We start from the raw sequence: 72,089 nt of genomic DNA, 5'->3' as shown, positions 1-72,089 counted from the left end.
CTCATCATTCAATCCTTCCAGAAACTTCTCCTGCTTAGCTGCATCTGTAGCAACGTCATCTGGGGCATAACGTGCTAACTTACTGAAATCCTCCACGTATTGGCCAACGGTACGTCCTCCTTGGCGTAAGTTGCGAAACTCACGCTTCTTCATGGCCATAGCTCGTGCTGAAACATGGGCAGTACGGAAAGCTTGCTGAAACTGGTCCCATGTGACAGTGTCAATGGGGTGAGTGGCTGTGTAATTCTCCCACCATGATGTTGCGGGTCCATCAAGCTGATGTGCGGCAAAACGCACTCTCTCCGCATCTGTGCATCCCGCAGTGGTCAATTTCCTTCCAATCTTGCGGAGCCAATCATCTGCAACAATCGGCTCGGTGCTGCTGGAAAACACCGGCAGATTCAGCCTCAAGAAACGGGCTAAGTGATCAACAGGTGGTGGTGGTGGTGGGTTGTTGTTGTTGTTGTTGTTGCCTTGGTTCTGAACTAGCACTTGCATCAGGGCATTCTGCTGCTGAATCAACTGAGTGATCTCCGGTGGGAAAACAAATCCGGTGTCGCGTCTCGGAGGCATCTGATGGGTTTAGAAAAGATGAGAAAATAGGATAGAATGAGATCTAGAGGGAAAACACTACCCATATGCACATGAGACAAACACAATCATATCACTCCAATCAATTCAAACAAGCCATACAATCGATCTAACTATCATTACAAAGTGCTTGGACTATACTATATACATGGGGAAAATACTACTACTAATTTGGCGGTCTACTAGAAATTTTGATCGGTCGAAGACTCCATGATATCTGCTCCGGCTTCATCCTCCAAATCATCATCACTGGGGTCCGAGTTGGTGTCGTCGATGATGATGTAGTTCTCCGGGCAAGTAGAATCGTCATCTTCTCCTCCTGGTGCTGGGTCTCCCATGAAAACTCCTAGCTTCTTTGTCAGGTCGCCATTCTTCTCCACTAGTGCAACGATTTCCTCCATATAATCCTCGCGTGTAGCCTTGAGTTCTTCGTCCATTTCCATGATTCTTGTCATTGCTTTCTTCAGATCTATCATGCCTGCGCACATCTGGTTCTCCTGGCGACGAATGTGCTGGTTTAACTCCTGAATGAAAGCTGCAATAGATCTATCCGTCCTGGTGCTCATCATCTCCCATTGCTCGTCTCGGCACCCACAAATCTGATAGATAGTATCCTTGAGATCATTGTGGTACACTTCTCCAATGCATCCCATGGTTATGTGGGCTGCCATGCTCTTTCCTAGACTCCAGGTTGGTGCATCAAAGGAAAACTGTATGGGCTCAGTGACTGGCATGAACGTCCTTCCTGGAACTTGAACTTGAATCATCCAACGCTCCTCTTCTGGTAGTGTGGCGTTGTAGGTCCCGGTGAAGCTTGGTATTCCGATGTTCAGGTACCAAGTAACTTCCTTCAAGTGTCGTCCAAAAGGTGTATCCTCATCCAGTTGCGCGAACTTGTTCCTTGCATCCGCCATCCTAAAAGAGTGGAAGAAAGGAGAGGAGTCAGAAATGAGAAGAGAGTAGTGATCCAGGGCTTTAGCTTAGTGGTCGTGTCCTACAGTCAGCGTGTGCTCTGATACCATCTTGTAGCGAACAGACCTCAAACAGTCTAGTCTCTGCGCATCAGTGTCATCCCTGGATCGGTAATGCTGACACGCACAGTACTTGAAGGATTTATAACAGAGTAGCAATCACACACTTATTACATCGAATAGTCTCTAGAGAGAACTTATTACAATAAATATGGCTTAAGGCCATCTAAATACGATAACAGCGGAAGGCTTGGAAGATAAAGTGAGTCCATCAACTCCAACGGCATCACTGAGTATAAGACCACGATCTATGGCACCTTACTCGTCGTCTGAAAAGTCTGCAACATGAACGTTGCAGCCCGAAAACGGGTGAGCACATGGAATATGCTGGCAAAGTAACACATAGAGAGTAACGAACAGAATAATGCTATCTCTACATGCATATATGGCTGGTGGAAAGCTCTATGGTTATAGTTTTGCAAAAAGCCAATTTTCCCTACAGCAAAGAAATGAATTTTATTTAACTATCATGGTGATTGTTGAACATTGAGAAGGTACCTCCAACTCAATCCCAATTAAGAACGTGATTAACACAATCAAATTAAATTAAGTAACATGATGATGAGATTCACATGATAATCCAAGAACTAGATACTCAAAATGTCCATAACCGGGGACACGGCTAACCATGATTAGTTTGTACACTCTGCAGAGGTTTGCGCACTTTTCCCCACAAGACTTGATCTCCTCCGTTTGATTTCTCGCACTACATGGTGTTTGAGAAACGGATGACCGAGACACAGTCTTTCAGAAACACTACTCTTTACTCCGGGTGGACAGTTACACCTACTTTCCCCTACATCTGCTAGCCCACCACTGAAAGAGGTCATGCAACATACTCAACTATGCTAGAGCCCATAATAGCTTGTGGCTACACACGGAAGTATCTAGCATGAATAATCTCATGATCCCTTTGAGCCTGGGTGGCGGTCCATAGGATAATCTCACGGGTACTCCGGGATATCCAAAAATACAGGCAACACTGGGTTCCCCAGGTGCCTCAATCCACCCAGATGTGATTTAAAGTAACCACCTTAAGTTGAACCACTAATTAACATCCTCACATCTGTCATGGAAATTCACTCAAACCCAATCCACGTCTATGAGCATAGCATAGCAATATAAGCAAACGTACAAGTAACTCCCAACGGTTTGATAATAAACAGGGCAATAGGTACTACCTCATCTACTTCCTAAAACCCACATATTAAACAGTTCCCAACCATGCAATAGTTTGAGGGTTGATCTAATGCAATAAAACTGGGTGGTAAAGAGGTATGATCAAAGTGTTACTTGCCTTGCTGATGATCCGTGAAACCTAGAGACTCGTAGTAGCACGCTTCGCACTCCGGGTACTCTATCGCAAACAAACAATACATACATAAGCAATCACGCAAGGGTGCATGGGTAAAACTCAAAATAAGAGATCTAACCAGAAAGTTCAACTTAAGAACTCCGGTTTGCAAAAAGAATCAAATCGAACGAAGCAACGAAACTCAAACGGCAAAAGAAACAATCTTCGTTTACTAATCTGGACCTAAGTCATCTTTTACAGTAGCAAAAACTTCGTTAGGTTGATTAAACGGAAAGAGGGTTTCGAGATTAAACTCTAGGCGCTTGAATCGCCTGATTCCGATAAACGAGCGAAAAGTTATACTAAAACCAAAAACAGATCGGAAATCATGATCGAAAATAATCGCGAAAAATACGAGAAAAAGAAAAAACTGACGAACAGGCTAACGAACGAACGTTCGCTGTCTGCGGTTAAATGACGAAAACCGTTCGCTAAAACGAACGTACGGACGAACGTCCGCAAAATAAATAAACCGAAAAAAACCGAACCGGGAAAAAAACGGATCTAGGGTATCGCGAAAAAAACCCGATCAGTTTTCACAGAAAACCGGCAGTCGGGCGGGGCGGCGGCGGCTACCTCCGGCGGGCGGGATGGCAGTGGCGGGCGGCGGCTCCGGCGGGGTCGGCGGGGCGGCGGCGGGACGGCGGGGCGGCGGTGTCGGGCAGCGGCTCCGGCGTCGGCAGCGGCGGCGGCGGCGGGGCGCGGTTAGGGTTAGGGTTTGTGGGGGTGGCGACTTGGGCTGGCGGCGGGGTCGGGCCGCGCCCTTTTAAAGGGGCCAGCCGGACTAGTCCGGGTCGGGTACGGCCCGGCTAAGGCGATGGACTCTTTTTTTTGAAATATATTCCACGCAGAAAAACAAATAAAAGAAATACTAAACGGACTCCAAAAATCCCGAAATAAATTTTTCCCGTCCTCTAAAAACAAGCCGGACAAGAGGAACATTTATTTGGGCCTAAAATGAAATTTTGAAAAACGCATATTTTTCCTAGACAAATAAAATAGCGATAAAATCCGAAATAAAATCTTATTTGATTTTATTATTAAATCCTCAATATTTCTTTATTTTGGGAAAGTCATTTTATTCCCCTCTCTCTTATTTTTATTATTGAAATAATTGAAGATAAAATAAATAAAATCAAATGATCCTATTTTCAAAATTTGAGAAAACCCAAATATGAAAATACAGAAATCCCCAACTCTCTCCGTGGGTCCTTGAGTTGCGTAGAATTTCTAGGATCCAGCCAAGAGGCAAAAAAATATGATATGCAATGATGATCTATTGTATAACATTCCAAATTGAAAATTTGGGATGTTACATTGGAATATTTGACGATTTATAGGGCAAAGAGGGCGTGCGGGAGGCCACCGAGGTGGGCACAACCCACCTGGGCGCGCCTGGGCCCCCAGACGCGCCCTGGTGGGTTTCCCCCCCTCGGGGCACCCCGAGGTGCTGCTCTGGCCCATTAGATGTCTTTTGGTCCATAAAAAATTCACAAAAAGTTTCGCAGTGTTTGTACTCTGTTTGATATTGATTTCCTGCAATGTAAAAAAGAAGCAAAAAACAGCAACTGGCACTGGGTCAATTGGTTAGTCCCAAAAAATGATATAAAGTTGCTAGAAAATGATTGTAAAACATCCAAGAATGATAATTTAATAGCATGAATACTTCATAAATTATAGATACGTTGGAGACGTATCAGCATCCCCAAGCTTAATTCCTACTCTTCCTCAAGTAGGTAAATGATAAAAGAAATAATTTATGAAGTGTGAATGCTAGCAAAGTGCACACGTTTGATAAATGAAAATTTCAATCACTTTTCCTAGCATCGTAACCACAATTTTTTCTTATAAAACTTCTCATGTTAAAGTAGCAACCAATTCACATGTTAAGGTTCAAACAACGAATTCTCTTGAAACTCAACAACCTATGTTCTCAGTCACCAAGAAATTGCAATTCAACTTATTCAACAGAGTCTAAGTAAGAGCTCCACATACTCAACCATCATATAGTCTTCTATGATTGCTAACACTCACCGCATACACATGAGGAAAACATTTCAACCGGACACATAGAAAGATAGGGGCTTATAATTTCGCCTCCCAACGTATTGACCTCAAGAGTGATGTCAACAATAATAACTCATGCTACCCATCTCCAACGGGATATATATGCCTAGATCTTTCCTCATCACATGATGCTTGCATAAAGAGAAAAAATAAAAAGGAATAGAGAGAAAAACTTTGACTCTTTCATGAAAGTAAATACATAAAAGTAAAAGGTAGGCCCTTCGAGAGGGAAGCAGAGGTTGCCATGTGCTTTTTGCTTGTATGCTCAAGCCTTTAGTGCAAAAGAATGTCATGCTATATTGCCCCTTATGATAGCAACCTTTATTATGCAGTATGTCGCTTTTATTCTTTGCTATCACAAGTTCGTACAACGCTCAATTTTCTCATACACTAAATGATCTAACACTTTTTAGAAGTAATTTTTATTGCCTTAGTGCACCGATGACAACTTACGTGAAGGATCTTACTCAATCCTTAGGTAGGTATGGTGGACTCCTGAAAATAAGATTTGGGTTTAAGGGGTTTTTGATGCGCAAGTAGTATCTCTACTTGGTGCGGAATTTTTGGCTAGCAAAGATGGGGGGCAAGCACCACATGTTGAAGGATCTTTGACAATATAACTTCTACGTGAATATGAACAAACATCAATCATTACGTTGTCTACCTTGTCCAATGTCAACAATTTTTGGCATATAATATTTTGATGGGGGCTCACAATCACAAAAGATTTCCAGGATAGTGTATTTGCATGTGAAAGTTCTCTTCCTTATAGTAATCATTCAGTAATTGCTTGTATGACCAATATTGTGATTGTCAAGCTTCAAAAGATTTCGCTTTCTAAACCCAATGTGAAGCTACCACTAGGCATGATACGAACATATAATTTCAACTTCATGATATTCAATTCATTCAACAGTTTACTCATAGGATATAAGTGAAGCACAAGAGTAAATGACAAACTACTCCAAAAAAGATATGAGTGAAGATCAAGCGAGTAGTTATGTAAATGAGTAGCTATTTGAGAACTCTATTTTATTGAAAAACTTTCAGATCTAAGTGTTTTATGAAAACAACAAAAAAATTAAAACAAAATAAAATGACAATCCAAGAATAGCACACATTATGTGAAGAAGCAAAAACTTAGGCTCAATTGATACTAACCGATAATTGTTAAAAAAGAAAGACGGGATGCCTACCGGGGCATCCCCAAGCTTAGATGCTTGAAACTTCTTGGAATATTAACTTGGGATGCCTTGTGCATCCCCAAGCTTGAGCTTTTATGTCTCCTTAATTCCTCTCATATCACAGTTTACCTAATACTAACTTCATCCACACAAAACTCAACAAGAACTCGTGAGATAAGTTAGTACAAATCAATGCAAAACCTTATCATTCTCTACTGTAGCAAATCACTAAAATTATTATTTAACATTGCATACTAAATGCCTCTGCATATTTAATAGTCCTATGCTCAAATAGAATCATCAAACAAGCAAACATATGCAAACAATGCAAACATAACAACAATCTGTCAAAACAGTACAGTCTGTAAAGAATTCAAGAGTATTCATACTTTTGTAACTCCAAAAATTCTAAATATTTACACCATTGTAGAAAATTTATCATATCTTATTGTGCAAAAAATTTCAACATTTTATCGCATTCTGACTTTTCTCGGGAATTTTTGCAACAGCGACAAACTTTCTGTTTTCAGACAGCAACATGTAGGCTTGCAAAATAAGCATGGTAAAGGTTATCCTTGACATTTTTATTGAAATAAAAGATGCAAGACATTATTCTAAATAACAGCAAGAAAATCCTAGCAAAATAAAATCACGCTCCAAGAAAAACACAAATCATGTGACAAATGGAAACATAACTCCAAGTAAGGTTACCGATAATGTTGGAGACGAAAGAGGTGATGCCTTCCGGGGCATCCCCAAGCTTAGTTGCTTGGATCTTTCTTGAATATTAACCTTGGGTTTCTTTGGGCATCCCCAAGCTTAGGGTCTTGTTACTCCTTATTCTCCTTATATCGACATCTCATCTAAAACATGAAAACTTCAATCACACAAAACTTAACAGAACTTCGTGAGATAGGTTAGTATGATAAAGAGCAAACCATTTCACTTTGGTACTGTCAAAGACAAGATTCATAATTGTTTCCACACAATGCCTACTGTAGCATATCATTTCCACAATTTATATTGAGCAATATAAGCCATAGAAACTAGGAAACAAGCAAACTATGCATTGAAAACAGAATTTGTCAAAAACAGAATAGTCTGTAATGATCTGGACAACTACCATACTTCTACTACTCCAAAAATTATGAAAACTTAGGACAACTTAGAAAATTTGTATATCAATCATCTGAAAAAATATTTATAATTTTATCAAGTTCCAGTGAATTTAAACAATTCTGTTTCTGGAAGCAAAAGTTTCTGTTTTTGCACAATTCAAGTCAACTATCATCCACACTATCCCAAAGGCTTTACTTGGCACTTTATTGAAACAAAAGCAATAAAACGTGATTACTATATTAGCACACAAGAATAGTAGGTAAAAGTGTTGGGTTGTCTCCCAACAAGTGCTTTTCTTTAATGCCTTTTAGCTAGGCATGATGAGTTCAATGATGCTCGCATAAAAGATAAAGATTGAAACATAAAGAGAGCATCATGAATCATAAGTTCCTCTCTCATAATAATTTTCAGTAGCATCATGAATAGATTCATCAATATAACCATCACATAAAGCATTCTTTTCATTATCCACAAGCATAGAAATTTTATTACTCTCCACATGAGAAATTTTCTTCTCATTCACAATGGTGGGAGTATCATATGAAACTCGAATACTATCTATTGTTTCCACATTAAAAGAGTAATGTTCAGTAAAAGGATATTCAAAATTATGACAATAATTATCACTACTTTTTATAACATAAGTATCATCACAATAATCATCATAAGTAGCAACTTTGCTCTCATCATAGATAGGAGATATGCGATCATCATAGCAAATTTGATCATTCAATGTAGGGGACTAAAAAGATCATCTTCATTAAGCATGTCATCCCCAAGCTTGGGACAAACATTAATTGCAGCAAATAAATTCTCAAACATGTCATTCTCATCAAACATAGCATCCCCAAGCTTGTGACTTGGCATATCATAAGCATAACCACTCTCATCATTAATAGTATGAATAGAACCAACGGCATAACAATTGCTATCATCATAATTTCCCAAGTTGGTGCCAAAAAGATTTCCAAGATTATAAGAAGTATCATTATCTTCCCAATCATAATCATCACAACAAGCAATAGGCATAACAAAATCATCATCAATAGTGCTCTCGGACATTGTGCCATAAGACATAGAAGCAATATCATCATCAAGTGCATCATCTTCCACAATTATTTTTGATTCATTTTCATGAGACACAACAATAATAGGAGCAACATTATTTGGGAGAGATACCTTTTACCTATATTCTTTCATCTTTTCTTCTTCGTCACCACATCATGTGTGGGTTTAATTAATTTTTGAAGCTTCTTATTGATGAGATTGGTTGAATAGGGAGCTCCTCCTCATCACCTATTTCATCATGAGAGACAATACGAGGGAAAGTGGAAATCTTTACCCTTTCCTTATTATTCCTTTTATATTCTATTGGTTTTCCTATCTTTCTATAATTGGCAATATAAGCATTCTCATTGCAATTTACCATGCAAAACATATAGATATTATTTAGATTAGTTTCAATGTCGTCCGTGAGAATGAATATTTCAAACCAACAATTTTTATGTGTCAATTCTTCACTCCCCAAAAATAGACAAAGCTCATTATAAAGTTCAAGGGTGATCAAGTTATTGCAATATTTGTCATGACTTGTGCAATCATCATTAGCATTTTGGATATTCAAAGAATTCATACTAACAACATTGCAATCAGGCTGATCATTCAAATATTTTGTGCCAAACATTTTATTGACGTCTTCTTCTAACAATTGAGCACAATTTTCCGATCCATCATTTTCAAGAAAGATATTATAAAGATGATCAATAATATGATGCAACCACAATTCCATTTTATGTAGTTTTCTTTTATAAACCAAACTAGTGATAAAACAAGAAACTAAAAGATTCAATTGCAAGATTTAAATAAATACCATCATGCACTCACTTCCCAGGTAACGGCGCCAGAAAATAGCTTGATGTCTACTACACAACTTTATTCTTGTAGACATGTGTTGGGCCTCCAAGCGCAGAGTTTTGTAGGACAGTAGCTATTTTCCCTCAAGTGGATGACCTAAGGTTTATCAATCCGTGGGAGGCGTTAGATGAAGATGGTCTCTCTCAAACAACTCTGCAACCAAATAATAAAAAGTCTCTTGTGTCCCCAACACACCAAATACAACGGTAATTTGTATAGGTGCACTAGTTCGGCGAACAAATGGTGATACAAGTGTAATATGGATAGTAGATATTGAGTTTTGTAATAAGAACAAAAAAAATAGCAAGGTAGCAATTGATGAAACGGAGCACAAACAATATTGCAATGCTTGAAAATGAAGCCTAGGGTCCGTGCTTTCGCTAGTGCAATCTCTGAACAATGCTAATATAATTGGATCATATAACCATCCCTCAAAGTGTGATGAAGAATCACTCCAAAGTTCTTATCTAGCAGAGAACATAAGAAGAAATTGTTTCTCGGGTACGAAACCACCTCGAAGCTATTATTTCCAATCAATCTATCCAAGAGTTCGTACTAAAATAACACCAAATAATTTCAGATTCATAATAGTCAATCCAACACAAAGAACCTCATAGAGTACCCCAAGATTTCTACCGGAGAAACAAATACAAGAATGTGCATCAACCCCTATGCATAGATTACCCCAATGTCACCTCGGGAATCCGCGAGTTGAGTGCCAAAACATATATCAAGTGAACCAATATAATACCCCATTATCACCACGGGTATCCATATGCAAGACATATATCAAGTGCTCTCAAATACATAAAAGTATTCAATCTAATAAAATGAAGTCTCAAAGGGAAAACTCAATTCATCACAACAAGATAGAGAGGGGAAAACACCATATGATCCGACTATATTAACAAAGCCCGCGATACATCAAGATCGTGACATCTCAAGAACACGAGAGAGAGAGAGAGAGATTAAACACATAGCTACTGGTACAAACCCTCAGCCCCGAGGGTGGACTACTCCCTCCTCATCATGGTGGCCACCGGTGATGATTCCCCCTCCGGGAGGGTGCCTGAACGGGGTCTAGATTGGTTTCTCGTGGCTACAGAGGCTTGCGGCGGCAGAACATATGATCTAGGGTCTCCCCGGGGGTTATTGTAATATATGACGATTTATAGGGCAAAGAGGGGGTGCGGGAGGCCACCATGGTGGGGACAACCCACCTGGGCGCGCCTGGGCCCCCAGGCGTGCCCTGGTGGGTTGTGCCCCCCTCGGGGCACCCCTAGGTGCTGATCTGGCCCATTGCATGTCTTCTGGTCCATAAAAAATCCACAAAAAATTTCGCGGTGTTTGGACTCCGTTTGATATTGATTTCCTGCAATGTAAAAAACAAGCAAAAAACAACAACTGGCACTAGGCACTGTGTCAATAGGTTAGTCCCAAAAAATGATATAAATGATTGTAAAACATCAAAAAATGATAATATAACTGCATGAATACTTCATAAATTATAGATACACTAGTCGTCAACCCGTGCACCTGCACGGGCTAGTTTTAACAATGCATTAGTTAAACCCTTGGAAAAAATGTATAATGAATATAGCCTTGGAGTTAAGCTGTTGAAAGTTTATTTTGTTCACACTACAATTTGTTTTGGAACACATGCATCACAGGATGCTTATATTCATTCTACAACTCTATAACAGATTCGATAAACAATCTGTTTTTGCTTAGGCGTCGCCAAGAAGAATCAATATTTATACAACTAATATAGCCCGAAAGATAAATATTAGAAAATGCTAATTTCATTCACTTAATGTTTCTCATATTGTTTATTTGAGGGCGTTCTAATTAAGTATTTTTCATAAAGCATAGACTAATTTTATAACATAGTCATATCCAAACATGTATGAACTTTAATTTTTTAGTAGCAACCTGTCACAACGAAGCGCGTGGGAAAACCAAAAGGTTAGAATAGGACAAACTTACACTTTGGTTCACATCGTACAAACAGGAAATGTTTTACATGTAATAGTAGTATTCTCTTTTCTTTTGTCCACTAAGGCACCATCTAACATTAGCCAGTGTCTATGCTATGGAGTTCTGGACCGTTTGACCCAGCAGCAATTCGTTTTATAATTGAAAGAGCATGCCCAACTGAGCTACCAAATTACTCTTTCTCTCACAAAATAGAAGCTACCAATTCATCTGTTCCGTATTCCTCAAACCGAAGATGTATCTGGAAGGTGATCCAAGTTGGTAACTGAAAAGTGCATGCGGTGATTATAATATATACATAGACAATCTAAGATGAAATTGACAACCGTTAGGACTGATTTTATTAAATTGTTAATTAGAGAAATGCTTATTATTCTACCACATAAAAGGATAATAATCTACTTTAAAAGTGCGATGTCATTTTCATATGGAAGGATGGCTCACATTTGTTCACTTCCCAATAAGTGAAAGTTCTGCATAAAATATAAAGCACATTGATTAATAATGTATTTGAAAATATAACTATAACTATGCGGTAAAATAGTATTGTATGCTAAATGACAATGTTAACCAAAATAACATGGTAATTTCTTAAATATAGTATTATCAATGAACAAAAAATAAAGTAGCTAGCAATATGTATATGAACCATGTCACACATACAACCAAACAACTTAACAAACATGAGCTCTACATCCAAGTTTGTGTCTTCACTAACACATGGTTTATTAATACATAGTCATTCTAGGTTTCCCAGTGCAACTGATGGAATGTATAGTATATGTTACACAGCGTACGATACGATCCGTTTGCTATTTATTATTGGATCCTCTGGCATGCCCAAACCTACACAGAAAAATAAGGGCAACATACATCACTTTTCTTTTAGAAATGGAAAGGCCTAATGACTGAATATATGCAAGTAAAATACCATTTCAAATGTTTTTTCTATCCTACTCATATCAGGTATATTCCTAGTGTACATTAAAACTTGATTATATCGCTATGTCACCATGAGCTTCATAGTATTTCAACCTCATTAGATCAAAGTAACACATGGGGTGCCCTATACAAAAAACTTATAGATCTGATAGGAGTAGGTGAGTGATTACCTTATCTGATCTCGGAGCGACTCGTATCAGATCCCATAAGAGCACTCCACCAAATTTGATGTCGGCGGCTGCATGAAATTGACGTCCGCTGCTACATAAGTTTATAACAAGCACACCATGGAGAGACGACGGAGAGGAAGAGACAACTGGTCAACCTTCAACATTCCTAATATCAATCGGATGTGGGGCCTGCCTGAAGGTTCATCATTGTTATATCTGACGATAAAAATATGGAACCCAGCCTCTGCCCTCTTAGGATTGACATGGAGGCACGAAACATATATACAACATTATTGTGATTTTTATAAAAAATTACCTACTCATAAGAAATGGTGCATTTAGGAGTTCATTAAATAAAAAATTACAACTAAACCACAAAGGACTTAAAGGCGAAGTAGCTAATTCAACTCTTACAATTGACTTGGCCCATTCCAAATGCATTGGAATTGAATATTATGATATGGAAGTCTTTTAAATAAAATTGCATCTGAATCTCAAAATCATATTATGAACATGAAACATACTCCCTCCGTTCCAAAATAGATGAATCAATAAAGTCAGTACAAAGTTGAGTAATCTATTTTGTAATGGAGGGAGTACCTTGGATATTTCTTTTCCCGTGCTTTGTCACATGACCTTGAAGTATTTAATAGCGCCATCCAATGTAGCGAACATTGAACTGGACTGTGAAAAGTAAAGAAATGCTCGATGATGCCACTGTACATAGCAGATATTGTGAAATAATAGTGAATATGGACATATTTATCAAGAAGCAAGAGCACATCATGCAATAAGTAAGAATATATAGTATAGGGATTTGGGAGTTTAGTTAATATGCTAGTTTGATAAAGTAGATACACATTTATAGGCTCTTGTCCCCGCGTTAGTGTGAAATATTGAGACATCATCTTTTGACTGTTGCGGCATGCCTCATTCATATAAACACATCTCTTCTTTATATTCTTACTTAAAGAAAATACTAGCGATAAGATGTAAGCGATAATTCTGTTTACGTCTCTTGAGTGGGAAATTTTCCAACGGAAGACATAATGCTACATTTTTGTTACCTAAACAATATTGCATATATTTTCTGATACTATTCTAAAACTTATAAGCCATGGTGTCGTGGAATTATCACGGCAGATGTCCTCGTGCAAGGACTTAGTCGTGGAGCCATCGCAGCTAGGAAGCTTAAAGGGGTTAAACGGGACAAGGAACACGAGGGTTATACTGGTTCAGCCCCTTACGGTGAAGGTAAAAGCCTACGTCCAGTTGAGATGATATTACTTAGGGTTTCGATGACCAGCGAGCTAAATCGCTATGCCTGGCTCTCGATCTGCTGTCCCCCCTGAACCGCCGCCGGGTCGTCCCTTTATATAGAGAGGTTGACACCCCGCGGCTCTCAGAGTCCCGTCCGGCTTATAACAGTGTCCGGCTCGGACTCTTAACTACTCTTGCCTTACATTACAAGTCTTGCCATGACGACGGTTTATAACTACGGGCCTTAAGCCGCCTCCGGGTCTTAAGCCCACTATTGATCCGCCATCCTCTAGCCTGGTACTGGGCTTCACGTGATGACCATTATAATGTAACCCGGCCCCTCCTAGGCGGGTGACTCTAATGGTTATATCCTCAACATTAGGCCCCAGATTGATTTGAACCGGTTCATGTGAATCTTCAATCCCTTTGAAAGAAAATCTTCCGGCTTCTGCTTGTGCGAAAGTTATAACCCGCCGTGACGTCATCTTCTGGATTCTTGGTAACCCGCCGTGACATCATCTTCCATTAAATTCATTTCTTATTCTGTCATATCCCAACGGATCTTATCTTTAATGACCGTCCCGAAAATCGAGGCGTTTCTGTGGCGAGATAATCGCGTCTTGGCCTCCTCGTTTCTCGCGCCCATTTATCAGCCACCCTTATAAATAGGCCCGGCCCATAAGCCTTCATTCACTCTTCTCCTCCATCGTCTTCCTCCTCTGATGCCCGAGAGCTCGAGCTCCGGCGGTAAGCTACTGATCTGAGCACTTTATTTTCCGTTTTAACAATTTTCGTTTTAACTTCAAGGAAACCTTTGTTGCATTTTTCAGGCTAATGACAAGTTCTGGAAGGTCAGGTATGACCATGAGGCTGCTAAAAAGCCAGGAAGGCTAAAAAAGCCGCCAGGAGAGCCGCTCCCCGCAAGAAGGGGAGTAAGCCTAGCGCCTCAGAGCTGCTTCAGTTGGATGATAGCTCCGAGTCAGAGGTAGCCCTTGATTCTTTAGGCTCTTCTTTTGTTTTTCGTCTGTTTTTAACCACCTTATTGACACTGATTATCAGCAGGATGATACCGGAGCGAGTAACCCGGTGATTGAAGAGGTAACTATACTTTCCTCCGACCCGGAGCCCTTGCCAAGGCTGAAAGTCCGAAGAGTAACCCGGAAAGTAAGATTTTCACATCCTTTAGCTTATCAAGATCCTCAATTTCTTTTGAAGCGACAGATTCATGAGAGTCAGAGACACAACCGGACCAACAAGGATGCAGACCTCTCCTCCGGCTTACCTGAAGCATCAAGGAAGCGCCGGACTGAGGTTATCTCCAACTTATATCCTTTTCATCCTTTAGCGGGTGTCACTCATCAACCACTCAACTCGTCTGATTCAAACTATCAGGAAACTTCACCTTCCTCTGGTGACTCCATGCAATCTAACTTGCCGGCTTTCAAGACCGCACCCGGGTAATGATAATCAGCTTATTTTGTGCTTTATCCTACTCATGTTTTTGCACTAACCTTTTGACTTTCAGCGCACAAGCAAAACTCAGCAAGAGGGCAAAGAAAAGTCACCCGGTCGAAGACCTGGTCTTGACTGAACCCAACGCCTCTACTTCTGAGCCGCCATCTGCATCAGCTCCAGAAACCACCGCTCCAACTGAACAACAAGCCATGGAGAGTTTTGACAACCCGGAGAACCCCAGCTCAGCTCAACCGGCCGATGACCCGAATGTGGTAATTACCCGGACCGAATATGTTGAGCCGGGAAGACCCACTGTGCTGGCCAGATGCTCTGCTAAAGAAGAACTGCTGGAGCACCGCAGGGCCAGACTGGATATCACTGACTATGCCAACTTGAGCATTGGAGACATTGTTTCTGGTTATATTGGTCAAGTGCACAACAGCCGGGACTTGGAGATTGACATGGTGAAGCAGATACAGCAAAAATCTGAGGTACAACTCTCTTGCTTGCCCCATAGTCATCCTTACCATGCTAGCCCCCAAGTCTATTACTTATGATAGAATATGTTGTAGACTTAACTTTCGGCTTATCTTCATGAACCGGCACTTATAAATAGAATCTTTCAGCATACATTAGCCCCCAAGTGCCAAGTGTCTTTGCTTGCAAAGTGCTTGGGACTTTAATGTTGCATGATAGCCACTCAAACTGTAACCCGGAATTTGTACAGGCTGCCTGCAAGAAATTTGAATCGGAAATCTCTGAGCTGAAGAACCGCCTGAAGACTCAGGAAACTGAGACCCGGAAGGCCAATGCCAAGTTTGAGTTCAGTGTTGCTGCACAAGAAAAATTGAAGAAAAAATTTGAAACAGAAAGAAAAACTTGGGCCGACGAGAAGACTGCCTTGCTCAGCTGGGCCGAACAAGCAGAGGCTGCCCTTACTGAAAGAACCGCCGAACTCTCCAGCTTAAAACACCATGTGTCACAGATGGTCTCCGCAATCTTCGGTAAATTATTCTGTAAGCTTTTAACAAGTTTACATTCTTCATGTCTCATGAGTCCCAACATTGCCATCAGCTCACCTGACATTATTATGCAGGTCCCAGAAGCTCCAATCTTAACCAGAACGTGCTGACCAAGCTGAAGGCTGTTTACACCTTGGTGGAGCAACTCTACACCGGGTCACAACGTGCTTTAGCCGTTGTGGCTCTGTCCAATGAGGTTCCCACTCACCTGGCAGACGTACTCAGGCGGCTTGCCGTTCTTCCTCAGCGCTTCCAAGAGCTGAGACGGGCTTCTGCAAGAGCCGGAGCTATAGCTGCTCTGAGCCGGGCCAAGGCGTTTCTCCCGGAGCTAGACCCGGCCGACATCGCTCTTGGATACCCCAGCCTGAAGGAAGATGGTACCCCCTTTGACCAAAAAGACTTCGCCGCCTGTGTGAAGAGCGTGCGCCCGGTGGCTACCTTGATCGGGAATGACACAGACCTTACCAAGTATCAGCCGGGCTATGACACGGAAAATCAGAGGATGCCAACTCCACGCTATGAAGCAATCAGCCTGATCCCTCCGACTCGTAAGCATACCTTCGCCCCAGAAGTTGACCCGGCCGGGTTAATTGATGATGAGGCTCAATTTGAAGCTTTGAGCGGCATTGACTGGAAATCATCAACCTTCCAGGTCATGGAATCAGCCGGAGGAGCGGAGAGGGATGAGTCGGGAGCTTCAACCCAACAAGCACCTTGATTTCTTAGGCGACTCATGGTTACGCTTTAAAAACAATGCCTCACCTTTTGGACTCGGGGAGTCTTGTAATAGTGTAGGACAAACACTTAATTTTGTCGGGCCATCGTGCACGTGTGGAGTACTTAACTCCGTTGAAGCTGCTCTTTATATTCCTCCGAGCTATATTTGATCATTTACTTTCCTTAAGCTTGAAGAACTGTCTTTAATTGTTCTGCAAACAAATCACAAGTCTCTAGGCGGCTTACCACATGGAGAGTCACGTATCTTATATATAACCCAGAATATAAATCAAGGTCATAAAAGACCGGCTCTCAATCATATCTTCGGGATAACCACAATAGCTTACCTGCACCTTGCAAGTACACCTCCGGCTTATGTAACCCAAATAATGAGGTTGAGAACGCAACTCCGGTTCACCAGCACCTGTAATGCCTATTGTGTGCTATCAATCATTATTAATCAAAGTTAAGCCGGCGGAGTGTGAACCGCCCGTGCACACCTTTGATTTGATCCAAAGAACTTATTGCAAACCAAAAGATCAAAAACTGAGGGGCTTCTGATTCGAATACGACCAGAGAACCGTCCCAAAGGGGTTAAGCTAAGATTCGAATGCGATCATATAGCCCCCAGTGGCTTTGGCGTTGCCGATCAAGAGGGTACCGACAGCTATGTTCTCTTTGGTTCGAATACGACCTATGTTTGAACAGGAAGCCCCCAAATGACCTTGAGAGTTGTTTAACGACGCTGATTCGAATACGATCCATGTCGGTTCCCAAAGGGGGTTGAGCTATGATTCAAATATGATCAAGAAAAACTCCCCAATGAGCTCGGCAATTTGCCAATCAAGTGGGTATCGACAGCTATGTTCTCTTTGGTTCGAATACGACCTATGTTTGAACACGAAGCCCCCAGGTGATCGTATTGTTAACGGCTAGATTCGAATACGATCGTAAGCCGGATCCACCTCCAAGTGACCATGTAATGTCGTAATAGAAATAACACATTTACCTTTGGAGGAGAAAAGGACAGAGGTCCTGCTTTATTATTTATCATAATATATACATGGCTATAGAAATATGTACATTATGAGAGCCGGCGGCTCAAGTGTAATAAGGCCGAAGCTGAGCTATGTTCCACGGCCGACGGGTCTCTTCCTCCGACTTACGTGAATCTTTGTGCTCCTGGACATCGATAAGGTAGTATGACCCGTTGTGCAAGTTCTTGCTGACCACAAAGGGCCCTTCCCAAGGCGGGGATAACTTGTGTGCATCTGTTTGATCTTGGATGAGCCGGAGCACCAGATCACCTTCCTGGAAGACCCTGGACTTAACCCGGCGGCTGTGATAGCGGCGCAGGTCTTGTTGGTAAATCGCAGAACGAGCTGCTGCCACATCACGATGTTCGTCCAACAAGTCAAGAGCATCCTGGCGCGCCCGCTCATTATCCGCCTCAACATAAGCCGCCACTCGAGGCGAGTCATGACGGATGTCGCTAGGGAGGACTGCTTCCGCTCCATAAACCATGAAGAAAGGCGTGTAACCCGTAGACCTGTTAGGGGTAGTATTGATGCTCCATAACACGGAGGGTAACTCCTCCACCCAACAACCCGGCGTCCGTTGCAAAGGGACCAAAAGCCGGGGCTTGATGCCCTTCAAAATCTCCTGATTAGCTCTCCCAGCTTGACCATTGGATTGAGGGTGAGCCACTGATGAAACATCAAGTCGAATATGCTCTCGTTGACAAAACTCCTCCATGGCGCCTTTAGACAGATTGGTACCGTTGTCAGTTATAATGCTGTGCGGAAAACCAAAGCGAAATATCACCCTTTTCATGAACTGAACCGCTGTGGCTGCATCACACTTGCTAACTGGCTCTGCTTCGACCCACTTTGTGAACTTGTCGACTGCCACCAAGAGGTGGGTCTTCTTATCCTTGGATCTTTTAAAAGGCCCAACCATATCAAGCCCCCAGACCGCAAACGGCCAAGTGATTGGAATCATCCTCAATTCCTGAGCCGGCACATGAGCCCGTCGCGAGAACCTCTGGCAACCGTCACATTTACTGACCAAATCCTCTGCATCAGCATGAGCCGTCAGCCAATAAAAACCATGACGAAAAGCCTTGGCCACAAGGGACTTCGAGCCGGCATGATGACCACAATCCCCCTCGTGAATTTCACGTAAAATTTCTTGGCCTTCCTCAGGGGAAACACAACGCTGGAAAGTTCCAGTGACACTGCAACGATGCAGCTCACCATTGATAATTATCATTGACTTAGACCGCCGGATTATTTGTCTGGCCAAAGTTTCATCCTCAGGCAATTCTCCCCGGGTCATGTAAGCCAAGTATGGTACTGTCCAGTCTGGGGTAATGTGGAGAGCCGCCACCAACTGTGCCTTCGGGTCAGGGACAGCCAAGTCTTCCTCTGTAGGCAACTTAACAGAAGGGTTATGCAAAATGTCCAAGAAAGTATTAGGCGGCACCGGCTTTCGCTGAGAGCCCATCCGGCTTAATGCATCAGCCGCCCCGTTCTTCCTGCGATCGATGTGCTCTACTTGGTAACCCTGAAAGTGTCCAGCAATGGCATCAACTTCGCGGTGATAAGCCGCCATGAGAGGGTCCTTGGAATCCCACTTGCCTGACACTTGTTGAGCCACTAAATCCGAGTCGCCAAAGCACCTTACCCGGCTCAAGCTCATCTCCTTAGCCATCCGAAGACCATGGAGCAAAGCCTCGTACTCAGCCGCATTGTTAGTACAGGGAAACATCAACCGTAGCACATAGCAAAACTTGTCACCTCGAGGGGAAGTTAATACAACTCCAGCCCCCGAGCCCTCCAATTGCCTAGACCCGTTGAAGTGAATAGTCCAGTATGTATTATCCGGTTTCTCTTCAGGCACCTGCAGCTCTGTCCAATCGTTGATGAAATCCATCAATGCTTGAGATTTGATAGCAGTGCATGGCACGTATTTCAGACCATGAGGCCCAAGCTCTATAGCCCACTTAGCCACTCTTCATGTGGCTTCTCTGTTTTGGATGATATCTCCTAGGGGAGCAGAACTAACCACAGTGATAGGGTGACCCTGGAAATAATGCTTACGCTTCCGGCTTGCCATGAATACCCCGTAAACAAGCTTCTGCCAATGTGGATACCGCTGTTTGGACTCAATGAGCACCTCACTGACGTAGTAAACCGGCCGCTGAACTGGATACTCCTTACCCTCTTCCTTGCGCTCCACCACCACAGCCACACTGACGGCTCGTGTGTTAGCGGCTACATACAGCAATAAGGGCCCCTTGTCAATAGGAGCAGCGAGGACTGGGGGCTCAGCCAGCTGTCTCTTCAAATCCTCAAAAGCAGCATTAGCTGCATCATTCCAGATAAAGTTATCTGTTTTCTTCATCAACTGGTACAGTGGCATGGCCTTTTCACCCAAACGGCTTATAAACCGGCTCAAAGCAGTGATGCGGCCCGCCAGACGCTGGACGTCGTTTATGCACGCCGGCTTAGCCAGAGAGGTAATTGCTTTGATTTTTTCCGGGTTAGCTTCAATGCCTCTGTGAGAAACCAGGAAACCCAAAAGCTTGCCTGCGGGAACACCAAAAACACACTTGGCCGGGTTAAGCATCATCTTGTAAACCCGGAGATTATCAAAGGTTTCTCTAAGATCATCTACCAGGGTCTCCTTTTCCCTGGACTTAACCACGATATCATCCACATAGGCATGAACATTGCGCCCAATCTGGTTATGAAGACAATTCTGCACACAACACTGGTAAGTCGCCTGTGCACTCTTGAGTCCAAAAGGCATAGACACATAACAGAAGGCTCCAAAGGGAGTGATGAACACCGTCTTCTCCTGGTCCTTAACTGCCATTTTAATCTGATGGTATCCAGAATAGGCGTCCAAAAAACTTAAGCGCTCACAACCCGCCGTAGCATCAATGACTTGATCAATACGGGGGAGAGCAAAGGATCAGCCGGACAAGCCTTGTTTAAGTCCGTGTAGTCCACACACATTCGGCAGGTGCCGTTCTTCTTGAGCACGAGCACCGGGTTAGCTAACCACTCTGGATGAAAGACTTCCACGATAAACCCGGCCGCCAAGAGCCGGGCTACCTCCTCTCCAATTGCTTTCCGCCTCTCCTCATTAAACCGCCGGAGGAATTGCCTGACCGGCTTAAATTTCGGATCAATATTGAGAGTGTGCTCAGCGAGTTCTCTAGGTACACCCGGCATGTCAGAAGGTTTCCATGCAAAGATGTCCCTGTTCTCACGGATGAACTCGATGAGCGCGCCTTCCTATTTCGGATCCAGATTGGCACTGATGCTGAACTGCTGAGATGAGTCACCTGGAACGAAATCAACAAGCTTAGTCTCATCACCTGACTTAAATTTCATTACCGGCTCATGCTCCGTGGTTGGCTTTTTCAAAGACGTCATATCTGCCGGGTCAACATTGTCCTTGTAAAATTTTAACTCCTCTGTTGCACAAACAGATTCTGCATAAGCCGCGTCACCTTCCTCACATTCCAAGGCTATCTTTCGGCTGCCATGAACTGTAATGGTCCCATTGTGACCCGGCATCTTGAGCTGCAAATACATGTAACACGGCCGTGCCATGAACTTGGCGTAAGCCGGCCGCCTAAATAAAGCATGATACGGACTTCTTATCTTAACCACCTCAAAGGTTAATTTTTCCGCCCTGTAGTTGTACTCATCTCCAAAAGCCACTTCCAGATCAATCTTACCAACTGGATATGCTGACTTCCCAGGCACCACACCATGGAAAACAGTATTGGACTGGCTGAGGTTCTTATCAATCAACCCCATACGACAAAAGGTCTCATAATAGAGGATGTTGATGCTGCTGCCTCCGTCCATGAGCACTTTAGTGAATTTATATCCCCCCACCTGAGGAGCCACCACCAGGGCCAGGTGACCCGGATTATCAACCCGGGGAGGGTGGTCTTCCCTACTCCACACAACAGGCTGCTCAGACCATCTTAAATAGCGTGGAACCGCCGGCTCAACAGCATTCACAGCCCTTTTATGAAGCTTCTGATCTCGCTTGCACAGACTGGTGGTAAACACATGATACTGTCCACCATTGAGCTGCTTTGGATTGGTCTGGTATCCCCCCTGCTGCTGCTGATGACCCTGGCCGGACTGCTAATTAAAGCCCCCTTGAACATTCTGAGAATTGAATTTGAGCCGCCGCCCGGGCCATGAAAGCCGCCGGCACCTGAGCCGCCGCCGGGGCCATTATTGCCATTGAAAGCATTAGAATTCTTAAAGGCCTTCATGATTGCGCAGTCCTTCCACAGATGAGTGGTTGGCTTTTCCCTAGAGCCATGCCTTGGACAAGGCTCGTTCAACAACTGCTCAAGCGTCGGGCCTGACCCGCCGGCGCGGGGAGGTGGTCTCCCCTTGTGCCGGTGGTTGTTACCCTGTGAACTGGCGTTGGCCACAAACTCCATACTGCCATCAGCCTTACGCTTGTTACCTCCCTGGTTAGCTGGGTTATGCTGGGGGCCCTTGCCATTGCCATTCCGTTTTCCCTTCCCTGTCCTTTCATCATCCGACGCGGGATCCTTGGTACTATCAGAGTTGGCGTACTTAACCAGAGCCGCCATCAGCGTACCCATATCATTGCAATCGCGCTTGAGCCGCCCGAGCTTCATCTTCAGGGGCGCAAAGCGACAATTCTGCTCTAACATTAAGACTGCAGAGCCGACATCCATCTTATCAGATGAATGTATTATCTCTTTGACCCGGCAAACCCAATGGGTTGTAGATTCACCCTCCTGCTGCTTACAGTTAGTCAAATCCACAATTGACATAGACTGCCTACAGGTATCTTTGAAGTTTTGGATGAACCGGGCTTTTAGTTCAGCCCAAGACCCGATAGAGTTTGGTGGCAGTCCCTTCAACCAAGTGCGGGCAGTTCCATCTAACATCATGGTGAAGTACTTGGCCATTGCTGCTTCACTGACGTCCAGCAACTCCATGGCCATCTCGTAACTCTCGATCCAGGCTCCAGGTTGTTAATCGGCCGTGTAAATAGGCACCTTCCTAGGCCCTTTGAAATCCTTGGGCAGACGTTCATTGCGGAGAGCCGGCACCAGACTAGGGACACCTCCAGTCCTCGTAGGTATAGCCGCATCAATAGAAGCCGTCGGATAAGACGGTGGTAGCTGGTAAGCCATCAACTGAGGCGCCTGCTCCGCCTCTTGCCATGCTCTGTCTTGGTCTACCGCGTGAAAGGCTCCGTTATGAGCCGGGTCATGGCCAGGAGGCAAGTCACGGCGTCGGACATTGCTTGAGCCGGTCGCTGAGACCATGTGTCTGCTATAACTCGGGCTCTGGCCTGGACAAGGGGTTGAATGAATCCTGTCCCGGCTATAAGAATATGCCTCCTGCTGCGCCAGAGCCGTCTGAAGGAGTTCTCTGACCCGGCGGGTTTCAACCGCCGTTGGAGAGTCGCCATCGATTGGGAGAGCCGCCAGTCGCGCCGCCGTGGCGACCATGTTTTCCAACGGGTTGGCATAATCACCCGGTGGTATTGGCACATATTGAGGCGGGGCAGCGTTTACCGGGGGAGGCCCCATCACTTGGGGCTGAATTGACGTTCCAGCCCCGGGCGTCGTGATCTCTGGCGGGTTACTGGACCCCGCACCAGGCGTGTTGAAGAGGTTTTGAGGATCGTAAACCGGAGGGAGTCGAGATTGGGCCTTTTGATGCCTCCTTCTCATGACCTCATTGGACGCGTTCTGATCCATCGTGAGCCGGAAAGACTGTGCCTGAATCAGCTGAGTCTGGGCGTCGAGAGCCGCCCTCTCCGCAGCCATCTTGATCCCTTCCGCCGCTAGATCCTCCTTGGCTTTTGCTAGATCCAACTTTAACTGTGCCACCTCCGCGTCATGCTGAGCTTGATCCGCTGGGGCGACCGTAGCGGTTAACAGGGTCGTCATCTTGTCTGTGAGATCCATCAGCACCTGAGCCGGCGAGGGCACAGGGCTTCCTGCCCCGGCGGTGGGGTTTTGAATAGGTTGTGCGCCAGCCATGAAGATTCCAACCCGGCTCGCCGGCTCAAAGGGGTCCGGAATACTGTCGCCCTCGGAACAACCCCTGAGCCTGCCATCTTGAAGTTGGTATAACGAATCGGTCTCCTCGGTGGATGACTCGCCGTTAGAGCGAGCGGCCATCTCATCACCAGATCCAGACCCTTCAGAGAACTCTCCATGGACGCATCCCACGAAAGCACGCTTCAAGGCAGGCAAAGTCCGGGCGGGTCGTGCTCGTTGAGCCGTCTTGATGAGATCGGCGCAGAGGTCCAGCTCAGGGCCCGGCTCACCAATCTGCCAATAAAAACATGGATTCCGCCGAAGGGGACCTGGTACCCGTACTCAATTGAGCCGGCGTCGGGGCCCCAACTTGCATCGTCGATGTAGAGGTTGCCGCGACGACTCTTGGTCATCCGGCCTACAGCGTATCCCTTGAGCCCTTCGAAGCTGCCCTTCAAGAACTCAAATCCACCGTGCGTCAGCCCCACAGTGGGCGCCAACTGTCGTGGAATTATCACGGCAGATGTCCTCGTGCAAGGACTTAGTCGTGGAGCCATCGCAGCTAGGAAGCTTAAAGGGGTTAAATGGGACAAGGAACACGAGGGTTATACTGGTTCGGCCCCTTACGGTGAAGGTAAAAGCCGACGTCCAGTTGAGATGATATTACTTAGGGTTTCGATGACCAGGGAGCTAAATCGCTATGCCTGGCTCTCGATCTGTTGTCCCCCCTGAACCGTCGTCGGGTCGTCCCTTTATATAGAGAGGTTGACGCCCCGCAGCTCTCAGAGTCCCGGCCGGCTTATAACAGTGTCCGGCTCGGACTCTTAACAACTCTTGCCATACATTACAAGTCTTGCCATGACGGCGGTTTATAACTACGGGCCTTAAGCCGCCTCCGGATCTTAAGCCCACTATTGATCCGCCATCCTCTACCCTGGTACTGGGCTTCACGTGATGACCATTATAATGTAACCCGGCCCCTCCTGGGCGGGTGACTCTAATGGTTATATCCTCAACACATGGTGTAAACGTGTTTTCTTCTTCTTCTAAACCAAATTGCATCCTCTGCCCTGTGTGCAGCTTACACATCAAAGCAGGCATCAATTGTTTTATCTAAGAATAATGTTGTTGAAAACACATCTCTGGTAAATTCTCACTTCCTCAACTCCACCCTGAACTATGGATGCTGATGGATACAAAGTTGAAGACCTCTGCATCTGAACTTTAGCATATCATTTGCACCATTACTTTTCCCCAAAATACTCCCCACCATGGACCTCGAAATCCCTAACCTGTTGGTGTGTGACCTTCTCCATGTGGCCCCTTTAGCTTAGTGTGGGAGCTTCAGAAACAAAGACCACATGCATGGCAAGCATTCTCAATATGTAAGCAAAAAAGATTCTGTTGTAAATACTACAATTTTGTCTTCACATCCTTCAAATATATCAACTTATATAACTATTCACGTACAGTAGCAGTGGGACTAATTAAAAACTTTCTTTTCCAGTGTCCTCTAATTACAATTTATTGCATGGACTAACAGTCAGATTTTTTATTAACTTGAAATTCCTTTGTCATGTGAACATAATGAACTATAGAGTATTAGTCGGATTGGTGAAAACCTAATAGATAAGATGCTGCTTTGCAGCCAGTGTTAGCTATTAAAAAAACTGTAATCGGATACATAATTCATACCTAGATCTGCACCAAAAGGGGCCCAGGACTCCTAGTATCCTTATCAATCATGGTAGTGAGAAACTCTTTGGACATCGCTGGCAAACAAATTAAGCTCGCATTCTGCATATTAAATTGTAGTACACTGGGCAAGAGAAAGCAATGCATTGTGTATTATTCATCACCGAAACATTTTTTAAAGCTAACTGAACCACCAACTATAACAAAATTATATTGTCCTCTTCCAAATTAAATCCAATCGACAACTCTTGATTGTTAGTTCTAAATGAAGCAGCTGGTAACAAACTAACTAAACCACCATGATTCAAAAAAAACTATGTAAATGACCATTGCAAAGCCAAACGATAGTAGTATTGACCCATTTCCTTGGCAAACCCAAGTTTGTGTGCAGGAGAGGATATTCTTGCCCACTAACATGGCAATCTAATGGCACTGCAACTAGCACACCCACGAATCCATTCCGCGCAAGTTCCATGAGATAACTTCTGAGAAGCAAAAATTTACCTTGTCAGGTAGCCGACTCAGAACACCCAAATTTGCTATGCGGAGCGTGATCTTCTCTGGGTACTTCCATGCCATGGTGGTCCGATGTGTGGAGGAGCACAACAGGATCGCTGCAGGTGAGGAGAGCACCGTGTGTGGCAGTAACTATGGACGTGATGTTCCATGGGAGAGGAGGAACAAGAGGTGGGGACAGATCGACAAATGGGAGACAGTCCGCCTCACCCGAGTTCCCTCGACCAGCCACGTCGCCACCACATGACCGGAAGCAGTCGCCGCCCCATACTGGTCCAAGAGAGAGTACCAAGGAGAGATGGTTCACGGTGGTGGTGGAGGCGGCGGGATGCAGTAGAGGGTTGATGCCGGGGGGGGCGGATGGGGCAGGGAGCAACAATCGTTGAGCAGGACGACGACGCAATCCATGGCGTGACGTGTGGGATGGTTGGGGTCAGGAGGTCAGGGATAGGATGATGGCTTCTATTTCTTTTTATTATTATTGGACGACTTATATTTCTACAGCCGTGATGAAAGGACTGTGGGCCTTTAGTGTTTTTTTGGCCGAACTAAGCACATAATTAAGAAAAAAATTGGGTTATTCTCCACCGGATGAACAACCAGTAAATTCTAATTAATTTGGTAATTTTTAGGGAGTCTCTAATTACTATAGGTATAGATAGATAGATATAGATTGGAGTCGTATCAATGCCGCCTGATCTTCAGAAATGGCGTGTCACGCAGCATTACGATCGTAGGGTGGCGAGCATCAACCCCCTTGACTGCGATCCGATCCCCGTCACCCTCAACTACATTAACGGTATGTACTGGGTCCGCATGAACACGTATTGGATGGTGCTCGTCGATGGTCGCGGCAGCTGGATGCTCGTGGAGGTCTACACCGGGCGATTGATCCCCCTTCCTTCGATTAACACTGCACTGCTTTGGCACCGTGGCCCAGAATACTCACAATCTTACAGTAGCCAACATGATACCAAGTTTGATTTGCTCAAGGTTGTAATCTGCCAAGTGCCCACAAGATCTGCAAATTATAAAAACTTCAGGCTAATTGCGTTCTTCAATTGCAGTCTCGCCTACCTGACAGGTCACTGTGGTAAGTGGATAAATCTGCACGTCGATCGCAAGATCATACATCCTCCATGGTTCTCTGATGCCATTGAACAGAAGGGCTTCATTTACCTGTTGACACCTTCTATGGCTGGACATATTACTGGCCTACTCCAGTATTGCTACAAACGGCTGTTCCAGCAGTATGTTACTTTTCTATGATATCATGATAGCTTGCTTATATTACTGTCAACATTTACTGAAAAAATATTCATGCTCATAACATGTTGTTCTTAAGATTGACTATAGTAAGAGCCCTTTTTATTTGACTCCAACTTGATATGATGTTGTAGGCCGCCTGGTGTCCATACCCTTCCTAATCCCAGAACCTTTCAAAGAAAAGCGACATGGCAGTTACAGGTGGTTCCTGGCTCGATCAGACGATGGCGAATGATTGATGATCGTTCGCATGTACCGGACGTGTTGTTTGGCGGAATACAATCACAGTCACTGCAAGGTCTTCGAGTAGGATCCCAGCTTCTCTGGGCCTTTAGGAATTTTTGACTGGAGGCTGGTAAGTAGCCCTGGTACACGCTCTGTGTTTCTCGGACTGAATTATCCGATTAACCAGGAGATAACCGACGACAAGGATCATGATGGCAGCGTGGTTTCGTTCATCAGGCAAAACTATGTGTACACAGCATACCATGCGTCTCTCCATGCACCATACCCTGATATGTGTCGCCATGCTCTGCAGCCCAAAGTAGGAGCGAGGGTCGCAAGTATCAGACCTCAACCTGCTTGCTAGAGTTTACCCTGCGGCACCCATCTGGTTCAAGCCGTCAGCCAATCTCCACAGCTTAATAAATAGTAATGTCTAACTTATCCAGTTAGTTAGACACGTACACTTGGTGTAGTAGGATCTTTATATAGTTTGATGCATACACTTGTTCTTTTTTGGTAGCGCAAAAGCTACCAGTGGAACCAAGAACTTTTGAGCTCCATTTGACTCAACCATCCATTACAGCATCAACGAGGCCAAGCAAAATAAGAAAGTTGAATACCGGTGACTACTTTCCGGCAGAGCTCCCAGTAGCCCGGCAAGGAAGCTACCAGACAACATCAAGCTTGATGGTGAGGAGCAAGCTCCGGCAAGACCTCAGGTCCTTGCCATCGAGTCAAATGCTCGAGCAGGTGAACAGATGTCTTTAGTCCTTGTCATCGAGCCACAGGCTCCGGCATGGGCACATCAGATCGTCTATTTCCTTCAGATAGGAGAACTTCCCAATGAGCAAGAAGAAGCCGAGAAAGTAGCCTTTCAGTCAAGTATGTACTAGTTTGTTGAAAACATTCTGTACAAAAAGAGACCAAATGGGGTGAAACTGAAGTGCATCTACTAGGAAGATGGACAGAAGCTATTGGCAAAGATACATGGAGGCACATGTGTCTACGATATAAGATCAAGATCCCTTGTTGGCAAAGCTTTCCGGCAAGGCTTATATTGGCCCACTGCTCTCCAGGATGCAACTGCACTAGTAACCAAGTGTGAAGCGTGCCAGTTCCATTCCAAGAGTACACCTCAGGCAGCTCAAGCTCTTCAGCCAATCCCTCTCTCCTAGCCCTTCTTGGTCTGGGGCTCGACATCTTGGGCCCCTTTCCATGTGCTACCGGGAGATTTGAGTTCTTGTACATTGCAATCGACAAGTTCACAAAGTGGCCTAACATAGAGCCCGTGAGGAAGGTGGCAGCATAGTCAGCCGTCAAGTTCTTCAAAGGATTTGTTTGCCATTTTGGAGTACCCAACAGGATCATCACAGACAACGACACACAGTTCACAAGCCGCACATTCATGCAGTACTACTAAGACCTTGGAGGCAAGATCTATTTTTCCATCTATTGCTCACCCAAGAAGCAACGACCAATCGTAGAGGGCGAATGCTGAAATGCTGCGCGGGCTCTAGACAAGAACTTTTGACAAGATGCATAAGTGCGAAAGGCACTGGACTGATGAGTTGTCGGTGGTTCTTTGGACACTCAGGATGACACCAAATCGAGCTACTAGTTAGACACCCTTCTCCCTAGTCTAGGTGCAGAAGCGGTGCTCCCCACGGAACTCATATACGAGTCACCTTGAGCACTCCCTTATGATGAAGCTGAGCAAGAGTAGCTATAACAAGATGATGCCATGCTCCTTGAGGAAGATCGTCTTCCGGCTGTTGTGTGTGCTGCATGCTACCACAAGCTTTGCGCCGCTACTATAGACGCAAAGTTGACGCCCGAAGCCTTGAGGAAGGCAACCTTGTTCTTCATCGCATCCAGTCCATGAAGGGATCAAACAAGTTGATGCCAAAGTGGGAAGGCCCTTATCAGGTAGTGCGAGTCACCAGACCCGGCGCAGTCCGTCTAGAGATCAAAGATGGCACTCCGGTGCAGATTTCATGGAATATTGAGCATCTTCGTAAGTTCTACCCATGAGGCGCAGTTGACGGGCCTCGCTGTCGGTGTCAATACCGGCCGATCTCGAGTAGGGGGTCCTGAATTGTGCGTCTGAGGATTGAAGGTAACAGGAGGCAGGGGACACGATGTTTACCCCGGTTTGGGCCCTCTTAATGGAGGTAGTACCCTACTTCCTATTTGATTGACTTTGATGAGTATTGGGTTTACAAGAGTTGATCTACCTCAAGATTGTAATGGCTAAACCCTAGATGTCTAGCCTGTATGATTATGATCGCCTCTACGGACTAAACCCTCCGGTTTATATAGACACCGGAGAGGCCTAGGGTTGTACAGAGTCGGTTTACAGAGAAAGGTATCTTCATATCTGAACGCCAAACTTGCCATCCACGCAAAGGAGAGTCCGATCCGGACACGGGGGAAGGCGTTCTATCTTGTATCTTTACAGCCCATCTGTCCGGCCCATGTCACATAGCCCGGACGCCCGGGGACCCCCTAATCCAGGACATCCTCAGTAGCCATTGAACCAGGCTTCAATGACGATGTATCCGGCACGCAGATAGTCTTCAGCACTGCAAGGCGGATTCCTCCTCCAAATACTTCAAAGTAGTCGATCAAAAGAACTATATCCGGCTCTGTACAATAGTTACAACCCTGAACCACAAGGGCAGAATACTTAAGCAAACAAGTCATGTCTACTGACAGATTTTCCGGCGAGACGTTATGTTCTGCCCTTATTATTATTTCGAACCATTTTTCAGCCTCCCGCTTCGCGTTTCGAGGCACGGTCTTCATTGACACGTCTTGTCGAAGCACAGATCGTGTCCCCTTATTGCGGGATTCTCATCAACACTGTTTTGGGTAATCCAACTATGCCGTTTGTATGACCCCTCAAGAATAGGCAAGTTTTAAGGCTTGTGGGGGATGCTTGATATTCACTTCCTTTATAAGAATATAAGGACCCATCCTTTTACCCCATGCCTTCTTCCTCTTCAGTCGATCTGCCCTCGAGCTCCAGCGCCCAAGTTTCAATCCCTTCCGTCCCCAGCAAACACTCCAGCCATGTCCGGATCTGGAGCGCAGGGCAAGTGGATGGTCTCCTCCGTCACGGAGGGCAACATCAAGGAACTCCGGGAAGCGGGGTACTTAGCCGCGGAAATCGCCCACCGACTCCATGCCAAAAAGCAGATCATCCCCACTGCAGAGCCCAATGAGAGGGTAGTATTTATCCCCCACTTTCTCTGCGGACTAGGGTTTCCTCTCGACCCTTTCGTCCGTGGGCTCATGTTCTATTATGGGCTAGACTTTCACGATCTAGCCCCAAATTCCTTCCTCCACATCTCGGCGTTCATTATCGTGTGCGAGGCATTCTTTTGCATCCCCCCACTTCGGATTATGGCACAAGGTCCTCAACGTGAAGCCGAAAGTGGTCGACGGTCAACACGCGGAGTGCAGCGACGCCATGGTGAGTAAGCTCCCCAACGTCACTTGGCCCCAGGGGGCCTTCGTGGAGACCGTGAAGGGATGGCAACAGGAGTGGTTCTATGTCACAGAGCCCCGCGACGCCACATGGGCTACCACTCCTGAGTTCAAATCCGAGCCTCCAATACGGCTCACATCGTGGGTTAAGAAGGGCCTGGACTGGGCATCATCCGACAAGGTGATGATGCTGCAGAAGCGCATCAAGGGCGTAATAGAGAAGAACACCAGCCTCGCCGACGTGATCCAGGTGATGCTTTTTCGCCGGATTCTCCCTTGGCAGCGCCGGACTCTCCATATGTGGGAGTTCAATCCAGCCGGCCCTCGGACCCTGCAACGATTCTTCTGCACGACGCACGATGAAATCTGGAAGTTGCTTTTCATGGCCCAGAAGTCATGGCCGGGAACGACCGAAGACCTCGGCCTCGACTGCGCTCACCCGACCACTCTAGTAAGTTGTCAGATTTCCAAACATAACCTCTACTTGTAGATTCGAGGAGTATGCTAAGCCTTCCTTTTCTCCTTCAGGTCTGGACGAACAAAGCAGAGCGGATCAAATGCCCGTCTCTGCTGCCCGAAGACCCAGCTATCCCTTTGCTGCCAAAGATGCTGGTTTCGGCGCCGTACTAGGCGCCAGAGAAGAAGGGCAAGGAGGCCAGAAGTGGCCTCCGCCGTAAAGGTACTTCGGACATCGTGTCTGAAGACACCTAAGTTCTCTCCTCCCACGAGGGAGATGAAGATGAAGAGGACGAGGAGGAGAGCAATTCTCCCCTCAAGGGGGGAGAGAAGAAAAGGGGGGCGTCCATGGACCTAGAAGCGGAGGCGTCCAAGAAGGGGAAGATCTCCCTTTTGGATGATTCAGAGTCGGACACCGAAGTCATCCCCGAGCGGCGCCTCACGCCGAAGGCACCTGCCGAATCGTAAGTATTTAGAGATACCATACATACATCCGACCTTTTATAGAACGTGGGATAATAATTTATTTACGTATTTCTAGTCCGGCCCGTGATCTCCCCCAACAATTGTCGTCTTCAGGGAACTCATTAGCGCCGGAGATGATGGAGAGCAAAACGCCTCTGTGAGCCTCTCTGCTACGAGCTACTGATGACACCTAGGTGTTGTTCCAAAGGACTTCTCCAGGCCAGGGGGAGATGCGGGAGGCCGCTGAAACGGCGCCAGAGGGTAATGCCTCGGCTGCCGAAAACATGGGGGATGCTACCCCCATGGAAACTGACGACGGGGGTCTGGATGAGTCTGGCCCCCTACCGAATACCGCTCAGGAGATCCACATGGCTCCGGAGTCGAGCTAGCAGCCCCTTCAAGAGAAGGGGGAGGACCGACTCCACCGGCGACCTCTACCAATCCGGAGGCGCCGGATATGCTGAGGGAAGCACTTCAACGTGCTTCCATCGTGGAAGAGCACCGTACCCTGATGGGTACGGTGGTTGAGAAGGTTCAGTCAGCCGAAAGCGGTTTGAATGAAGCTTTCACTAGCCTGTTAACAGGTTTTGAGGTAAGTGATATAACATGCTTTAACCGCTTTTTGTATTGGAAGAATATGCCTGTATATAGATAGTAGCCCCTGAGACTCTGTTTGGGTCTTTGGAAAAAGAGCGGAATAGAGTATCAAATAATCACCGGAGATAACACGTTCATCTATTTTGATAAACATGCTTCACTGTTGGCGGCTTCAGCTAAGGATGCTGAAGTGGCCGAACTCCAGCGGAAACTGAAGCTGGCCGACGATGAGAATGACCGTATTAACAAGCGATTCGATGAGGCCCAAGGTATGCCCTTTTTTGAAAGACTCATTTACAAGCCTAAGTTATAGTGCAAACTCAGAGTTTATGCTCATGCGCTGCTATGTAAATGATTGTAGGCAACGCGACTGAGGTCGAGGCCCTCAAGAATGCCCTTGCCGAAGCCAAGAAGGAGGCGGGGGCAAGCAAAGTAGCCGCAGAGAAAGCGTCTGTGGATGTAGAGGCCGAAAAGGCCGCCCACCTTCAGTATGAGGCAATGGTGACCGAAGTTGAGCAAGCGCTCTAGGAGGCCGCCACCAAGTGTGAGTCCTTGGAGAAGAGTAACAAGGCCCAAGCGGCTGAACTCACCAAGGCTCTTCAAGCTGCGAAGGAGGCACGATCCGAGTCTCGGGTGGCTCACGAGGAGATCAAGCAAGTTGGACAGATAGCGGCTGGTAAGCCTTTTCTTTTACATAGTATATTCAGCGGTCGAAGATATGCTTTGCTAAATCGACTATGGAGTGCTCCAGACGCTTTTGCGGATCTCCCGAGGAGTGCTACCGACGCTGCCCAGTATTTCTGGGCCCAAGAAAGGAATACGATGGAGAAGCTCTTCTGGTCGCAGTACTTGGCGCCGGAGCGACTAGCGCTACTGAACAATCAGATGATGCAGCTGGCAGAGTTGCATAGGATGTCCGGTTTGGCCATGAAGGACGTCATAGTCCGGCTATGGCCAGCCGGACCCATTCCAAGAAGCTACTTCGGCCTAGTCAAACGATTCGGCGACGCCTTACCCCGAGTAGAGGCGGTGAAGCGCTCGACATGCATAGAGGGTGCATAGATGGCCTTTGCCCGTGTCAAGATGCATTGGGCGAAGATGAAGGTTGCTGACATGGCGGTTGAGGGTCCGCCCGGAGGCAAGGTCCACCGTAAGCCAGAGCGCTATTTTGAAGATGTCATTGAAGGTGCCCGTTTGATAGAGGGTCAATGCTCGAAGGATATCATGATCGAGTAAATGTATCCGGACTACCCGGAAAATGTATTATAAGCCAAGGCTGTGTAATATATTTTATGCATTTATCTAAACTATTTTCCTCCTGTGCGGCCGTATATTATTATTCTGAAAGTTTGCCACTCATCGGCTTCGACCCCCATGTAGATACTACGGGGGTGTTCGGGATGACGTGTAATCACTCTTGACCCAACGTCTTGGTCCGCAAAGGAGGTGATATACGTAGTGAACCAGGCAATCGGACTATGTGGCTTTAGCACTTTCTTGTAGTCATAGGAGTTTGATAATGGGACTGTAAGGCAGCCCTTGGTGCGTATGCAGCTGTCCGGATTTGGATGCCTTAAGCGCGTGACTGGAAAGAGCCAGTCCTTCGTGTAATACGAAAGAAATCGCTAGAAATTTAATAAGTCACCGAATTGCTGACCAGCTCTCGCCGCATCACGACAGTTAGTTTTCGGCTTTCTCTACTGAGGTGCTTAACCGGGCCAGCCGGAAACACAATCACAATAGTTCTCCCTTTACTACCTTAGCCGAAAACGGAACGTAAGGTAGCAAGCACACGAGCCGGGAAACCCAACTATTGACCAAAGATGTGATTCGGAGCCGATGCATATAATGAAGTATTCGGGATGCCGAAGTGTACTCTGAGAGTGTTCAGACTTTTTATTGTTGAAGATATATATGGCTTGAATAGAGCCCCTGGTGATTTAAGTCGTACCAAGGTGTATATGCCAATTTGGACGTGAAGTGGAAGAAAAGATTAAAAAATAAGCCAATACCGGACATGGTTCGGCGAAACTGTTTCCATTATAGTCTGATTGGTACGTCAAAACATATTTTTATAGAAGATGCGATGAGCATCACGGCTATTTTACATGCTGAGGGCAAGGAAGTTGTATACAAGTCCTAAAATTAAAAAGATGATCTTGAAGATCCTTTGGACACTCTGCCGCACGTCTGCGCCACTTTTCGCCTTGGTGTGTGATCCTTTGAGAGGGTCAACAATTGAGTATGAATAAGGGGCCTAGAAGAGGGCCCTCGTTACCACCAAAAATTGATGTGGGTTGTAAAGAACCTAAAAATAAAAACAAGAAGAAAGAAGTGGAACAATATGGAGGTCCGGATAGGGTCGAGCCGTAACGTGGACTTATGTTTAGCATGCCTCCATCCTTGCCCATGGTATTTTTAACGCGTAGTTATGTACGCATCGTACGTATGCCGCTATAAGGCTGGGGCATTGACAGAGGCTGAGTTGCTAATCTAGCTCTGAATGAGCCGGACTGTTATTCTGCAGGGTAGACCGGACTCGTTTAACAGTGTCCGGGGGCTTGACTGCTAGTGTAGTATTCAGCTTAGTGAGGCTACCCTGCACCTCGGCTGCGAGGGCCGCGGTATTCTCCTCTGTACTGAGGGAGCCGCTCCATGTTTCCATTGACTGTTATAATGCCACGTGGTCCGGGCATCTTGAGCTTTAAATAAGCATAGTGCAGGACTGCATTGAAACGGGCGAAAGCGGTTCGTCCGAGTAGTGCGTGATAGCCACTACGAAATGGGATGATGTCAAAGATTAGGTCTTCGCTCCGGAAGTTATCCGGTGAGCCAAAGACGACTTCCAGTGTTATGGATCCTGTGCAACAGGCCTCTATGCCAGGTATTACCCCTTTAAAGGTGGTTTTAGTGGGCTTGATTCTTCATGGGTCAATGCCCATTTTACGGATGGTGTCCTGATAAAGCAGATTGAGACTGCTGCCGCCGTCCATAAGGACTCGCGTGAGGTGGAATCCGTCAATAATTGGATCGAGGACCAATGCAGCAGAACCTCCATGACGGATACTGGTCAGATGGTCTCTGCGATGAAAGGTGATCGGACAAGCTGACCATGGATTAAATTTTGGGGCGACTGGCTCTATGGCGTAGACGTCCCTTAACGCGCGCTTGCGCTCCTGCTTAGGGATATGAGTAACATAGATCATGTTCACCGTTTTGACCTCGGGGGGAAATTTCTTCTGTCCCCCAGTGTTCTGTGGGCGAGGCTCTTCATCGTCGTCCTCGTTGGGCGGCCCTTTCCCCTTGTGTTCGGCGTTGAGCTTGCCAGCCTGTTTAAAGACCCAACAATTTCTATTGGCATGATTGGCAGGCTTATCGGGGGTGCCATGAATCTGGCAAGGCCGATCGAGTATTCTGTCAAACTAGATGGACCGTCTCTGTTTCCTTTGAATGGCTTCTTCCGTTGACCAGGTTTAGAGCCACTGAATCCAGCGTTGACCGCCATCTCTTCGGTACCTTCGTTATTGCTTCGACGCTTGTGCTTGGTGCGTCGTGGCTTGACATTGCCATCCCTGGCTTCGGAGGTGCCAGGGTCGCTGGTGCTATTGCTTCTACGAGCTAGCCAGCTATCTTCTCCCGCGCAAAAGCGGGTCATAAGTGCGGTAAGGGCTGCCATGGACTTCGGCTTTTCTTGGCCAAGGTGTCGGACTTCGGCTATGTTTAAAGGCCGCGAGGTCTTCGGCGTCCGGACAATCCACAATTTGGTTCTTTCTAATCAGGAACCTGGCCCAGAGTTTTCGGGCTGATTCTCCGGGTTGCTGGACTATGTGACTAAGGTCATCGGCGTCTGGAGGCCGAACATATGTACCTTGGAAGTTGTCTCTGGAGGAATTCTCCAAGTCTTCCCAGCTACAAATAGAGTTTTCTGGGAGGCTGTCCAGCCAGTGTCGTGCTGGCCCCTTGAGTTTTAGGGGCAGGTACGTGATGGCGTGGAGGTCGTCACCGCGAGCCATGTGAATGTGGAGAACAAAATCTTCGATCCATACTGCTCTATTGTCTAGGTGAAGCATAAGGGGTGTGCGGCGCCTCTGTACCGGGCGATGTCGCGGCACAGTTCGGATGAAGTCCGTATGCGGTTTTCGGCCCAGGTGAGGTTGTGAGGCGCATGCCAGGCCTGATGGCCGTCCTCTCGCGTTGGAGCACGCCCCCTCGGTCCATAAATTGATCTTGTCTGACCGGCTCTATTGTCCAGGTCCTTGCGTAGGTCGTAGGTGTAGCCCGGGGCCGTTGCCTCCTTGCCTCGAAGGCGGGGTGGCGCGGGCTGATGTTCGGCATAAGTAGTTGGTCTATCCCATCCGCGTGGTGGTCGGTCGGGTTCGTCAGCAGTTTTCTGCTTTCGTGGTATTGGCTCAAGGGCCTCATCGTCGAATTGTGGTAGTAGCTTGCGCTTCGGGTAACTCTTAGTTGGGCGTTCGAGGCCGTATTCCTCGGCTGCCAGGACATTGGTCTATCTGTCATTGAGTAAATCATGTTCATCTTGAAGCTGCTACTGCTTCTTTTTTAGGCTTCTCGCAGTGGCGATTAGCCGGCGCTTAAAGCGCTCTTGTTCGAGGGGTTCCTCTGGCACGATGAAGTCTTCGTCGCCAAGGCTCACATCCTCTTCGGAGATCGGTAGGTAGTTACTATCCTCCGAATCCTCATTCCCGACAGGATCGTCCGGGTTAACTTGCCCATCCTCCCAATCGTCCTGTTCGGATGTTGGCTCAACAGGGGCTTCGGGGTCTTCGGCATTCTCCAGAGTGTTATTGTGTCTAGTGCAGGTATTGCTGTCTTTGTCGCGACGCAATTTTGAGCGACACCGCTGACGTCGACGCTTCGGAGGTGCTTCATCAGGCTTGTCCTCAACCGGATCCTTCTTGCCGTCATCCTCAACCTCTTTGGGTGTTTCCACCAGGTACACGTCGTATGTGGAGGTGGTCGCCCAGTGTCCGGTAAATGGAGGGTCTTGGCCTTGTTCATCTCCGGCATCGTCGCCCATGCCGTCGATGTCTTCGGAGGCGTAGTCCAGCATGTCGGTTAGATCTTCGACAGTGGCTATGAAGTGGGTGGTGGGTGGGACGTAAAATTCCCTACTCTCAGCCCCTAGTCCGGGCTGGGCGTAATTCGGAAGCGACTCCTCTGTAATGGCGAGGGATTGCATTAAGTCCAGAGCCTCGTTTAGGAGCGAGGTTTGGACAGAGAAGCGAGAGTCCGCAGGGCTGACTGGGGTGAGAGCCTCCTGGTCGCGCCCACTTGACGCGGACCTCTAGAGTTCGGATTTAGAGTCCGAGGGAGAGTCCGGCACTTTAGCAACAAGGTGAGCTTGGTTCGTCTTTGGGTTTGCCGATGACACCGTCCCCTCTAGATCTCCGGTAGCAAGTTCCATAATTGCAGGGAGTCCGGCGGGCTCTAAGCTCCCATCTTCGGACCTGGTAGTCTGCTCTGGATCTAAGGCCAGAGTGGTGGTCGGGGTCGTGAACCCTTCGAAGATCAAGTCTCCTCAGATATTGGCGACATAGTTTAAGTTCACGAAACTGATCTGATGACCAGGGGCGTAGCTGTCGATCTGCTCAAGGTGACCAATCGAGTTGGCAAGCAGTGCGAAGCCACCGAATACGGAAATTTGGCTGGGGAGGAGTCTCCCCCGAAATAGCATCATTGTAGATGATCAAACGAGCCATCGAACCTCCTGTCGACAGCACAGAGGAACTCTCAATGAAAGCACCAATGTCGGTGTCAAAACCGGACGATCTCGGGTAGGGGGTCCCGAACTGTGCGTCTGAGGATCGAAGGTAATAGGAGGTAGGGGACACAATGTTTACCCAGGTTCGGGCCCTCTTAATGGAGTTAATACCCTACTTCCTGCTTGATTGACTTTGATGAGTATAGGGGTTACAAGAGTTGATCTACCTCGAGATCGTAATGACTAAACCCTAGATGTCTAGCCTGTATGGTTATGATCGCCTCTACAGACTAAACCCTACCGGAGGGGCCTAGGGTTGTACAGAGTCGGTTTACAGAGAAATTTATCTTCATACCCGAACGCCAAACTTGCCATCCACGCAAAGGAGAGTCCCATCCAGACGCGGGGGAAGGCCTTCTATCTTGTATCTTTACAGACCATCAGTCCGGCCCATGTCACATAGCCCGGACGCCCGGGGACCCCCTAATCCAGGGCTCCTTCACTCATGGCAACACCTTTTTTACAATTTTGTCGGCAAGACATGTAATGCTTTGTACAAAGCCAGGCACAGACCCTACGCATAGTGAAATAAAGCTAAGTGTTTCACAACTCTCATAAATTTACAAGTTAAATTGTGCATGTATACATGTGATATTGTGTTACATTTTTCCTTGTATGAAATGATTAACAAGCTGTCAAGGTTTCCAGCCTCCTCTTTCTCTTCTTTCTTTTTCTCAAAGGATAGAAGGTTCCTCGCGTGCAAGTTTCCCGGGGGGAGTGATGGTGTGGATACCACCGAGTGACGTCCAAGTTATCATTTCATGACAAGAAGTAGAGCAAAGAAAAGGCTAAGTGAAAACTTTCAAACAAATTCTTTGTTGTAGCTACTATTTCTCCTTGAATGATTTTGGCCTTTGTATGAGAAACCTGCACACGAAGGAACCTTGTCGTGATCAGTTGCACTCTTATTTTGTTTCGAGTCCGCTCAATAGTTTAAGTAGCTACATTGAGGCCGTCAAGTGTGACCTTGCCGACAGTGACACTTTCGGCGGGCTGCTCAGGATTCATTCGTCAACGCGCTCGTGTCAAGACTGTTCGCACCAGCAAGTTTTCGACAAGCATAGAGTGGAAAAACCATGCAAAGACAAAATAAGACAACGAAGATAGCATACATTCATCCATCAGCACAAGTTATATCACATAAAAAGCAAAATGTAGTTCTAACAGAAGATATGTTGTCTTTTACATGGACTACACTTGCGGCAAGATAAAATGGCGAGGAGGTTAATTCCTGCGCTAGCCTTCGGTCCTAGGGACTTGGCCAACCCTGTCGGCGATAGGGGTGACAGGCTCTTCGATGGCCTTGGTGTCGGCACCCTTCGGAATCCCGACGTCGACCTTCGAGTGTGTACGATGATCTATAGGATCAGTAAAGGACCCTTTGCGGTTCGACAAGGGAGATGCACGGGCACAAAGAGCAGAATCAGCAGAACGCGTAATTTTTTTGCCCAGGTTCAGGCCAATGCGAAGCGTAAAACCCTACTCCTGCTTTGTTGTATTGGATGTGTTTGAGCTCAAGCACAAGGAGCACAGCTTGCTGGCAAGGTGCGCGTAAAAGTGCGGCTATGCATGTAGTTGAGCAAAGTGTGGACCTTTGTAAAGGTAGCCATGGGCCTCCTTTTATAGACGAAGGGGTCACCACAGTGGCAAACAATCTTTACACAAGGCAAATAGTGGCTATAGTGCCAAATACCTAACTCTGATGGGTTAGGACAAATGCATTAAATGCGCCATGAGGTGTCGCACTGGTGGGGCCTGCCAGCAAGGGTTATCTCTCCTTCTATGTCGTTCACCCAGCTACCTCATGTTATCTCGACACGCCTCCAGGACGGGTGTAATTAAAGTTGTGTGTTCGGTGGCGAGCTAACACGTGCCCAAACAGAGCTCACATAACCGCCTACCCGCTCGACACCTACTTGACAGGTGACTAGCGTGTCACTGAGGTGGAGCGGCGGACAAGTGGTGGAAGCTTGCTGGCACGAAGCTTGTGGGGTCTTTATTGCCGTCAAGTAGCTAGCCGGCAACCAAATTCTTGATCTTCGGTACTAAGCTAGTACTTCTCAATGACCTGTCTTGAGGTCTTCTTCATGGTTTTGTACACCAAGTCTTGAATCTTGTTTTAGAGCCATCCTCCGGCAAGCCCTACCATCGGGAAGGCGGCCACTGCATGTGCACAAGTCAGGGTACTAAGGCACGAATGTCTTGGTACATCGACAAATGTATTCAGCTTCAGCAATGAAGAGTGACACGTAGTTCTGCTTCTTCGAAGACCCAATAGACAAGTGATCGGCCAAGAAAGTGACATGTGCCTGATCTAGACTTTCGATCCACCATGTCACTAGCATAGTCAGAATCGGAGTACCTCACAAGATCAAACTTTGAGCCCTTTGGATACTATAATCCTAGCGTTGGTGTCTGAGCCAAATATTAAAGTTTTTGCTTCGCCCCGAGGTGATGCAATTCCTTTGGTGCTGCTTGGAGTCATGCACACATGCAAACACTAAGCATTATATCTGGCCTAGATGCACATAGGTACAATATAAAACCAATCATGGAGCGGTATACCTTTTGATCAAAATCTTTACCAACTTCGTCAGAGCTCAGGTGGACATTGGGTGGCATTGGCATCTTGTAGCCTTTGTAGTATTGCATGGCAAACTTATTCAGACAATCCTCGAGGTACTTCTCCTGAGATATGAAGATGCCATTGCATTGCTGACGAATTTCAAGACCTAGGAAGAGTTTTAGCTCTCCCATCATGGACATATGATATTTCTCTTGCATAATGTGACTAAACTCACCACTTTAACGTTTTTCAGTGCAACCAAAGATGACGTCGTCCACAAATATTTGACATACAAACAGGTTAGCATCATAAGATTAGTGAAGAGAGTGGGATTGAGTGAATCGGGTTTGAAGCCATTGCTCTTCAGGAATCCTTGAGCGTGTCATACCAGGCTCATGGAGCTTGTTTGAGGCCATACAACGCCTATAGTATCGAAAGTAGGTCTAGAGGGGGGGTGATTACACTACTTGACCAAATAAAAATCTAACTATTTCCCAATTTTAGTTGTGGGCAGATTTTAGCAACCTAGCACAAGTCAAGCAATCAACTTACACATGCAATTCTAAGAGTGTAGCCACGGAAAGTAAAACATTGCATATGAAGGTAAAGGGAAGGGTTTGGAGAGTGCAAACGCAATGATGAACGGAGTTTTTTGGCGTGGTTCTGGTAAGTTGTGCTATCGTACATCCACATTGATGGAGACTTCAACCCACGAAGGGTAACGGTTGGGCGAGTCCACGGAGGGCTCCACCCATGTAGAAGCAACCTTTTCTATCCCACCATGGGCATCGCCCACGAAGCACTTCCCTCACTCGGGTAGATCTTCACGAAGTAGGCGATCTCCTTGCCCTTACAAACTTCTTGGTTCAACTCCACAATCTTTTCGGAGGCTCCCAAGTGACACCTAACCAATCTAGGAGACACCACTCTCCAAAAGGTAATAGATGTTGTGTTGATGATGAACTCCTTCCTCTTGTGCTTCAAATGATAGTATCCCCAACACTCAACTCTCTCTCAATGTTTTGGATATGGTGGGAAGATGATTTGAGTGGAAAGCAACTTGGGGAAGGCAAGAAATCAAGATTCTTGTGGTTGGATTGGAATATCTTGATCTCAACACATGAGTAGGTGGTTCTCTCTCAGAAAATGTAGGCTAGAAGTGTAGGTACGTTCTGATAGCTCTCTCACATATGGAGAAGGGGGTGGAGGGGTATATATATCCTCCACACAGAATCCAACTGTTACACACATTTGACCCAACTCGGTCAGACCGAATAGATGAACTCGGTGAGACCGATTCAGGTCAAAATGTGAATGTTAGGAATCTCGGTGGGACCGACTGGAACAAATCGGCGGGACTGATGTGCTTGGGTTAGGGCAAAACCTCATCTCGGTGAAGCCGATTGCGTGAACTTGGTGAGACTGATTTCAGCAAAGAGCGAACAGAGAGTTGGTCAAGCAAACTCGATGAGACTGATTTTAGCAAAGAGCAAACAGAGAGTTGGTCAAGCAAACTCGGTGTGATCAATCGCTCATTTCGGTGAGACCAAAATGTTACAAAAGGGAAACAGAGAGTTTGCAAGGCCATATCGGTGAGACCGAGATCCGTATCGGTGTGACCGAGGTGTTAGGGTTTCGGGCAGTGGCTATGTCAAATGAACTCGGTGGCGCCGGATAGAAGATTTCGGTGCTGGGTTTGACTGTGGGTTTTGGACATATTTGGAAATGAGAAAGTGGTTGAGAGCTTTGGAGCAATATCACTAAGCATTTTGAGTAAGTAGACCATTAAGCAACACATCATCCCCTTTTAATAGTATTGGTTTTCCTATGGACTCAATGTTATCTTGGATCACTAAAATATAAATGAAGAGTCTTGAGCTTTTGCCAATATGTGTCCTTAGAATTTTGAGGGGTCCACATGTCTAGTCCTTGCCATGCCATTCATTGAACTTTCTGAAATATCATACTTGAATGAATATTAGTTCAATGAGCTATATGTTGTTATGAATTACCAAAACCACCCGAGTATTAGTTGCACTTCCATTCTCCCCCTTTTTGGTAATTGATGACAACATATAGATCAAATCTTCGATAAATGATAATATGAGTGAAATACATTGTCGCTTTGAGAAGTATGTGATAAGAAAGAGCTCCCCCTAAATTTCTGCATTATTTAAAATTTGCTTTTGAATGCAAATTCACAATCGATTAGGATCATGGGTCACTCTTCCATGTCACATACATCTTGGTGGAGCGCTCAAAATGATAAGAATTGGATAACATGCACTCATCACCAAGGATACAAGTGATTGATCATACACAAACATTCATGGACATAGTCATGCAAGCAACATTAAACATAATATGATCAAACACATGATCACACAAGTATCTCGAGCATAAAACAAATTGTAACATGGAAGACAACCAAAATAACCAAACTAGCAAGAGTAGCAAGGCAAATGAAACCAACAAAAAGTAAGGCTCTCTCTCTCTCTCAGCCTATGATCTATAGAGTTTCTCCCCCTGTGGCACCAAGTTACCAAAAAGTTTGAAAATGTATAGTGCTATACGACACTCTAAGCACGATCTCCGGGAGCTCCTGAAGTGGTCTTCTGGCTTGTTGCTCTGGTGTGCGTAGACGGCGTGGAGAGGAGGACATCTGCAAATGCCTCTGAGGAAGTTTGTGGAGCCAGAGGAATTGACACTGAAGGGACAACTATGGCAGTGGTTTTAGGTGCTAAAGCAGTAGTCCTGGAGTGATCTCTGGCAACTGGCATAGCTGATGATCTTTGTGCCCTTAGCACTCTCTGAAATGTGTCTATTGTGGGTCTATCACCCCTGTCCTCAGCATCCTCTTGAAGCTTCTCCACAACTGTCTGAATCTCAGTGACCTTCACATCTAGGTCATGGAACTTTGTCTCAATGATCCTCTCAAGACTTTCCTGATTTTGAGACAAGGTGGCCAAGCTCATCTCAATTCTCACAGTGGCCTCAAGCAGATAACTGAGTTGATCTTGCTTGGTCTTGAAATTCACAACTGAAGCATCTGGGGCACTTGCTGCTTTTGCAGCCTTTGCTCTCTCTATCTTCTCCTGGCATCTGCACAAGTAGGATGTGAAGCATCCATGACAACCTCATTGTCCTGAAAGTCTGGCCTCAGGGGAAGATGCTCTCTGTCTAGTAGATATGTCCTAGTTCCCACCTTGGAGTTGATCAATGTCTGGATGTGAGGGGCATATCCACAAGACCTCTTTTGATCTGCTCATGTCCTCTTCACTGTTTCAACAATCAAGCTCATCACCATGAATTTCTTTGGGACATCAAACATATGGAGCAGGTTGATGGAGTGACCACGTATCATCCTATGATCTCCTGACTTGGGAAATAGAGTGTGCCTCGAGATAGTGTTCATGGTGGTCAGACCAGCAAGCAGATAGTAAATAGAACCAAGCTTGTGTGTCTCCAGTGCTTTGTCAGGAATTGGCTTGTACATGTTAGCCATGGAGTTGTGATCCTTCCTAGGCTTACCATACACATCAATATCATTCTCTTCTTCCTTGGGGGAATTGATCAACTTGGCCCATTGAGAGATTGTTGACTGATATCTGGTTCCCTCTGTCATCCACACTATCTTACCATCAGGGTAGAAGTGGGCAGTGGAGTAGAACTGCATGATCATCTCATCGTTCCACTTTGTTAGTTTCTGACCAACAAACTAATCAACACCATTCATCCTGAAGCTCTCATGCACATGAGGAAAGTAATTTTCATTGGAGTTAATGTATTTCCAGTCTACCCATTTCATGTCACAAACAATGGGTTTCTTGTCCAATAGGACAGTCTCATAGAAGTCCGGCTGCTCTCTGGTATGAAAGCGATAGTCCACAACAGCCCTTCTCCTTGTGGCATAAGGATCAGTCTTCCTCCATAGTCTCAGACCTGCATCATTTCTCAACTTCATGTTCTCTGCCACAGGATGGTCATCATTGTGATCTGGAATCTTGGGCTTGAGTTTCCTCAGCACTAGTGGCTCATCATCTTCCTGAGCTTCAGGCACTAGGGCCTTGTTCTTTTCTGCAGATGATATATTTCTAGTTGATCTCTTGGGAGCAGTTGTGGCTTGAGCTGGAGCTGAAGGCTTGGGGGCAGACTTGGGCTTAGAAGGAGCAGCCCCAGTCCTGATGGTATCCCCCAGCAGCTTCGGTGTCTTGGCAGGAGGTGCAGCAGGCTCTTCCTCCACCTCCTCTTCTTCTTCTTCATCCCTCATCATGGATGGTCTGCTAATCACTCTGGCAATGGTCTTCTTAACCTTTGCCTTCCTCTTCTTTCCACCAGCAGCTTCTTCTTCCTCTTTGGGCTCAAGAATGAACTGCATAGTTCTTGAGTTGAGGCTCTGGCCTTGGACATTGGATTTCTCTTTGTAGGAGCCTTCTTGGAAAGGTCCGGCTTTGTGGCAGCAACAACAGCATACTCTTTCTTGAGTACCTTCTTCTTGGAGGTCACTTCCTCCTCAATCACAAAATCTCCATCTTCACTCTTAGATGTTCTTTTCTTCCTTTGCCTAGTAGCTGCCTTAGGCAAGTTGCTGGGAGTGCTCCTACTCCCCTCATCATAGCTACCAGAGGGACTAGTGCCCTGATTGATATTGAGCTGCTCTTCATACTTGTTTTGACTGTCACTAGCCTCTGACATAGCTGCAACTAATCCTATGAATAGATGGGTATCGATAGAGTAGATGAGCATCACAAAGTACAACTTGTTTTTGCAAAAATTGAAACAAAACTTAACTTTAGTTTTCTGCATAAAGCATCTCGGAGCTACCAATTTGACTCGGTGACACCGAAGCACTAACAGAGTCTAAACATGTAGTTTCGGTCAGACCGAGGCGAAGTTCGGTGACTCCGAGATGCTAGGGTTTCATAGAGAAAGTGATTTCAGTCTCACCGATCAGTACACTTCGGCCGGACTGAGTTGTACTTGTGCAATGGCCAGGGCCAATCGGTGTGACCGAAATCCTCAGATCAGTCAGTACGAGATGGGTTCGGCGGAAACCTAACCCTAAGTTTTTGCATAAAATATTCTAAAGGATTTATTTGCTGGATAGATTGATCTCATACGTGGGAAGAACAAAGGCATTATACTTTATGCAAGAATCGGAGTAATGGATAGCACAAATGGTCGAATCCGTACCCTAACTTGGTGACGGATTGCTACGGCGGCAATGGCGGTAAATATTCCTGTTGATGGTAGTGGAAACCAGCGGTGGAGGGTCAATTGTGAAGACGGCGATGACCTGGAGACCTAGGGGTCGGTAGTGATGGGGCGCGAGCTCGTGCGATTTGAAGTGATTTTCAACCGTACGGGTACGCGAGATATATATACCAGGCGATGTCGGTGGGCCGAGTGGAACGTCTTGGTGGCATCGAGATGCAAAACTACTAGCAGTTGCTGCAGCTCGGCGTGACATAATCGTTCTAATCGGTGGAACCGAGATGAAAACCTATATGAACTTACTGATTTCGGTGAGACCGAGTTGGATAAGTTGGTCTGACCGAGAATCATTAAGAGGTTCTGGAAGTTAAGACCTTGATGGATCGGTGGATCCGAGTGCCCCTCATCCGGAGGGTCCGAAAGTTACTTGTTCAAACTTTGTGATGTAGCATGAATGGAGTTTGAGACTAGAAAAAGCATAGATAGCTAGAGGGAGTACTTAGGCACTCTTGTCCATCCATTTGGCAGACAAAAACCAAACAATCAAAACAACAAATGGATGTCCTCGAATGGAGAAACTTATGCAACCAACATGCTCACACAATAAGATAGCAAATGAAACATGTGGCAAAGCATGCACATACACTCTAGCATCTATCAAGCAATTGGCCATGACTAGGTCATCTATTGACTTAGGAGTCAAATGAGAACATTTTATTGTAGGTCATACTCATCGTTTAAGCACAAGTGGGGTTACCACTTTTACATAAAGCATTGTGTTCACACCATTAGAGTTGCTTTAGCTCAATTTTTAGAGCAACGCTCCCCCTAGATGTGATATCCCCCTAAGAGGGATGAACTAACCTTGGGTTTTGTCGATGATGACTTCATGTAGATCTTGAAGATGTGGATGCTCAATGTTGATGTATATCATTTGGAGCAATCCATTGGAGTGTTGCACTTTCAATACCTACATGGGTTAGTCCCACGAGGAACATACAAGGATATCCATAGACATAGAGTGAAACACACATATGATGATGTCCATGAAAGCATTAGGTTACCTTGCCCCTTGTCTTACCAAAAGGAGGGTTTGTGACTCCATGAACTAGTGCAAGATATGGAAGTTGAGTGCACTTGTACTTGCCAAAATGAATGTGAGTGAAGTATGTTGGCGGAGTCACCCTCAAGAACTCTCTGGTTCTTCTTCTTTGGGATCCACAGCAACTTGATGGGAATCCTTGGAGCTGTAGTCGTACTTGATGAAGTACAACTTGATGTAGTCTTGGGAACCCACTTGACCAAGGCCTTCGGAGCTTCTTCAAATGAATCAATCTCTTCTTGCTTGTCCTTGCCTTTTAGCTTGTCGTCTAGTGGTTGAAGATCATCTTGAGCTTGTATTCCCTTGAAAGAAGTGGGGTCATAGTTCTCTTGTTGAGGAACAAACTTCATCTTGGGGTATTGATCTTATTCCTACTCATCAACTCCATTGGCATTGAACTTCTGTTCAAAACCAACACCTTGATTCTTCCGGTGCCTTCCTTGCTTGCTTACAATTTCCTCAAATTGCTTACTTCTGGCAAGGATCTTGTAAACACCTTTCTCTGTAATTCCCTTCAATAAGCTATTTTCTTGCTCAAGTGTGACTTGCTAAGAGAATCTTAGTGGGATCAAGAGAACTACTAGAAGCAACAATGTATTAACATGATTATTGTTACTACTAGAGGAAGAATCCTTCTTGTTCTTATTACTAGATTTTACTTGTGGCATATACGTAGACAAGAGGAGACGTTTGGCAAGATAAGAAGAACTCTTCTTTCGCAGATCATCATTGATGGCTTTTAGCTTCTCGAAGCGTAGCTTCTCATGAGTCTATAAGAGATCTCTATGATCCTCTGGAGTTTTTTCATGAGCTAACTTAAGAGTGTTTAGTTCTTTAGTTAGATGCTCAATCACCTTCTTATCATTGTCATTCGTTTCATCTTGATTAGCATGACTATTAGCAATTTCATCATAGTTTTCATCACTAGTGTTGTCAGCAAGTAAATCATCATCACCTAGAAAATCATCTTCATCACTATTGAAATCAACATACTTGGGGTGTGATACCTTAGGGCCTTTAGCCATGAAGCATCTTCCAATTCCTTCATTCGGTGAGTCAAATATGTCGTAGGAGTTGGATGACACAAGTGCAAGTCCGGCAACACCTTCATCTTCAGTATATTCGGAGTCGGAGTGATATCTTCTCTTGGAGTAGTTGTTGGATTCGGAACTGGATACCCATTCACCAACGTGAGCTTGGTGTCTTCGTCTTGTGTAGCTCTTTGATGACTTGTCTTTCCTTTCCGAATCCTTGCTTCTACGAGAGGGTCTTCGTTCATAATGGTCATCTCTACTCCTTCTCTCTCTTGGTGGTGATTCATATCTTTTACTTCTCCTTTTTGGTGAATCTTCTCTTTTCTTGTAGGGAGCGTACACTCCTTGGAGTAGTGTCCGGGTCTTCCACAATTGTAGCAATTACGATCATGACTACAAGATCTTTTGTCATTGTAGGATATGGAGCTTCCCTTTTTGCTTCTATTCTTGTAGAACTTGTTGAAGTTCTTCACCATTAAGCTCAATTCTTCATTAAAAACTTGTTTGTCACTTGATGTTGTAGGAGCATCACTTGAAGCTTTGTAGGCACCACTTGACTTGTTGTGGAGCTCTTCTTTATCCTCGAGTGACATCTCATGAGCAACAATTCTACCAATGACTTTCGTGGGCTTGAGATCTTTGTAATTGGGCATTATTTGGATCAAGGTGCACATGGTATCATATTTTCCATTCAAGGATCTTAGGATCTTCTTGACGTTGTATTTTTGGTCATCTCTTCACTTCCTAAGCCGGCAATCTCATTTGTGATGAGAGGAGAGTACATCTCGGAAACTCCTTCACCATCCTTCATCTTGAACTTGTCAAGTTGACTTTGAAGCACGTGCAATTTGGATTCCTTGACGTACTCGGTACTTTCGTGCATATCAACCAAAGTATCCAAAATTTCCTTTGCATTCTCAAGGCGGCTGATTTTATTGAATTCTTCAGGGCACAATCCATCGAAGACAATATCGCCAGCTTGAGCATTGTATTGCAACATCTTCATTTCCTCCGCGGACTCTTCTTGATCGGGTTCTTTTCCATCCTCGAAGAAATCACCTTGCAAGCCACTGCGCACAATAGCCAAAACGGCGGGGTTATGACCTAGAATATGCATTTTCATCTTATGCTTCCAACTAGCAAAATTAGTACCATCAAAGTAAGGACCTCTACAATGATAATTTCCCTCTCTAGATGCCATACTCTCCTAGGTCTTGAAACCAAGGCTATGATCACCAAAGCTATGGAAATCAAGGCAAATGGAGACCAAAGCTCTCATACCACTTGTAGGATCGAAAGTAGGTATAGAGGGGGGGTGATTAGACTACTTGACCAAATAAAAATCTAACCTTTTACCAATTTTAGTGGTGGGAAGATTTTAGCAACTTAGCACAAGTCAAGCAATCAACTTACACATGCAATTATAAGAGTGTATCAGCGAAAAGTAAAAGATTTCATATGAAGGTAAAGGGAAGGGTTTGGAGAGTAAAAACACAATGATGACACGGAGATTTTGGGCATGGTTCTAATAGGTGGTGCTATCGTACATCCATGTTGATGGAGACTTGAACCCACGAAGGGTAACGGTTTCGTGAGTCCACGTAGGGCTCCACCCAAGAAGGGTCCACGAAGAAGCAACCTTGTCTATCCCACCATGGCCATCGCTGCGAAGGTCTTGCCTCACTCGGGTCGATCTTCACGAAGTAGGCGATCTCCTTCTCCTTACAAACTTCTTGGTCCAACTTCACATTCTTGTCGGAGGCTCCCAAGTGACACCTAACCAATCTAGGATACACCACTCTCCAAAAGGTAATAGATGTTGTCTGGATGATGAACTCCTTCCTCCTATGCTTCAAATGATAGTCTCCCCAACACTCAATTCTCTCTCACAGATTTGGATATGGTGGAAAGACGATTTGAGTGGAAAGCAACTTGGGGAAGGCTAGAAATCAAGATTCTTGTGTTTGGATAGGAATATCTTGATCTCAACACATGAGTAGGTGGTTCTCTCTCAAAAAATGTAGGCTGGAAGTGTAGGCTCATTCTGATGGCTCTCTCACATATGGAGAAGGGGTTGGAGGGGTATATATAGCCTCCACACAAAATCCAACCGTTACACACATTCGACCCAACTCGGTCAGACCGAATAGATGAACTCAGTGAGACCGATTCAGTTCAAAATGTGAATGTTAGGAATCTCGGTGGGACCAACAGGAAGAACTCGGTGGGACCGATGTGCTTGGGTTAGGGAAAAACCTCATATCGGTGAAGCCGATTGCGTGAACTCGATGAGACAAATTTCAGCAAAGATCAAACAGAGAGTTGGTCAAGAAAACTTGGTGTGACCGATCGCTCATTTCGGTGAGACCCAAATATTACAAAAGGGAAACAAAGAGTTTGTAGGGCCATCTCGGTGAGATCGAGATCCGAATCAGTGTTACCGAGGTCTTAGGGTTTTTCACAGTGCTATGTCAAATGAACTCGGTGGCACCGGATAGAAGATTTTGGTGAGGCCGAGTTTGACTTTGGGTTTTGGACATATTTGGAAACGAGAAAGTGGTTGAGGGCTTTGGAGCAATATCACTAAGCATTTTGAGCAAGTAGAACATTAAGAAACACCTCATCCCCTTTTAATAGTATTGGCTTTCCTATGGAATCAATATAATCTTGGATCACTAAAATATAAATGAAGAGTCTTGAGCTTTTGCCAGTATGTGTCCTTAGCATTTTGAGGGGTTCACATCTCTAGTCCATGCAATGCCATTCATTGAACTTTCTGAAGTATCATACTTGAATGAATATTAGTTCAATGAGCTATATGTTGTTATTAATTACCGAAACCACCCGGGGATTAGTTGCACTTTCAACACCTTGTTGAGCCTGTAGACCTTGACAGGATGCTTTGGATCTTCAAACCATGGAGGTTGAGTAACATATACTTCTTCCTCAGTCTTACCATTGAGGAATGCACACATACATTTGATATAAGAGAATATCATGATGGTTAGCATAGGCAAGTAGTATACGAATGGCTTCAAACCTAGCAACAGGAGCAAATTTCTCCTCGAAGTGAATACCCTCAACCTGTGTGTAACCCTGAGCCACAAGACGATTCTTGTTCCCGAGACTTGGCCATTTTCATGTTGTTTGGGCGCTTGACGAGTTCCCACAAATTGTTGAGATCAAATTGCTTAAGCTCTTCTTGCATAGCTTGAATCCATTTGAACCCCATAAAATCCTCATCAACTTTGGTAGGCTCTGAGATAGAGAAAAAAGAAAAATGCCCACAAAGTTAGCTAGATGAGCAGCTTTTAAGCGTGTGAGAGGATGATACGTCTCCAACGTATCTATAATTTTTTATTGTTCCATGCTATTATATTATCCATCCTGGATGTTTTATATTTATTAATATGCTATTTTATATCATTTGTTGGGACTAACCTATTAACCCAGTGGCCCATAGCCCCTCCAACCCTATTCTCAGCTCCATAAATACCCAAATATTCCCCGTATACTAGAGGGAACAACAAAAATAATTTCCCGGTACCGCAAGCCTCTGTTCTCGTGAGATCCCATCTTGGGGCCTTTGCTGGCACTCTGTCGGAGGGGGATTCGACCATGGAGGGCCTCTACACCAACCTTGCTACCCAACCGATGATGTGTGAGTAGTTTACCACAGACCTACGGGTCCATATCTAGTATCTAGATGGCTTCTTCTCCCTCTTTGATCTTCAATACAATGTTCTCCTCGATGTTCTTGCAGATCTATTCGATGTAATCTTCTTTTGCGATGCGTTTGTTGAGATTCGATGAATTGTGGATTTATGATCAGATTATCTATGTATAGTATTTGAGTCTTCTCTAAACTCTTTTATGCATGATTAAGATAGCTTTGTATTTCTCTCCGATCTATTGATTTGGTTTGGCCAACTAGATTGATTTTTCTTGCAATTGGAGAGGTACTTTGTGATGGGTTCAATCTTGTGGTGTCCTCACCCAGTGACACTAGGGGTAACGAGGCACGTATTTTTATTGTTACCATTAAGGATAAAAATGAGGTTTTTACCATATTGATTGTATCTATCCCTCTACATCATGTCATCCTACTTAAGGCGGTACTCCGTTCTTGTTAACTTCATAAACTAGATGCATGCTGGGTAGCGGTCAATGTGTGGAGTAATAGTAGTAGATGCAGGCAGGGGTCGGTCTACTTTTCACGGACATGATGCCTATATTCATGATCATTGCCTTAGATATTGTCATAACTTTGTGGTTTTCTATCAATTGCTCAACAGTAGTTTGCTTACCCATCGTATGTTTCTTTTAAGAGATAAGCCTCTAGTGAAACCTATGGCCCCCAGGTCTATTTTTATCATATTATTTTCATATATATAAACCCAAAAATGTATTTCTGCAATTTATTTATATTTACCTTATTTTACACTTTTATTTATCTTCTATATCAATCTCTATCAGATCTCACTCTTGCTAATAACCATTAAGGGATTAACAACCCGTTTTCGCGTTGTGTGCAAGTGTTTGTTAGTTTGCGCAGGGGCATCTATTGGAGACTTCGGTGTTCCTCCTACTGGATTGATACATTGGTTCTTAACTAAGGGAAATACTTATCTCTAATTTGCTGCATCACCTTTCGTCTTCAAGGGAAAAATCAATGCAAGCTCAACAAGTAGCAGGAAGAATTTCTGGCACCGTTGCCGGGGAGGATCTACATCAAGCCTACGAAGTACCTATCATAAAATCTCATCTCTTGCACTTACATTATTTTCCATTTTCCTCTCCCCCGCTACTAAAACATTTTTAAAAAATACAAAAATATTTGCCTTATTTTTGTTCGTCTTTTCGTTTGCTTGTGTGCTAAATTGCTTGCTTTTTCAAGATGTATCAAGAAAATACCAAGTTGTGTGACTTTTCCAACACTAATAATAATGATTTTATTAGTACTTCGATTGCTCCCGCCACTAGTGCGGAATCTTATGAAATTAATGCCGCTTTGCTGATTCTTGCTATGAGTGAACAACTTTCTGGTAGTCCTAATGAAGATGTTGCATCCCATCTAAATACTTTTGTTGAGTTGTGTGATATGCAAAAGAAAAAAGATGTGGATAATGATATTGTTAAATTGACGCTATTTTCATTCTCACTACAAGATCGTGCTGAAACTTGGTTTTCATCTTTGCCTAAAAATAGTATTGATTCATGGAATAAGTGTAAAGATGCTTTTATTTCCAAGTATTTTCCTCCCACTAAGAACATCTCCCTTAGGAACAATATAATGAATTTTAAGCAACTTGATCATGAACATGTTGCACAGTCTTGGGAGAGGATGAAATTGATAATAAGAAATTACCCTACTCATGGTTTAAGTTTATGGATGATCATAAAAAAATTTATGTTGGATTGAATTTTGCATCTAGAAATCTTTTAGATTCCGCCGTGGGTGGTACTTTTATCGAAATCACATTAGGAGAAGCTACTAAACTCCTAGATAATATAATGGCAAATTACTCTCAATGGCATCGAGAGATCGTCTACTAGTAAAAAAGTGCAAGCGATTGAAGATATTAATACTTTGAGTGGAGAGATGGATGAACTTATGAAATTGACTGCTAGTAAGAGTGCTCCTATTGGTCCTAATTATATGCCTTTGTCCACTTTGATTGAGAATAATAATTATAGTAATTCCTACAACAATTCTTTTGGAAATTATAATAAGATACCCTCTGATATTGAGAATAATATTAAATATTTCATTAATTCCCAAAAGATTTGCAATGCTATGGTAGAAGAAAAATTGCATAAGATTGATGAGTTGGCTAGGAACGTTGATAGAATTTCTCATGAGATTGATTATTTTAAGATGAGATCCATGCCACCCAAGCTTGATATTAATGAGTCTCTGAAAGCTATTAAAGTTTCTATTAATGAAAGTAGAGAGAGCGAACCGCTAGGATGCATGCTAAGAGCGATTGGTCCGAAAAAGCATGTTCTTCTAGTTTTCGTGATAATAATGATGAAGATCTTAAGGTGATTGGTGTAACTCCTATTGAATATTTGGTTGCTGATATAAAACTTGATAAATAAGGGATTGGAGATGAGTCAACTTTAGCTAGAAGGCGTCCCAATAATTTGGAGGGTGAAGATCTTAATGAAAACTGATAAAAGTGGGATTGGCGAGGTCAAAACTTTAAGTAGTGATGAACCCACTCTTTTGGATTTCAAGGACTTTAATTATTATAATTGTTCTTTGATTGATTCTATTTCCTTGTTGCAATCCATGCTTAATTCACCCCATGCTTATAATCAAAATAAAGCTTTTACTAAACAAATTTTTGATGCTATGATGAAATCTTTTGAAGAAAAACTTGGGTTGGTAGTTTCAATCCCTAGAAAGCTTTATGATGAATGGGAACCTACTATTAAAATTAAGATTAAAGATTATGTGCAATGCTTTGTGTGATTTGGGTGCTAGTGTTTCAACTATTCCAAAAACTTTATGTGATGTAATAGGTTACCATAAACTTGATGATTGTTCTTTAAATTTGCACCTAGTGGATTCCACTATCAAGAAACCTATGGGAAGGATTACCGATGTTCTTATTGTTGCAAATAGGAATTATGTGCCCATAGATTTTATTGTGCTTGATATTGATTGCAATCCTAATTTCCCTATTTTTCTTGGTAGACCTTTCCTTGGAATGATTGGTCCAATTATTGATATGAAAGTAGGAAACATTAGATTTCAATTTCCGTTAAGGAAGGGCATGAAACACTTTCCAAGAAATAAAATTAGGTTACCATATGAATCTATTATGAGGGCTACTTATGGATTAAATACCAAAGATGACAATACCTATATCTATGCAATATGCCTAGCTAGGGGCGTTAAACAATAGCGCTTGTTGGGAGGCAACCCAATTTTTTTTTGTTTTTTTGTTTTTGCTTCTGTTTTTGAATAAATATGAAATATTACTTCTGTAATAATTGTGTTTTAGTGTTTTAGTTAGTGTTTGAGCCAAGTAAGACCTTTGGATGATCTATCATGATAGTTGATTTGATTCTCTGAGAAAACATAAACTTTTTTGTCCAGTAGCTGAATTTTTAAAAATCACATAAGTGGCAAAAAATTCTGATTTTTTTTACAGTTTATTGATAAACAAATTACATACGTTGTCACAATTGGAGTTATAGAAGTTTGGCTAAAGTCCAGATTACTACAGACTGTTCTATTTTTGACAGATTATGTTTTCATTGTGTTGTTTGCTTATTTTGATGAATGTACGGGTAGTGGAGGAAATGATGCCTATCCAAATCTATACTAGAACAAAGTTTGAAGGCTTGAGAAGGATGAACTTACATTACATGTTAACACGGGCTGGACAAAGCCCTTCTCCATGTTGATGGAAGGATAATTCAATAAATTCCCCAAAGAAAATTCTTTATAAGCGTTGCCATTATTCTACATTTTGCAAAGAGTAAATATAGATCAAATAATATTGGAAGAAACAGAGGATAATGAAGCTTAGGTGCAGACTGATGATACATAATCAAATAGCAATTAATTAAGTACATCGTTACAAGGCAAAAGGTACTGACAAGAGGAATGCATACATCAACATGTGCAGTGCCTTTGGCTTTATTCAACATTTTGGTAAGAGTAAATGTAGATATGATAATTTGGAGAAAGTGGAGGGCAGGGCCGATAAGATGCAGAGTAATGCTAGACAATCAACTATCTCGCGATGCAAGTACAGTAATACCACCACCGTCCGTTATTACTTGTCGCTCAAATGGATGTATCTAGCACTATTAAGTTCTAAATACATCCAATTGATCAACAATTAATTGATACAGAGGGAGTACATGACAACAGGTACTTACATGAGCAATCCAAAACTTCATAACCATTGTGTTAATTCTAAATTTATCTGAGAGTAAATATAGATCTTATAATTTCAAGCAAAGGGAGGATAAAGAAGCGAACATTTACAGTGATGCTACATAATCAAACAGCAATGACTGTAAGTATGCTGACAAAGGGCAAGAGGTACTGACAAGAGAAATGCAGAGCCCAATATTGTCGTGAGATCCTATGATCCTTTGAGCAAGGAGATTCATCTGAAATTAGTTTTCATACAAGAGAGAAGGTAAGGCACATGCAGAAATTTAGGAGTTCAAATTTTGAATGGATATCATAGGCAGTACCTGACGCTGGGCTCTCACCAGTTCTAATAGGGGTTTGGCCACTGGAGTAGGGGTAAAGTGTGGTACAGTTGGGCCTGTGTTTTCTGTAGCTGCTGATCTATCTGATTTAACAGGTATCACTACCTTTTCCAAGTACCTAGTTTGTACTCCTTGAGGATCTGCACTCACCCTCTTCCTTTTGGACATCTATTACGAAAGAACAACATTTGACTGGAAAAACATAGTATGATGACACATGGAATAGGTACAGAAAATGGATAGGTATGCAAGGTCAAAAAAATGGATAGGTATGGCATATACTCATATATGATGCTTAAACTAAGCAGATGGTGTAACAAAGTAGAAGTAATGCAAGAGGTCAGATGCAAAATATGTGCGACCAATACAACCTTGTCAAGTTAGAGCAAGCACCTTAATGGGTGAATAAGATAGGCCATCCTCCACCATGCCAAGTTTGTTAGCCAGTGGATTGTTCCACAATATTCCTCTCGTGCGCCCATTCTCATATTCATTTTGATAATGTTCAATACCTGACATGCATGAAAACATAAAAACAAGTGAGATTATCTTTGTAATGTAGAAGTGATTCTAATCCAATACTTCCTCCCAGTAAACCACTTTGTGCTATCTCTGCAATTCTTCTAAGAGGTGCCATGCATGCTGTAATTTTGTATGTGCATTAATATAATGTGGCCTACTACTAAAAATATGATAGCTCCAGAAGTGATGATACTTCGCAGATGACAGCTTCAACATATAGTAAAGAAGAACAAGTCGACCTGACTTGGCAGATTCAAAATATACTAAGGGAGAATAACTCGACCTGACCAGTCGACCGCAAGAGAAGAGGATCATCTTAAAGAAGGGCAGAAGAGCAAGCAGATTGAAGATATTACATGTCTTTCTATACAATGTCAGTTGGCCACCCATGATGAACCAGAGCGCATAGAGAAATACTATTCCCTCCGGTCTCTCCATATGTGGCTCACATGCATTTCGAAACTAAAGTAGGAACATTTAGCTAACCAATTAAACATCTCTCAGTTTTATTAATATCAACATAATATCAGATTTGAATTTGTACAACTAAGCTTGTTTAGCTCGATGGGTGGAGCAGTGCTATTACGACACGAACCACGTATGCTGATCGTGGTCACTATAAAATGGGGAAACCGTAAGCATGATGAGTATAATGTTTACCGTGGCAGTGGGATGGCAGATTTGAAGCTGCAAAGCGCGCAAAGGGTAGTTAGCAACCGATGTTTGCTTTGAAATAACAACTAACATTTTGTATGGACAAGAAAGTACAGACAACAAGTGACAAAGAAATGCAATTCTGCTATCTCTCTATATGTCGTGACATGCATTTGGAAACTCAAGTGGGACCTTTAGCTAACCAATTAAATGTGTCTGTTAACTAATATCAGTATCGTATCACAATCATATCTGAACAACTAAGCTTTGGAATTTTGAGTGTTGTGTTGTTTAGCTTGAAAGGTGGAGTAATGCTAGTACGACAGTAAGCACCTACGCAGATCATAGTAGAGTAGATAAAAGGGGAAACCCCTAAGCATCAAGAGTAAAATCAGGAAAGTGGAACTAGCTGGACCAGTGGGTGGTGCACATGCTTTTCGAAACGAATATAGGAACATTAGGTGACCAATTAAACGTTCTCTGTTTTAGTAATATGAGCATCATATCAGATTCGTATTTCAACACGTAAGCTTTGGAATTATGAGTGGCATGTTGTTTCGCTTGATGGGTTGAGGTCTCGAGGAGCAGTGCTAGCACGACACGAAGCAGTGAAGCACCTATATGATGGTAGTGAATACAAAGGGGGGAAACCATAAGCTTTACGAGTATAGTGACCGTGCCATGGCGGATCTGAAGGTGCAAACCGGACAAAGCTACTTCGCAACCAATGTTTGCTTTCAACTAGCCACTACGATTTGGTATGGACAAGAAAAGTACAGTAAACAATTTACGATCTATTTTCCGAGTGAGATCAATAACTTAAGCACATATGGAAGAGTACCACCTCTCTTGCAACGCCGTGTAGGCCCCTGCTGATTCGTTGAGGGTGCTGCGGGTGCGATGGCTGTCGGCGGCGGGGAAGAAGACTTTAGACGGCAGATGGCCGGGTTGGGGGATAAATCCTGTTGCCGTGGACGAGGCGGACGTAGGAGCGGCAACGACAAGGTGGGTGACGGCAACGATGAAGCGAGACGACGCGATGAAAGGATCCTGGTCCGGCGCCGTGGATGAGAGACGTCCATCTCTTGCAGTGGACGACGGGGTAGGGGTAGCGGCTCCGGCAAGGTGGAGGATGGGGTCGCGGACGGAGGAGGCTGGCCGCAGTGGGGAGGTTGTCGTGGCGCCGACGGTGTATGAATGGGGAAATGGAGGGGGAGGGGGGATCTCAAACTTTGGGACGCGCTTGTGTGAAATGTGGGAAAGTTACGAACTTATCCCCCGTTTAAAATTTTGGACATCACGTCGGTTGGGGATAGGACGTAATTTCGCATCTCCCAAATATTTTCCGGTAACGATTTCGGGCGAGGAGAGGGTGTTTTGCCGCCCACGGTTGGCGCCCACGGTGTATGAACGGAGCTGACAGGTAGGGCGGTTGTGTCACGTCTGTGGGAAGTTACACATCTGCCCCTATTTAAAATATTAGCCTACATTGATTTCGGACGAGGAGAGTTTGTTTTGCCGCCCACCGTGGATGAATGGGCAAATGAAGGGAGAGACACATGTCTTTCGGACGAGCTTGAATCAAATGTGCTTTGCCGCCCAGGTTTGGGGCCCACCATGTCTGAATGGGCTCAGAGGCCGTCGTGTCACGTCTGATTGAAGTTACTAGTCTACCCCTATCGATAGAAGTGTAAATCTGGTCGATAAGGATGTCAAGTGTCAGGGGTAGACAGTAATTTCCATCTCGCAAAAACGGTCAGCCCACAAATGATAGTGGGTGTTTAGCCGCTTCGTTCAAAACTTGGGAGAATTAGCATTCACGTTTGCCCTCGGCCCTGGCCACTAAATCCAAATCCAATTTTTATTCAATTACGAATATCCACAGATAATTCTATGTTTTGTAATTTATTTCTTCAAAACCACAACAAAGATTTATTCCACCTTTATATATCATTATGATTTAGAAATGCCATGATCTTCGAAATCAGTAGGTTGGATACACTTTGAGTCAAACGGTTATTTCTTCCAATACAATATGCTCACACGAAAAATAGTTCACCTTATGTCAATCATACAAGTACTGAGGATTACCTCGCCTACAAAATTCCGATCATTACAACTCATGGGCAACATAGGGGGTCTTACAACATAACCCAATCAGAGACATGACACAACATGCAAGTACAATAATCTAATGACAATTTCAACTAGTATCTAAAGAAGAACTGGGATTAACCTGGGCTTCAGATAGCAGAAGCAGCAGGACCTCCTCCGTCTTCAAATGCAACATTCTTACTACCTCCAATTCTTGGGTTGCTTGCATAGTACGTGCAGCTAATTGCATGATTTCCAGCTTCAACATCGAGATTACCTCATTCATGGCAGCCACACCATCTCTTTCTGCCTCTAGTAGAGCCTCAACAACTATAATATTTGTGCTCAGACTGCTCTCCGGCGGTGTTGCCTCTGAACTGCTACCATCTGGTAACATGGATGGCGCACTGCTTCCACAAATAGATTCTGGGGTTGTACATTGTGTCCTAGTGTGAACGGCATCCTGAAAGGTTCCGCTGGACATAAGTAAGCGATGGTTATCGCATGATCCAGGCAGTAAGCTTACATGGTAAACGACATACGAATTTTTGCCGAGCATGGCAAGCTATATTTAAATGGTTCGAAGCAGCATCAGCCGGCATGAGATTAAAATGGTAAGATGAAACTAGGGATGTAAGTGGCAAATAAATGACATCCGCCAGTCCCATCTAGTTAGTTTTTGCTAGCTCCCTAGTTCATTTTCCTCAAAAAACAAAAACTCTTTTGAACTATCATACCACTAGTGGACTTTAATCGGGATTAAACGGGACCCAGTTGACATCCCTAGTTGAAAGGGAGTGTACCACCGCTATATTTAAGTTGCCAAGGCATCTAAGCAGTTGAAATAATCTAAGAAAGCACTTAACGGTGTGACTCATATAAACTACGAAGATAGTCTTGTGATGAAGTTCAGAGGAAAAGTTAAGGACTCAAATGAACTAGGCATGCATTTCTTTACGATAGTACAGCAGGCACTGCTCACATATTGGCCAACTCAGGTATAGCGTAACAAGTAACAAACAAGCATTCGAATTAAGCAATACAGCAAAGCAGACAATTGAACTATTTGTAATTCTGTAGGATTACATGTTGAGGGCACAAGCCAAGAAAGCAGCCCACACGCATTACATTTCACATGTACTAAAACACACTGGCTTACCATATGTTGTTGTGAAGCCTCGCTGTTGTTGCAATGTTCTTTGAAGATATCGTCAGCATCCCATGGTTGCAAATCTAGTTGTTGTAGTTTATTCTGCACCCTCTATTTAGGTAAAATTAATTTTAATCGCATGCGCTGGTTTGAATTTATCATCAATGGCTAATCGAAACTAATGAAAGAAGGGTGTGTGCATACACGACAATATATCTGCTTCCCTCTATTTTTATGCTTGTTCGAGGTGCCAGCCCCAAAAGAACAAATATTTTGGTTGATGGGGTTGGCAACTCCATAATTAATAGAAGCATCAAATTAGTCATGCAACTTGGGAAGATCAAGAACACACACAAAAATAATGAATAGTGGCTCGGAGCAGTGATTTAATAGCTAGCATCAGAAAATGTAGGGTAAAACAAAGAAAAAGCAGCGGAACCACATGCTAGTTTGCTGATGTGTAATTAAGCATAGAGAACATGAAGCAGGCTGATGGAACCAACAGGTGGCATCAGAACAACACCATTATCATAAATATAGCATGCAAGAAGTAAAATAGTAGGCAGTGATATCTAGGAAGTACAATAATACTTAGGACAAAACTAAAGCATATTAACTATATGTGCACTAGTATGTAATTTAGCACATGTAACATGTTCATTGCCAGAAGTATGGCCCTACAGGGGTGAGCGGAATAACGCGTCTCATGAAAAATTGAATATGTCCTGAAGAAATTGAAAGGTGCGGTGCTTATGCTAAGAAAGTGAACGTAGGCGCCGGCCGTTGGATAATAGTACCTGATTCTCGGCGGCGTATGGGTATCGTTGTCATACTTGATAGCTAAGGATCATCGATGGTGCTCATGTTGCGGTTGAGTTTGGGCCAGGTGTCGTCATTGCTCAAGCGGCTCCGATGCTTCGGTTGCGGCGCTTGTCGACATGCAAGAAAGCTCGTCTGTGGAAAGTGAACAGTTGCACGATCAAGAAGAGAAAAACCTAAGGAGTACAAATCGAAATAACCTGATGAGGCTGCGGCTTCAGTAAAGCAGGGCCGGTGTAGTTGAATATGGCGTCCGTGGAGCGGGTCCGGTGTAGTGGACGAAGGCTTCGGTGGGCGCGGTGTACAGTGCTTTCGGTGAGGCAGATCTATTGCGGCGGACGAGGGCTTGTATGAAGGGCCAGCGATGGGGCGGATGAGGGAGGCAGTGAAGGGCCCACACTGTGGTGGACGAGGGCGCCGTTTAAGCAGATCCGGTGCGATGGACCATGATGACGGTCAAGTAGATCTGGAGCGGTGGACAAGCCATTCGCTGAAGCGGCTCCGGTGAAGTGGTGAGTTGGCAGTTGGGGGTTCCAAGGTGCGGAAGGTAGATCCGGTGGGGTGTGAGGTCCACCGCTGCAGCGGAGGACTAGATTCGGCGGCTTGTTGGGGTTGTGGGGTCAGGGAGGGGAAGGGGAGGGGCTCTGGGGAAGAATGTTGGGGGCAAAGAGGGAAAAACAATGGAGTTACCAAAGCAGCCCTTTTCCGTTCATGTGGCAGGGGTAAAATAGGAATATCACAGGGCTAAACTTTTAGGCGCGAGATATTTCGATGTGAGCGGGAAGTTTCAAAACTTTTGGCGCCTGAAATTATAAGTGTTCTGCTCTTCTACGGCCGACTATGATATCATGGCCGAGAATTTATTTGTTTTGCACGCAAAAAAGTGCAAGTTTTGAAAATCAATGTCTCCAACTCGAAACTTAGATTGTCCATTCAATTCAAATATGGATCATTGGGGTAGTACAAGCAAATACCATCATACGGTCCAATTCAAATGAAATTCCATATGTGTTTATCCTAAATATGATGACAAAAGCAAAAATGTGTATGTGTATGAATAAAGTGGATGATTATAAAGTTTGAACATGCCCCTATGTATATATCTCTAGGTTTGATATATGAATTTGAAATCACGAAATCCCGGCTTAAAAAATGTACCTCCGTTTAAATGAATTACAAAAGCTAATGATGGAGTCGAATTCCAAAATTCCAATCTTAGGTTTTGTAATTCTGGTACATCAAGGTATATCACGCATGTTCAAAAGTATCGTTATCTCATAGTCCAAACTGTGAAACAAATTGATCAACCATGAGTGCACACACTATTGACCATATATATCTTAATTACACAAGTCGTTCTCTCCCCTAGACGCGAACACATGATACGTCTCAAACGTATCTATAATTTTTGATTGCTCCATGCTATTATATATTCTGTTTTGGATGTTTAATGGGCTTATTTATACACTTTTATATTATTTTTGGGACTAACCTATTAACCGGAGGCCTAGCCCAAATTGCTGTTTTTTTGCCTATTTTAGTGTTTCGCAGAAAAGGAATATCAAACGGAGTTCAAACGGAATGAAACCTTCGGGAGAGTTATTTTTGGAACAAACGTGATCCAGAGGACTTGGAGTGGATGTCAAGCAATCAACGAAGAGGCCACGAGGCAGGGGGGCGTGCCTACTCCCCTGGGCGCGCCCTCCACCCTCATGGGCCCCTCGTGGCTCCACCGACCTACTTCTTCCTCCTATATATACCTACGTACCCCCAAACCATCGGGGAGCACCACGAAAACTTAATTCCACCGCCGCAACCTTCTGTACCCGTGAGATCCCATCTTGGGGCCTTTTCTGGCGCTCCGCCGGAGGGGGCATTGATCACGGAGGGCTTCTACATCAACACCATAGCCTCTCCGATGATGTGCGAGTAGTTTACCTCAGACTTTGGGTCCATAGTTATTAGCTAGATGGCTTCTTCTCTCTCTTTGGATCTCAATACAAAGTTCTCCTCGATTCTCTTGGAGATCTATTCGATGTAATCTTCTTTTGCGGTGTGTTTGTCGAGATCCGACGAATTGTGGGTTTATGATCAAGATTATCTATGAACAATATTTGAATCTTCTCAAAATTCTTTTATGTATGCTTGGTTATCTTTGCAAGTCTCTTCGAATTATCAGTTTGGTTTGGCCTACTAGATTGATCTTTCTTGCAATGGGAGAAGTGCTTAGCTTTTGGGTTCAATCTTGCGGTGCTCGATCCAGTGACAGTAGGGGAAACGACATGTATTGTATTGTTGCCATCGAGGATAAAAAGATGGGGTTTATATCATATTGCATGAGTTTATCCCTCTACATCATGTCATCTTGCTTAAAGCATTACTTCATTCTTATGAACTTAATACTCTAGATGCATGCTGGATAGCGGTCGATGTGTGGAGTAATAGTAGTAGATGCAGGCAGGAGTCGGTCTACTTGTCATGGACGTGATGCCTATATACATGATCATACCTAGATATTCTCATAACTATGATCAATCCTATCAATTGCTCGACAGTAATTTGTTCACCCACCATAATACTTATGCTATCTTGAGAGAAGCCACTAGTGAAACCTATGGCCCCCGGGTCTATCTTCCATCATATTAATCTCCCGTCAACAAGCTATTTCCTGCGTCGTTTATTTTGCTTTCTTTACTTTTAGTCTTTATTATAAAAATACCAAAAATATTATCTTATCATCTCTATCAGATCTCACTTTTGCAAGTGGCCGTGAAGGGATTGACAACCCCTTTATCGCGTTGGTTGCAAGGTTCTTATTTGTTTGTGTAGGTACGAGGGACTTGCGTGTGGCCTCCTACTGGATTGATACCTTGGTTCTCAAAAACTGAGGGAAATACTTACGCTACTTTGCTGCATCACCCTTTCCTCTTCAAGGGAAAAACCAACACATGCTCAAGAAGTAGCAAGAAGGATTTCTGGCGCTGTTGCCGGGGAGTCTACGCACAAGTCAAGACATACCAAGTGCCCATCACAAACTCTTATCCCTCACATTACATTATTTGCCATTTGCCTCCGTTTTCCTCTCCCCCACTTCATCCTTGCCGTTTTATTCGCCCTCTTTTTCTTCGCCCTCCTTCCATTCGATCTTGTGTTACCATGTGCCTTCTTTTTGCTTGCATCTTCGCTTGCTAAAAGTTTATGGATCCTCATCCCCTTGCTAATATTTTTAAGAGATCCAATTATGATGAACCAATTGCTAGTGAGTTTTGTGCACTAGATTATCTTTATGAGGTTTTGCTTGAAATTCGTGAATCTGAAAATTGTGATGAAGTACTTGATGAAGCGATTCACGATAGATCTTTGAATAAAAAGCATGATTGCAATGATTTTACTATAAATTCTCTTGATGTCAATTGTGTTAATAATATGCAAAACCCTAAGCTTGGGGACGCTAGTTTTGCTATGTCTACTACTTGTTGCAATGATCATGATTGGGGTGATTCTTCTTATGATCTTGAAAATTTATTTAAGTCCCATGATGAATATGAGATTGACAATAGTGTTTGCAATAATATTGAAAGTGGGTTTGGAAGAGTGTCAACTTTAGATCCCACGTATTTGGAGAATGTTCAATCTTATGGTATTTTTGATAAAAGTGGGTTTGGAGAGGTCATGACTTTAGTTAATGATAATCCCACTATTTTGGAAGAGTGTCAACTTTGCATGCATGTGGATCGTGTTGAGTATATGTTATGTGATAGCTATTTTGTTGAATTTGCCTATGATCCTACATGTAATTATTATGAGAGAGGAAAATATGGTTGTAGAAATTTTTATCTTACTAAATTACCTCTCTTTATGTTGAGATTGCTATTGTTTCTTTCCGCTTCCTTGCATATGCTAGTTTTTGCTTGCCTTGGTAATTTGTTTGCCTATAAGATGCCTATGCATAGGAAATAAGTAGACTTAGATGTGTTTGTCACGTGTTTTATGATGCTCTCTTTGTGCTTCAATTCTTGTCTTTCATGTGAGCATCATTGAATCTCAATGCCTAGCTAGGGGCGTTAAACGATAGCGCTTGTTGGGAGGCAACACAATTTTATTTTAGTTTTTTTGCTTTTTGGTTCTGTTTAGGAATAAACAATCCATATAGCTTCTGTTTATATGTGGTTTTGTGTTTTAATTAGTGTTTGTGCCAAGTAGAACCTTTGGGAAGACTTGGGGAAAGTCTTTGCGATCTTGCTGTAAAAAACAGAAACATTAGCGCTCACGAGATTAGCTACAACTTTTTACTGGAGTGCGATATTTAGTTGATTCTTTTTGCAGATGATTAATAGATAAATTCCTCACGTCCGGAAATTTATTTTGGAATTTTTGGAGTTCCAGAAGTTTGCGTTAGTTACGGATTACTACAGACTGTTCTATTTTTGACAGATTCTGTTTTTCGTGTGTTGTTTGCTTATTTTGATGAATCTATGGCTAGTAATGGAGCTTATGAACCATAGAAAAGTTGGAATACATTAGGTTTAACACCAATATAAATAAATAATGAGTTCATTACAGTACCTTGAAGTGGTGTTTTGTTTTCTTTCGCTAACGGAGCTCACGAGATTTTCTGTTAAGTTTTGTGTTGTGAAGTTTTCAAGTTTTGGGTAAAGATTTGATGGATTATGGAACAAGGAGTGGCAAGATACTAAGTTTGGGGATGCCCAAGGCACCCCAAGGTAAAATCTAAGGACAATCCAAAAGCCTAAGCTTGGGGATGCCCCAGAAGGCATCCCCTCTTTTGTCTTCGTCCATCGGTAACTTTACTTAGAGCTATATTTTTATTCACCACATGATATGTGTTTTGCTTGGAGCGTCTTGTATGATTTGAGTCTTTGATTTTTAGTTCACCACAATAATCCTTGCTGCACACACCTTTTGAGAGAGACACACATTATTCGGAATTTATTAGAATACTCTATGTGCTTCACTTATATCTTTTGAGCTAAACAATTTTGCTCTAGTGCTTCACTTATATCTTTTAGAGCACGGTGGTGGGTATATTTTATAGAAATTATTGATCTCTCATGCTTCACTTCTATTATTTTGAGATTCCTTAGAGCAGCATGGTAATTTGCTTTGGTTATAAAATTAGTCCTAATGTGATAGGCATCCAAGATAAAAACTACAAAGTACATTGAATACGAAGAGAAGTTTGATACTTGATAATTGTTTTGAAATATGAAGATGGTGATATTAGAGTCATGCTAGTTGAGTAGTTGTGAATTTGAGAAATACTTGTCCTAAAGTTTGTGATTCCCGTAGCATGCACATATGGTGAACCGTTATGTGATGAAGTCGGAGCATGATTTATTTATTGATTGTCTTCCTTATGAGTGGCGGTCGGGGACGAGCGATGGTCTTTTCCTACCAATCTATCCCCCTAGGAGCATGTGCGTAGTACTTTGTTTCGGTAACTAATAGATTTTTGCAATAAGTATGTGAGTTATTTATGACTAATGTTGAGTCCATGGATTATATGCACTCTCATCCTTCCACCATTGCTAGCCTCTCTAATACCGTGCACCTTTCGCCGGTATCATATACTCACCATATACCTTCCTCAAAACAGCCACCATACCTACCTATTATGGCATTTCCATAGCCATTCCGAGATATATCGCCATGCAACTTACCAACGTTCCATTTATTGTGACACGCTTCATCATTGTCATATTGCTTTGCATGATTATGTAGTTGACATCGTATTTGTGGCAAAGACACCTTCATAATTCTTTCATACATGTCACTCTTGATTCATTGCATATCCCGGTACACCGCCGGAGGCTTTCACATAGAGTCATATATTGTTCTAAGTATTGAGTTGCAATTCTTGAGTTGTAAGTAAATAAAAGTGTGATGATCATTATTAGAGCATTGTCCCATGTGAGGAAAGGATGATCGAGACTATGATTCCCCCATAAGTCGGGATGAGACTCCACGAAAAAAAGAGGCCAAAAGAAAAGAAAAAAAAGAAGGCCCAAAAAAAAGGGGGGAAATAATGAGAGAAAAACAGAGAAGGGACAATGTTACTATCCTTTTTCCACACTTGTGCTTCAAAGTAGCACCATGATCTTCATGATAGAGAGTCTCCTATGTTGTCATTTTCATATACTAGTGGGAATTTTACATTATAGAACCTGGCTTGTATATTCCAATGATGGGCTTCCTCAAAATGCCCTAGGTCTTCGTGAGCAAGCGAGTTGGATGCACACCCACTTAGTTTCTTTTGTTGAGCTTTCATACACTTGTAGCTCTAGTGCATCTGTTGCATGGCAATCCCTACTCACTCACATTGATATCTATTGATGGGCATCTCCATAGCCCTTTGGTACGCCTAGTTTATGTGAGACTATCTTCTCCTTTTTGTCTTCTCCACAACCACCATTCTATTCCACCTATAGTGCTATGTCCATGGCTCACGCTCATATATTGCGTGAAGATCGAAAAAGTTTGAGAACATCAAAAGTATGAAACAATTGCTTGGCTTGTCATTGGGCTTGTGCATGATTTAAATACTTTGTGTGGTGAAGATAGAGCATAGCCAGACTATATGATTTTGTAGGGATAAATTTCTTTGGCCATGTTATTTTGAGAAGACATGATTGCTTTGTTAGTATGCCTGAAGTATTATTATTTTCATGTTAATTTTAAACTTTTATCTTGAATCTTTCGGATCTGAACATTCATGCCACAATAAAGAGAAATACATTGAAGAATATGCTAAGTAGCATTCCACATCAAAAATTCTGTTTTTATCATTTACCTACTCGAGGACGAGCAGGAATTAAGCTTGGGGATGCTTGATACGTCTTCAACGTATCTATAACTTTTGATTGCTCCATGCTATTATATATTCTGTTTTGGATGTTTAATGGGCTTATTTATACACTTCTATATTATTTTTGGGACTATCCTATTAACCGGAGGCCCAGCCCAAATTGCTGTTTTTTTTGCCTATTTCAGTGTTTCGCAGAAAAGGAATATCAAACGGAGTCCAAACGGAATGAAACCTTCGGGAGAGTTATTTTTTGAACAAACGTGATCCAGAGGACTTGGAGTGGACGTCAAGCAATCAACGAGGAGGCCACGAGGCAGGGGGCGTGCCTACCCCCCTGGGCGCGCCCTCCACCCTCGTGGGCCCCTCGTGGCTCCACCGACCTACTTCTTCCTCCTATATATACCTACGTACCCCCAAACCATCGGGGAGCACCACGAAAACCTAATTCCACCGCTGCAACCTTCTATACCCGTGAGATCCCATCTTGGGGCCTTTTCCGGTGCTCCGCCCGAGGGGGCATTGATCATGGAGGGCTTCTACATCAACACCATAGCCTCTCCGATGAAGTGTGAGTAGTTTACCTCAGACCTTCGGGTCCATAGTTATTAGCTAGAAGGCTTCTTCTCTATCTTTGAATCTCAATACAAAGTTCTCCTCGATTCTCTTGGAGATCTATTCGATGTAATCTTCTTTTGCGGTGTGTTTGTCGAGATCCGATGAATTGTGGGTTTATGATCAAGATTATCTATGAACAATATTTGAATCTTCTCTGAATTCTTTTATGTATGATTGGTTATCTTTGCAAGTCTCTTCGAATTATCAGTTTGGTTTGGCCTACTAGATTGATCTTTCTTGCAATGGGAGAAGTGCTTAGCTTTGGGTTCAATCTTGCGGTTCTCGATCCCAATGACAGTAGGGGAAACGACACGTATTGTATTGTTGCCATCGAGGATAGAAAGATGGGGTTTATATCATATTGCATGAGTTTATCCCTCTACATCATGTCATCTTGCTTAAAGCTTTACTCCTTCTTATGAACTTAATACTCTAGATGCATGCTGGATAGCGGTCGATTTGTGGAGTAATAGTAGTAGATGCAGGCAGGAGTCGGTCCACTTGTCACGGACGTGATTCCTATATACATGATCATACCTAGATATTCTCATAACTACGCTCAATTCTATCAATTGCTCGACTATAATTTGTTCACCCACCGTAATACTTATGCTATCTTGAGAGAAGCCACTAGTGAAACCTATGGTCCCCCGGGTCTATCTTCCATCATATTAATCTCTCGTCAACAAGTTATTTCTGGCGCCGTTTATTTTGCTTTCTTTACTTTTAGTCTTTATTATAAAAATACCAAAAATATTATCTTGTCATCTCTATCAGATCTCACTTTTGCAAGTGGTCGTGAAGGGATTGACAACCCCTTTACCGCGTTGGTTGCAAGGTTCTTATTTGTTTGTGTAGGTACGAGGGACTTGCGTGTGGCCTCCTACTGGATTGATATCTTGGTTCTCAAAAACTGAGGGAAATACTTACACGACTTTGCTGCATCACCCTTTCCTCTTCAAGGGAAAAACCAACGCATGCTCAAGAGGTAGCAACACACGAGCACATTAACACCCCCCTCTCTTCTAAAGTTCGGACCCCAATATATGTTGCTATCTTGTCTCTCGAGCATGCACACATCTTTTCCCCCACTCTCTAGGTCTCCCGGCATCTCTCCTTGCCAAGCACATGCACTATGTGGAGTGTATCTTTCCCATACACACAAAACGTCGCCCTCAAATGTCTATCTCCCTAGTTATGTGGTTCTCGCACATTCGCACACACCACCCCCACTGCAAACAAGCACACTTTGTATCCTTGTGCACCACTCTTCTCTTTCTATCTCTCCCACATGCGGACCCGCCCCAGCTCCTTCCCTGTATACATATATGCCGTGACTCTTTCCATAGCTCCCTAATGTATCATCGTTCTCAATCTCGCACGTTGTTCTCAACACCGTCTATTCTTGATCTCTCATGAAGTCCCTATCACACACACGATGACTCGCTTCCCTTGCGTTTCCGTACATAGGCCAATTTCGAACAACAACAACATTGTCTCCCTATCTATACGCCATTTATGGACACAAACGACCCCTCTCCCCCTCTCTTCCTCTCTCTCTCTTTCTCTCTCTCTCTCTCTGTCGCTCCCTCTCTCTCTCTCTCTCGCTCTCACACCCCTCTCCCACACACACTCGATGTCTCTTCCAAATAGTCTGCTCCCTGCCCGCACTGATACGTCTCCAATGTATCTATAATTTTTGATTGCTCCATGCTATATTATCTACTGTTTTGGACATTATTGGGCTTTATTATCCACTTTTATATTATTTTTGGGACTAACCTATTAACCGGAGGCCCAGCCCAGAATTGCTGTTTTTTGCCAATTTCAGAGTTTCGCAGAAAAGGAATATCAAACGGAGTCCAAACGGAATGAAACCTTCGGGAATGTGATTTTTAGGAAGAATATGATCCAGGAGACTTGGACCCTACGTCATGAAACAAAAGAGGAGGCCACGAGGTAGGGGGGTGCGCCCGCCCACCCAGGGCGCGCCCTCCACCCTCGTGGGCCCCTTGTTGCTCCACCGACGTACTCCTTCCTCCTATATATACCTATGTACCCCCAAACGATCAGATACGGAGCCAAAAACCTAATTCCACTACCGCAACCTTCTATAACCACGAGATCCCATCTTGGGGCCTATTTCGGAGCTCCGCCGGAGGGGGCATCCATCACGGAGGGCTTCTACATCAACACCATAGCCTCTCCGATGAAGTGTGAGTAGTTTACTTCAGACCTTCGGGTCCATAGTTAGTAGCTAGATGGCTTCTTCTCTCTTTTTGGATCTCAATACAATGTTCTCCCCCTCCCTCGTGGAGATCTATTCGATGTAATCTTCTTTTTGCGGTGTGTTTGTTGAGACTGATGAATTGTGGGTTTATGATCAAGATTATCTATGAACAATATTTGAATCTTCTCTGAATACTTTTTTGTATGATTGGTTATCTTTGCAAGTCTTCGAATTATCAGTTTGGTTTGGCCTACTAGATTGATCTTTCTTGCAATGGGAGAAGTGCTTAGCTTTGGGTTCAATCTTGCGGTGTGCTTTCCCAGTGACAGTAGGGGAAGCAAGGCACATATTGTATTGTTGCCATCGAGGATAACAAGATGGGTTTTTTATCATATTGCATGAATTTATCCCTCTACATCATGTCATCTTGCTTAAGGCGTTACTCTGTTTTCATGAACTTAATACTCTAGATGCATGCTGGATAGCGGTCGATGAGTGGAGTAATAGTAGTAGATGTAGGCAGGAGTCGGTCTACTTGTCTCGGGCGTGATGCCTATATACATGATCATACCTAGATATTCTCATAACTATGCTCAATTCTGTCAATTGCTCAACAGTAATTTGTTCACCCACCGTAGAAT

The 72,089-nt window shown here is 44.1% G+C and overlaps 1 pseudogene; it reads right to left on the bottom strand.

Moving 5' to 3' along the window:
- Positions 1–20,037: 20,037 nt before the first annotated feature.
- On the bottom strand, positions 20,038–45,325 carry LOC123126332 (uncharacterized; annotated as a pseudogene).
- Between the last annotated feature and the right edge of the window lie 26,764 nt (positions 45,326–72,089).

This window comes from Triticum aestivum, chromosome 5D (assembly GCF_018294505.1).
Source record: "Triticum aestivum cultivar Chinese Spring chromosome 5D, IWGSC CS RefSeq v2.1, whole genome shotgun sequence".
NCBI classification, from domain to species: domain Eukaryota; kingdom Viridiplantae; phylum Streptophyta; class Magnoliopsida; order Poales; family Poaceae; genus Triticum; species Triticum aestivum.
Note: the sequence above shows the minus strand (reverse complement) of the source record. Positions and strands in the feature narration are given on the sequence as shown.